Below are 72,089 nucleotides of genomic sequence, written 5' to 3' on the forward strand. Positions count from 1 at the left end.
CTTTCTCTTTCTTTCTTTCTCTCTCTCTCTCTCTCTCTCTCTCTCTCTCTCTCTCTCTCTCTCTCTCTCTCTCTCTCTCTCTCTCTTTCCTTTCCTTTCCTTTCCTTTCTTTCATTTCTTCCTTCCTCCCTCCCTCCCTTCTTCCTACCTAGCAGCCAGTTATGAGTGAGAACATGTGGTATTTCTCTTTCTTTTTCTGGCTTATTTCATTTAACATAATTTTCTCCAGACTCATCCATGTTGCTGCAAACGGGAGAATTTCATTCTTTTCATGGCAGAGTAGTATTCCATTGTGTATATATACCACATTTTCCTTATCCAGTCATCTGCTGATGGACAGTTAGGTTAGTTCCATATTTTGGCTATTGTAAATAGAGCTGCAATGAACATGGGAGTGCAGGTATCCATTCAACATAATGACTTACATTCCTTTGGATATATATCCAATAGTGAGATTGCTGGATCATATGGTAGTTCTATCTGTAGTTGTTTGAGGAACCTCCATACTGTTTTCCATAATGACTGCATTAATTTACAGTCCCACCAATAGTGTAGAAGAGTTCCTCTTTCCCTGCATCCTCCCCAGCATTTGTTATTCTCGGTCTTTTTAATACTGGCCAGTATAACTGGGGTGAGATGATATCTCAATGTGGTTATGATTTGCATTTCTTATGAAAAAAATGCTCAGCATCAGTAGTCACGTGCCTGTTGGCCATTTATATATCTTCCTTTGAAAAATGTCTATTCAGCTGCTTTGGCCACTTTTTAATTGGATTATTTTTTTACGGTATAGTTGTTTGAGTTCTTTGTATATTCTGGACATTAATCCCTTGATGGATGAATAGTTTGCAAATATTTTCTCCCATTCTGTAGGTTGTCTTTCTGCTCTGTTAAATGTTTCCTTTGCTGTGCAGAATCTTTTGAGTTTGATATAATCCCATTTGTTTTTTATTTTGTTGCTTGTGTTTTTGTGGTCTTATTCATAAAGTCTTTGCCTGGTCCTACTTTATGGAGTCTTTCCCCTATGTTTTCCTTTGGTTATTTTATGGTTTCAGTTCTCATATTTAAGCCTTTAATCCATTTTGAGTTGATTTTGGTATATGGGGAGAGATACAGGTCCAGATTCATTTTGCTACATATGGATGTCCAGTTTACCCAGGACCATTTATTAAAGAAGCAGTCTTCTCCCCAATGCATTTCTTGCTGCCTTTGTCAAAGATCAATCGGCTGTTTTGAATGTGACTTATTTCTCAGGCTTTTCTATTCTGTTCCATTGGTCTGAGCATCTGTATTTATGCCAATACCAAGCTGTTTTGGCTACCATAACTTTGTAATATAATTTGAAGTTAGGTAGTGTTATGTCACCAGCCTTACTTTTTTTTTTTTTTTTTTTTTTTTGCTCAGGGTTGCTTTGGCTATTCAGGGTCTTTTGTTGTTCCATATGAATATTAAGATTGCTTTTTCTATTTCTCTGAAGAATGTCATTGGTATTTTGACGTGGATTGTATTGAATCTGTAGATTGCTTTGGGTAGTATGGACATTTTCATGATGTTAATTCTTCCCATCCAAGGGCACCTTTTTGTGTCCTCTTTCATTTCTTTCAGGAGTGTTTTATGCTTCTCATTGTAGAGACCTTTCACCTTCTTGGTTAAATTGATTCCTAATTTTTTTTTTTTAATTTTGGTGACTACTGTAAACGGGCTTACTTTCTTCATTTCTTTTTCTACCAGTTCATTACTGGAATATAAAAATGCTACTGATTTTTGGGTGTTGATTTTGTATCCTGCAACTTTACTGAAATTGTTAATCAGCTCTAAGAGTTTTTTGGTAGAATCTATAGGTTTTTCTATATATAAGATCATGTCATCTGTAAACAAGGACAGTTTGACTTCCTCCTTTCCAATCTGGGTGACCTTTACTCTTTTCTTTTGCCTAATTGCTCTGGCTAGTACTTTCAATACTACATTAAAAATGAGTGGTGAGAGAGGGCGTCCTTGTCTTGTTCTTGTTCTTAAGGGAAAAGCTTTCAGCTTTTCTCCATTCAGGATGATATTGGTGATTGGTTTGTCATAAATGGCTTTTATTGTGTTGAGATAATTTCCTTCTACACCTAATTTTCTGAGACTATCATGAAGGGATGTTGAATTTTGTCAAATGCTTTTTCTGCATCTTTTGAAATAATCATATTGTTTTATCTTTGATATTTTTTGATATAGTATATCACATTAATTGACTTGCGTATTGAGACATCCCTAGGATGAATCCTACTTGATAATGGTGCATCATTTTTTAGTGTGTTGCTATGCTATGTTAGCTAATATTTTGTTGAGGATTTTTGCACCTATGTTCATCAAGGATATTGGCCTGCAATTTTCTTTTCTTGTTTTATCTTTATATGGTTTTGGTATCAAGGTGATGCAGGCTTCATAGAATACGTTTGGGAAAAGGGCTTCCATTTCAATCTTTTGGAACGGTTTAAGAGAAGTGGTATTAATTCTTCCATAGTTTGATAGAATTCAGCTGTAAAGCCATCCAATCCTGGGCTTTTCTTTGTTGGAAGATTGCTGATTACTGCTTCAATCTCATTGCTTGTTATTGGTCTCTTTAGATTTTTTATGCATCCTCAATTCAGTTTTGGTAGTTTGCATATGTCCAGAAATTTAACTGTTTCCTCCAGGTTTTCAAATTTGTTGGTATACAATTGTTTATAACAATCTCTCATGATTCTTCATATTTCTCTGGTATCAATTGTCTCCCTTTTCATTTCTGATTTTTGTTACTTGGTTCTTTTCTTTTTCTTTTTTTTTTTTTGTTGTTGTTGTTAACCTAGCTAATGGTTTGTCTATTTTATTTATCTCCCCAAAAAACTCAACTTTTTGCTTCATTGATCTTTTCTATCATTCTTGGGGTGTCCTATTCATTCAGTTCTGCTCTGATTTTAATTATTTCTTTCCATCCACTACGTTTTGGATAGGATTGTTGCTGCTTTTCTAGTTCTTTGAGGTGTAGTGTTAAATTAGGTCATTAATTTGAAGTCTTTCTGTTCTTTTGATGTAAGTGCTTATTGCAATCAACTTCCCTATTAGTACTGCTTTTGTAATATCCCACAGGTTTTGGTATGATGTATCTTTATTTTTGTCAGTTTCAAGAGATTTTTTGATTTCTTGTTAATTTCTTCTTGGACCCTTAAGTCATTCAGCAGTCTGTTATTTAGTTTCCATGCACTTGAGTAGTTTCCAGAATTTTGCTTTTGCTTGTTACTGATTTCCAGTTTTAATATGTTGTGGTCTGAAAAGATACTTGGAATGATTTCAATTTTTAAAAATTTGCTAAGACTTGATTTGTGACCTAACATGTGGTCTATTCTGGAATATGTTCCATGTACTGATGAGAAGATTGTGCATTCTGCAGGTTCTGATGATATGTTCTGTAGATGTCTGTCAGTTCCAATTGGCCTAAGGTGTAGTTTATATCCTGTTTCTTTGTTGATTTGTTGCCCAGAAAATCTGTCCAATGCATAGAGAGTGGTGATCAGGTCCCCCAATATTATCAAATTAGGGTCTATCTCTTTTTTTTAGGACTAAGAGTGTTTGCTTTACATATCTGAGTGCTCCAGTGTTGGGTGCATACATATTTATGATTGTTATTTGTTCTAACTGGATAGATCCCTTTATCATTATATAATGGCCTTTTTTGTCTCTTTTTATGGCTTTTGGTTTGAAGTCTACTTTATCCAATATAAGAATAGCTACTCCTGCTCATTTTTGGTTTCCATTTGCATGGTATATCTTTTTCCATCCCTTCACTTTTACTCTGTGTGTCTTTACAGGTGAGGTGCATCTCTTGAAGACGGCATATAGTTGGGTCTAAATTTCTAATCCAATCAGTTAGTCTGTCTCTTTTTATGAGGAGTTTAATCCGTTTACATTTAGGGTTGTTATTGACATGTATTGCTTTACTCCTGTCATTATATTGCTTTTTGTTTAGATATTTTAAATATCATTTGTTCATTTCTTCCCTTTTTTTCTATCTTTAATGTTAGTTGGATTTTTGAGGTGACAAGATTTAGCTCCTCTTTCTCATTTGCATTTTGGTTTTAATGGCGGGTTTTGCTCTTTCTTGTGAATCTGTAATATTGATTACCATTTTTCAGATTCCAGATGCAGGGCTCCTTCGAGAATTTCTTGCAGGGCTGGTTGCGTGGTCGTGAACTCACGTAATTTCCATTTGTCTGGGAAATACATTATTTCTTCCTCATTTTTGAATGATAAGCTTGATGGGTATAGAATTCTTGGCTGCAGTTTTCTTCTTTTATTATTTTGAATATATCATCTCATTTTCTTCTGGCGTGTAAAGTTTCAGTTGAGAAGTCTGCTGTTAATCTGATGGGGGACTCCCTTAAAGATGACTTGACACTACTCTCTTGCTGCTTTTAGATTTCTCTGTCTTTGAGTTTTGCCAGTTTGACTACAATGTTTCTTGGAGAGGATCTCTTTGGACTGAATGTGTTTGTGGATCTTTGGGCTTCGTGGATCTGAAGGTCTGTGTCTCTCCCTATACAAAGGAAGTTCTGTTATTGTTTCCTTGAATAGGTTTTCAATGGCTTTTCCTTTCTCTTCCCCTTTTGGCATACCCATGATTCAGATGTTTGGACACTTGAGGTTATCTGCTAGCTCTTTTAGATTTTTTTCATTTTTTAAAATCCTTTTTCTTTTTTTCTTTTTTTCTTTCTTTCTTTTTTTTTTTCTTTTCTTTTTTTTTTTTGGTCTGCTTGGGTTATCTCACAAAGACAATCGTTGAAGTCTGAAATTCTTTCTTTTGCTTGCTCTAGCTCAAGATTTCTAGTCTGTTTTTTATTTCATTGAGTAAATCCTTCAGTTCTAGGAGTTCTGTTACATTGTTTTTTAAGGTATTAATCTGTTGGTTAATTTCCTCCTTCATATCCTGGATATACTTTCTTGCTTCATTGTGTTCTCTAATTGATTCTTCTCTTGTCTCTTTCAGTTTTCTTAAGATCAGTGCTCAGAATTCCTTTTCAGACATCTCAAGGTTTTCCTGCTCTATGGGGTCTGGTACTTGAAAATTACCATATTCCTTTGGTGGTATCATTTCTTCTCATTTATTTGTAGGTCTAGTATTTTTTTGTTGATGTTTGGTCATCTGGTAGGACACTTGTTTTGTCTATTACTCTGGAGTGAGCTATGTGAGGAAAGACTTCCTCCTCTATTTGTAGGCTGTGCTGGTGACTCTTATATGAAAGCAGTTGAGTGTGCAGTGGGCTGCCTCAGCTCCTGTTTGGTCACTTGGTGGGCATGGGCCTGCAGGTGTGTTGGGGTCAGCATGCAGGACTGGCACTCACCTGGGCACCCACTCAGTCAGTGGGCCAGCCCCTCTGGCTGACACGATCTTATATATAGAACCTAAAAGTCTCTACCGAAAAATTCTTAGAGCTGATTAGCAATGTCAGTAATGTTGCAGGATACAAAAGCAACACCAAAAAATAAGTAACATTTTTATACTCCAATAATGAACTAGCAGAAAAAGAATTCAAGAAAGCGAGCCAGCCCATTTATAACAGTCACCAAAAAAATTATTATTTTTATTTATATATGGTTGACAGCAATGCCGTTTCATTTCTGATTCTAGTAATTTGAGTCTCTGGTCATTTTTTTCTTAGCAAATCTAGCTAATGTTTTGTCAATTTTGTTGATATTTTCAGAGAACCAATTTTTGGTTTTATTGACTATATCTATTTTTTATACCCAAATTTTATTAATTTCTGCTCTGACATTTATTATTTCTTTCTAATGATTACTTTAGATTTAGTTTGCTCTACTTTTTCCAATGTGTTAAGGTTATTATGTGAGATACCTTTTCTTTTTAAATATATTTACAAATATAATTTTTTCTCTAAGTACAGCTGTAGCTGCATCCCATAAACTTTGGTATGCTGGGTTCATTTTTTTTTTATCTCAGAGTTTTTTCAAATTTTCTTTTTGATTCCCTCTTTGACAAATTGGTAATTTAGGAGTATGTTGCTTAATATCCACATATTTCTGAGTTTTCCAAAATTCTTTGTTATTGATTTCTAATTTCATTCCATTGTGATCAGGAAATGTACTTTCTATTAATTCTGTCTTTTTAAATTTACTTAAGTCTGTAGTATGGCCCAGCATATGGTCTGTCCTGGAGTGTGTTTTATCTGCACTTGAGAATAATGTATGTTTTTCTATCAGGTGGAATGTTCTAGGTCTCTATTAGTTTTTTGGTTTATAAGTGTTGTTCAAATCATCTATTTGCTTGTTGCTCTTATGCCTAGTTGTTCTATTATTGAAATTGGAATATTTAAGTCTTCAACTATCATTGCTGAGCCATCCATTTCTCCCTTTAATTCTGTTAATTTTTGCTTCATGAATTTTGGTGATCTGTTATTAGGTGCTGTGAGGAAAGTGGAGTTGGTTTGGTCAGAACCCCTCATCTCATATCTGGCTGGGTATGATTCAGCACATCCTTTGTAAACAAGTTGTGTGGGAGTAGAGTTAGTGCGTATGCACACCTGTGTACCACTTGGCTTGTTCACACTTTTTTTGTGTACTCTTGGGTATGGAAGGCAGCAGAACTGAACTACTGGTGGACAGAAGTATATCTAAAAATAAAGCATGTCCACATTGCCAAAGGCTGCTCAGTTTTTCTTTCTACTACCTGGCTCAGGACTTGCACAGGATGGGGTAGAAGGGTCTGTGTTCCAGTATGACAGGTACTTAAATGCTTATAATTGATATGTTTCCTGATGATTTACTATATTTTGAATTGTAAAACATCCCCATTTACCTCTAGTAACATTTTCTAAAGTCTACTTTGATATTAGTATAGCAACTTCAGTTTTCTTTCAGTTATCTGAATGATATATCTTTTCATCCTTTTACTTTTAATCAATTTATGTCTTTGAATCTAAAGTGTGTATCCTATAGACAACATATATTTAGATAATATTTTTATTCCATTCTGCCAATTGCTGCCTTTCGATTGGACTGTTAAATCTATTTACACTTAATGCTATTGGTGATACAGCTCTATTTACATCTGCCATTTTAGTTTGTTTTCTATATATTTAATGTCTTCTTTGTTTCTGATTTACTGCTTTTTTTCCATTAAATAATATTTTCTAATGTAGCATTTTAACTTTTTAAATGATTTTTTCACTCTATTTTAAAATTATTCCCTTAGTGTTTGCTTTATGGGCTGTCATATATATCTTATCAGAATCAGCTTTAGATATATACTAACTTAATTTCAGTGGGATATTGAAATGTTACTCTCATGTAGCTCTATTATCTTTTCCCCTTTTGTGTCATTATTGTTATACATACTACATCCATTGATGTTACAAACACAACATACATTATTATAATTATTACTTTATACAATATTATGTTTTTTAAAATATCTGAAAGAAAGGAGAACAAGTATATATGTATAGCTTTTGTTATATTAACCTTATTTGCCATTTCTGGTTCCCTTTATTTGTTCCTGTGGATTTGAGTTTCTATTTGGTGTCATTTTCATAGCCTAATATAGCTTTGCTCACACCCACATCCTTAGTATTGTTACTGGCAAATATATTACATTTCTATATATTATAGGCCCAACAATACATTATACACATATTGTTTTATGAAATTGCTTTTTAAATTAGTTAATAGAAAAAAATGCATTTATACCGTTTTCCATAATCACATAATTACCTACTTTTTTTTTTTCTTCCAGTGGATTAAAATTACTGTCTAGGGTCATTTGCTTTTATCCTGGAGAAATTACTTTAGTATTTCTGTAAGACCTATATACTAGCAATACATTTTCTCAGGTTCTGTTTATCTAGGAATGTCTTTATTTTATCTTCATTTTTGAAAGATAGCTTTACTGAATATAGGACTTTTGGTGGACAGTTATTTTTTTCCTTGTTACTTATTTTATTAAAACATAATTGATTATACATATTTATGAGGTACAGAGATGACTATCAGAATTTGTGTACAATATGTCATGATCAAATCAGTATTATTAGCATGTTCATCACTACAAATCATAACTATTCTTTGTGTCCATTACTCAGTTTCTCCTTAACCCCTTCAACTCCCCTTTCCCACCTCTACCAATCATAGTTCTGTTCTCTCCTGAAATTTCAGCTTATTATTCTGGTTGTTCTTTCTTTCTTTCTTTTCTTTGCTCCTACTTATGGGTGAGGACATTCAGTATTTCTCTTTCCATGCCTGGCTTATTCCACCTATAATGTACTCTGAGGTCATCCATGTTGCTGCAAATGGCAGAATTTCATTCTTTTTCATGGCTGAGTAGTATTCCACTGTGTATATATACCACATTTTCCTTATCCAGTTGTCTGTTAATAGATGTTTAGGTTGGTTCCATATTTTGGCTATTTTTAAAAGAGGTGCAATGATTCTTTGTGTACTTTGAATATATCTCAATGCCTTCTGGCCAATATTGATTCTGATGAGAAGTTAGCTGTTAAACCTATTGGGGTTCTCTTGTACCTAAGTTACTTGTTATTGCTGCTTTAAAGATTTTATTCATACCTTCACATTTCAGCATTATTACCATGATGTATTTGTTTGTGGAACAGTTTGAGTTTACACTTCTTGGAATTTATTGAGTTTCCAGGATGTATATATTAATGTTGCTCAATAATAAAAATAAATTTGGGGAGTTTCAAGCCATTATATGTTCAAATATTTTTTTCTACTCCTTTCCTTCTCTTGCTTCCTCTGGTACTACCATTATATTTATATGGCTATGTATAATAGTGTTCCATATTTCTCTGAGGCTCTTATTCTTTATTCTTTTCTCCTGTCTGTTCTTCAGATTACATAATCTCTATAGGTCTATTTTCATGTTCACTACTTCTTTCTTCTGCCAGTTCGAATATACTGAGGACCAAATACTAAAGGATGAGCAATGTTAGTAAATTTTGATTTCATTTATTATACTTTTCAACACCAGAATTTTCATTTGTCTATTTTATATAATTTCCATTTGTATTTTCTATCTGATGTGATATTGTCATCATACTTGCCATTACTTCTTTCTTCATGTTTTGTTTTGTTTTGTTTTGTTTTGTTTTTAGTTCTTTGAACATATTTATAATGGCTACTTTGAAGTCACTATTAAATCTAGCATCTGGTCATTCTCATATTTCTATTGCCTGCTTTTTGTATTTTGTAGGGCTCTTACTTTCCTGCATATTTTGGCATGTCTCATAATTTTTTGTTAGAAAGTGAGCAGTTTAAATAATGTGTTTTAGGAACTCTGGGTACAGCCTCCCACAGAGCTTGTTATTTTTGTTTAGTGATTAACTAGATTGGTTTACTAAAACCTATCATCCCTGTCTTCCCAGGAAATAGTAAGATTCTGATGCTGCTCTCAGGTGGTATAATTTTGGGTATACCCACAGACAGCTTGGGATGGCAATAGTTTTATCAGGTCTCTATTTGACTGTTTCTTTCCCTGACCAAACCCAACTATTTGATTGACCCAGCTCCACTAATTTCCTGTTGATTGCTTATTGCTTTCAACAGTGCCATGGGGCATAAATTGCTCTAGGGACTAATTCAGCCAAATTTGGGTTGCTTTGAAGGGATGGGTTCTGAAGTAAATGTTTGAGTTTTTTTAATTGAAAAATAATTTATTGTATGTATCTGTGAAGTACCACATTGAATATCAATACCTGTGTGCAATATGTGATGCTCAAATTAAGACAATTAGTATATTCAACATTGCACAAGCTAATCATTTTTTTTCTGGCCCTTTACCAATTTTCCACCAACCTCCCTCCCCCTCCCCCTTTCCCATCTCTGGTAATCTCAGTTCTGTTCTCTCCTTTTGAAAGTTCAATGTATTATTGTGCTATTTGTATGTTTCTTTCCTTTTTTAAAATGTATTTTTTGTTTGTTTTTTATGTCCAACTTATGAGTAAGGACAAGGAGTATTTCTCTTTCTATGCCTGGCTTATTTTACTTAACATAAATTTCTCTAAGTTCATCTATGCTTCTTGCTACCAATGGCAGAATTTTATTCTTTTTTATGGCAGAGTAGTACTATTGATTATATATACCATGTCTCCCTTTTCCTGTCATCTGTCAATGGATATTTAGGTTGGTTCCAACTCTTGGCTACTGTAAATATAGAGCTGTGGTAAACATGTGAGTGCAGGTATCCCTTTGACATGATGATTTACATTCATTCAGGTATATACCAAGCAGTGGGATTGCTGGATCATATGGCAGTTATATCTGTACTTGTTTGAGGAATCTCCATACTGTTTTCCATAATGGTTGCACCAATTTACAGTCCCACCAACAGTGTAGGAGAGTTCCCCTTTATCATCATATTTGCCAGCATTTGTTATTCTCTTTTTGATAATAGCCAATCTAATTGGGGTGAGATGATATCTCAACGTGGTTTTGATTTGCACTTCCCTGAGGCTTAGTGATGTTGAGCATTTTTTTCATGTGTCTGTTGGCCATTTGTATATTTTCTTTGAGAAGTGCCTATTCAGCTTCTTTGCACATTTTTAAACTGGGATTTTTTTTTTTTTTTTACTATGAAGTTGTTTGAGTTCCTTATATATTATGGATATTAATCACTTGTCAGATTCATAGCTTGCAAATATTTTCTCTCATTCTGTAAGTTGTCTTTTCACTCTGTTAATTGTTTCTTTTGCTGTGCAGAATCTTTTTAGTTTGATATAAAAACAGATAATTGGACCAATGGAACTTAAGAGAGAACCCAGAAGTCAACCTACACACTTATGGCCAACTAATCTTTGACAAAACACCAAGAACATACACTGGGGAAATGACTACCTCTTCAATAAATGGTGCTGGGAAAACTGGATGTCCATCTGTAGAAGAATGAGACTAGACTCATACTGTTTGCAATGTGCCAAAATCAATGCAAAATGGATTAAAGACTTAAGTATAAGACCTGAAACTATAAAACTCCTATAAGAAACATAGGTGAAACACTTCAGGAAGTAGGACTGGATGAACACTTTATGAATGACCCCAAAAGCACAGGCAAGAAAAGAAAAAATAAACAAATGTGATTTTATAAAAATCTAAAGTTTCTGCCCAGCAAAAGAAACCATTAACAGAGTGAAAAGATAATCTACAGAATGGTGTTTGAGATTTGTTCTAACCCAAAAAGAGTTCCTGTCTGCTGTCTCTTTCTCCAGGTCTCTCCACCATACTAGGCACACTACAGTTTTGCCTATATTTCTGATGAATCTACCAGTCTCCTCCCAATCACCTTATACCACAACTTTGACTATTTTTGAGAGCACCCTTTAAGCTTCACACTCTTTTCCAAATGAATTCAGTCTCTTTGAGAAGACATTAGGAGCTATCTGTTCTAGGGCTTACTTTTATCCTCAGGAAAAAATCTCTGAGCCATGACTTTGAAGCTGAGGGTGGGGACAATTTCATGATTCATTCTGAATGACACCCCACCAAACACACACTTTAGGAGCTAAGTGTTTGGTGAAGGAGCAAGATGTAGCCTCGGAATTTTTCAACTTGCCTCTCCCAGGATGCAATCACCACATTATGAGCCAGTGGAAGAGAAGTCATGGCACCAGCATTCCCAAGAACATTGCACCACGATAGAGCTTCTGACCCACAAGTGAGAGCTGAGCAGGAGGAGGAAATTCCCACCTGTCAGCCGCACTCACCCAGAACATAGCCTCAGCAATGGGAAACTAAGGGCAATATAAGAAATACCCATCTCCTGTGCCCCACAGAAATATAGCCTTTCATCTGTGGGCTCGCTGAGAGCGAGCCCTATATTTTTGGCTGCACGAGTCTGGAGTAGAGTCTCCACTTCACTGAGCTGTGGGGTTTGGGGAAAGATGAGGAGAGCGGGTGTTGGTTCAAATACCATAGACTCTCACTATTTTTACTGAGTTTTAGTAAACATTCTTGAATAAACATTTCTTCATTTGCTCTATGCCCATAGGACAACTTCCAGATACTTTAAATGTTTTTTTTTTTTAAATAATTTTCACCAGTTCATCTGGCGAGTAGGTCCACAGAACTCCTCACTATCGTGTCAGAAGCAGAACTCCTCTCTCTTTCTATGAACAAGGAGGACCTAACTCAGCCTGAAGCAGTCTCAAGATAAATGATGCCAGATAAACTGGGTATTGCTTTAAGAGATTTCTTTCCCGAAAGAGGTGTTTTTCGTACAATTCACAAAGTTACAAAGAAGAATTGAGATTTTTCCATAACAAAGATATAGGGAATATTCTGATGATTGGGCATGGGGTGAAATCTTGACTCATTTTAGGCCAGAGAGGCTGTGCTTAGGGTACTTGTCCAATCATTTGGGAAAGATAAGGAATTATTTCTTTCCCAGAAACAAAAATAATTTTCATATTTCCAAGAAACTACTGGATTTGTGCAATTATTATCAAAATTTCTAGACATGATGCCCTGTAATAGTTTAAAGATTAAATCAGCTTAACAACTTGGAAATGGAGTCTGAAATCTCAGGATTTATTGGGAACCTACCATGTGTAGAGAACTATCGTTGAACATACTTTAACAATAAAAAAGAAGTCAAAGACATGAGGAGCTTGAAAGATAGTGGAAGAGAAAATGGACACTCATGAAACTGCCAGAAAAATCATTTTTAAACAAAATTAGTAAATTCAAGCAATATGCCACTCTAAACAGTGTAGCAGGTATGAATATTATGTTCTGAGCATAATAGTTTTGTGAAGGAAGGCTTCTAAGAGGAGGCATGTTCTGATACAAGTCTTGAAAAAGATAACAGGGATTAAGGTTTACATGATTTAGAAAATTATAATTAACACTAACATGGCAGCTAAATAATCTAATCCTAATTTATCTATTTGCATTTATATTTATTTGTAGAATAGCAAATACACCGCCTTATTACAGAATAAACAACAATTTAGATACATTTTAGAATTTTGAAAAAGTAAATAAAATGATGATTTCATCAGTTACAGGCAGTTCAAGTAAACATAGTTGTGTATGCACTACATTCTTCTTATCCTGGTTATTTACAAACCAATACCTTTGGTGTGTAAATTTTGTTTAATGAAACTTGCCAGACATTTTATTATTGAATGTTACGAAGAACGTGTAGACAATTTTAATCGTAACAGCATAAAACCCTGTCATCCTGTCAACAGCCACATTTACAATATGTCTTTTTTTATAAGGCAGAAGCCATAGATCCACCTCAATTTAATTCATGATCAACAAATTTTCACAGCTAAGAAATAAACAAACAGGAATGCATACTGTAAGTGCCTAACACCATCCCAACAATATTATGAGATTTCAACAGGCCCAATTTACTGCATGCTACAATTGCAAAAATGATAAAAGATAAAAGATTTTATTTTCATAAGAGTGTAAAAGAGAAATAGATTATTTAGGTCCTTGTCTTCATGAAACCTAAGCAATTGTCTGAAATGTGAGAAATTCACTTAATTGGTCTGGAATAACATTCAAAATTCATGCTAGACTTCTTTTTCTCCAATTTCCACCCACCCCACCTCCCAGTTCAAGCTAACTTCTATTATAATATAGTGACAAGTATGGGTGATAGAGTCATATAGATCTCAGTTCAAATCCCAGATCTGCCACTTGGTGGCTATGTGAACTAAAGCAATTTATTTAACCTCTCTTCATTGTAGTTTCCCCATCTGTAAAATGAGAACATTACTGTCTGTTTACTGGGTTGTTAAGTGGATTAAGTGAGTTAATACATACAAAGAACATAATGTTTATGTACAATGCCGAACATACAATGAGTGCTTGATAAATAGCAATAGGTGCTTGATAAATATTTGGTGACTAGATTGAATAAATCTAACTGCCATGACAGATATCTTAACTCATAAAATAAAAATCAGTTGTAAGCATTTCCTTTAGAATAAAGTTATCCATAAGTGGTTGAAAACTGTGGTATCTATTCAAGTGAGAATTATACCAGACTGAGATTACTGGGCAAGCTGTAGGGCTTCACAACCAGATATTCACAGATTGTTGCAATATGGTCATTACAAGAGCTTCTGCATCAAACTTTCCTTATGTCACATGAACATTGATAATTTGAGTAACCTGAAGAACCCCTCCTTGTAGCCCCATCATAATTGGCAGGACCATCATCATCTGATCTTCACCCTCTACTTAGGGAACCTCTTCCTGTTCCAGGTTGAACCTGTTTCTGGAGTAATGAGTTCAGAATTCCGGAACTGAAGCATTTTTTTTAAAAGACATTTTAAGATAAAACTCACATAACATAAAGTTCAACATTTTAACCATCTCAAAATGTACAATTCAATGGTTTTTAACATATTCAAAATATTGCACAACCATTGCCAATAATTAATTCCAGATTATCTTCATCACTCCCCCCCAAAACCCCACACCTGTTAAGCACTCACTCCCAATTCCCCATTCCCCCAACCCCCGTCAAGCACTAATCTGCTATCTGTCTCTATGGGATTTACCCATTCTGCATATTTCACATAAATAGAATCATATAATATGTGACATTTTGTGTCTGGCTTCTTTCACTTAGCATATTTTTAGTTTCATTCATGTTGTAGCGTGTATCAGTGCTTCTTTTATGACTGAACAACAGTTTGTTAAATGGATTTACCATATTGTGTTATCCATTCATCAGCTGATGAACATTTGGGTTGTTTCCACTTTGGACAATTATGATTAATTCTGCTATTAACATTTGTGTACAAGTTTTTGTTTAAACGTGTTTTCAATTCTCTAGGTATATGCCTAGGAGTAGAATCGCTGATTAGGCAGTTCTGTTTAAATTTTTGAGGACTTGCCACATTGTTTGCCAAACTAGCCTCACCATTTTACATTTTCATCAGCAATGTATGACGGTTCCAATCTCTACAGCCTCAACAACACTTGCTATTTTCCATTTTTTTTAATTCTAGCCATGCTAGTGGGTGTAAAGTCATATTTCATTGTAGTTTTGATTTGTGTTTCCCTAATGACTAATGATGTTCAACATCTCATGGGCTTTTTGGCCATTTGTATATTTTCTTTGTATGCATATCTATTCAAGTTCTTTTCCCACTTTTTTTTTTAATTGGGTCATTTGTCTTTTTATGGTTGAGTTGTAAGAGTTATTTATATATTCTGGATACTAGACCCTTATGAAGTGTACGATTTACAAATATTTCTCCCATTCTGTCAGTTGTCTTTTTACTGTCTTGGTCATGTTGTTTGATGCATAAAAGTTGCAAATTATGATGAAGTCCAGTTTATCTGTTTTTCTTTTGTTGCTCATGCTTTGGGTGTTTAAGAAATATTTAAGAAAACATTGCCTAATGAGAGATCCTAAAGATTGACATTTATGTTTTCTTCTAAGATTTTTATAATTTTAGCTCTTACACTTAGGTCTTTGATACATTTTAATTTTTTTAATGGTGTGAGGTAGGGTTTCAAATTCACTCCCTTTTGCATATGGATATTCAGTCATCACCATATCATTTTTTTAAAAAGACTATTATTTCCCCATTGAGTGGTTTGGAGCCCCTTTCAAAGATCAATTGACCATCATGTATGGGTTTAATTCTGGACTCTCAATTCTATTTCATTAATCTCTATATCTATCCTTGTTCCAGGACCATACTATTTTAATTACTGTAGCTTTGCTTTAATCGGTGAAATTGAGAAATCTAAATTTTTGTTTTTCTTTCTCAAGATTTTTTTTTATATTCTGTATTCCTTGCAATTCCACATGAATTTTAGGATAAGCTTGTCTATTTCTGGAAAACAAAGACAATAGAATATTTGACAGGAATTGCCTTGAATCTGTAGATAAATTCAGAAAGTATTACCATCTTCCAATCCATGATGGATTCAGTATGTCTTTCCATTTATTTAATTACTTTGAACAGTGTTTTGCAGTTTTCAGTATTCATGTCATGAACATCCTTGGTTAAATTTATTCCTAAGTATTTTATTCTTTTACATGCTATTATAAATGAAATTGCTTTTCATAATTTCATTTTTGGATTGTTTGTTGCTAGTGTACAGAAATATAGCTTATTTTTGTAGATTGATTCTGTTTTCTGCAGTCCTTCAACTATACTGAACTCAGTTATTAGAGTTGTGTGGGGGGGTTAGTTTCATTAGAACATTCCATATATAAGGTCATATCAACTGCAAATAGACATAGTTTTACTTATTCCTAATATGAACACTTTTTATTTCTTTTTCTTCCCTTATTGTCCTGGATAGAATTTCCAGTACAATGTCGAAGAGCAGTGGTGAACAGACATTATTATGCTGTTCCCGATATTGAGAAGGTATTCAGTATGATGTTAACGGTGGACTTTTCATAGATGTGCCTTTTCACTTTGAGGAAGCTCCCTTCTATTCCTAGTTTGTTAAGTTTTTATCATAAAATGGTGTTGGATTTTGTCAAACAACTTACCTGCATCTAATGAGATGATCATGTAGTATTTTTCTTTTATTCTATTAATATACTATATTACACTGATTATATTTCATATATTGAACCAGTTTTGCACTTTTCAGATAAAGGTCACTTGATCATAGTATATAATCCTTTTAAAATGCCACTGAATTTGCTTTGCTAGTGTTTCGCTGATTTTTTTTTTTTTTTTTTTTTTTTTTTTTTGCTTTTTGCTTTTTGCTTTATAAGAGATATTTGCCTGGGAGTTACATCAGAAAGACAGTAGGATCAGAAGACCTCACTCTTCCTTTCCCCCATGGACACACTGATTCAACATTTCATGGACCACTTCCTTTTGTAAGATATCTAGAAACCAGGTGAGAGGCTCATTCACCCTTGGAAAGTATGAATCCAGCCACATAAGAGAGAGCCAGTCAGAAAATTTGAGACAATCTCTTGCCATAATTCCTCCCCCCATTACAATATCATCTAATCAGGAGTAAACCCCCAACTTCTAGTTTCTCATAGAGGAGGTAAGGAAAGGAATGGACCATACATCCAAAGTACCAATTTTTAAGGAGGCTGCCCAAGGCACTGATTTCAGTATCACCAGTCTCAGAGCATGGTTAGAATCTGGCATACTCCAGATGCCTGGTGGCTACTGAACACAAAAAATTGTGCTCGGAGAGTGATGATGCCCTGGAAATCTAACAATACAGCAGAAAGACACCAGAGAGAGCAAGACAATATGTACTCCTGAAGAAAGGAAGGGAAGAAGATGAAAGAAAGAAAAAGAAGGAAAGATGGAAGGAAGGAAGGAAGGAAGGAAGGAAGGAAGGAAGGAAGGGAGGGAGGGAGGGAGGGAGGGAGGGAGAGAGAGAGAGAGAGAGAGAGAGAAAGAAAGAAAGAAAGAAAGAAAGAAAGAAAGAAAGAAAGAAAGAAAGAAAGAAAGAAAGAAAGAAAGAAAGAAAGAAAGAAAGAAAGAAAGAAAGAAAGAGAAACAAAAGCAGCAAATTCCTCTAATTGGGAATTTATATACTAAAATCCGAGGAGACTCAGACACAGAGAAGGTTATAGAGGCCCCCAGAATCACTGGTTGGGGTGATTGGTGAGGTTTTTCTCTTTTATGAGGAGTGGGAGAGGTGGCTGTTTTTGCTGATGAGCAGATACCAACATAAAGTGCCAAGAAAAAGGAACGAACAGGGAAATGTGGCCCAAACAAAGGAACAAGATAAATCTCCAAAAAATAACCTTAATGAAACAGAGATCTATGAAGAGAATTCAACTGTATAAAGATGCTCTACCACTTCAGGAAAAAAATGCTGAAATGAGGATTTCAACAAAGCTTAGAAAATACAAGAAAAAGAATCAAATAGAAATCTAGGAGCTGAAGAATATAATAACTGAACTGAAAAATTCACTAGAGGGGTTCAACAGCAGACTAGATCAAGCAGAAGAAGTCAGTAAATTCAAAGACAGATCATGTGAAATTATATAAAGTCAGAGGGGCAAGAAGAAAAAAGAATGAAAAAGAGTGAAGAAGGCTTAAGTAACCAATGAAACACCATGAAGCAAACCAATATATTCATTAATGGAGTTCCAGAAGTAGAATAGAAAAAAGATCATAAAGCTTATTTAAAAAAAACAATTATTGAAAACTTCCCAAATCTGGGGCAGTACATCCAGATCCATGAAGCTTAATGTACTCCCAGAAAAGATGAAACCAAAGAAATATATGCTGAGACATGCTATAGTCAATTTGTCAAAAGTGAATGACAAAGAGAGAATTTCATAGGCAGCAAGAGAAAAGTGACTTCTTATGTACAGAGAATTCCCCATAAGACTATCGGCAGATTTCCCAGCAGAAACATTGCAGGCCAGAAGAAAGTGAGATAATATTTTCAAAGGGTTGAGAGAAAAATAAATGTCAACCAAGAATACTATGCATGGCAAAACTGTCCTTAAAAAATGAAGGAAGATTACTATAGCTTTGTAGTATAGTTTGAAGTCAGGTAGTATAAAAGCCTCCAGTTTTATTTATTTATTTATTTATTTTTTTGCTCAGGATTGCTTTGGCTATTAGGGTCTTTTGTTGTTCCATATGAATTTTAGGATTTTTTTTCTATTTCTGTGAAGAATGTCACTGGTATTTTGATGGGGATTGCACTGAATCTGTAGATTGCTTTGGGATTTCACAACCTTAATTCTTCCAATCCATGAACATGGAATATCTTTCCATCTTTTGGTGACCTCTTCAATTTCTTTCAGCAGTGTTTTTTCAGTTCTTATTGTAGAAATCTTTCAACTCTTTGACTAAATATTCCTAGGTATTTTATTCTATTGGTAGCTATTGTAAATGGGCTTGCTGTCTTGATTTTTTTCTTTTCTGCTTATTTGCTGTTGGTATATAAGAATACTACTGATTTTTGTATATTGATTTTGTGTCCTGCAACTTTACTCAATTCGTTTATCAGCTCTAGGAGTTTTTTGGTACAGGTATGAGTTTTTCTATATACAGGATCGTGTCATCTGCAAATGTTGACAATTTGACTTTGTCTTTTACAATTTGGAAGCCCTTTATATGTTGAATTGGAGTGGTGAGAGCAGGCATCCTTGTCTTGCTCCTGTTCTTAAATGAAAAGCTTTCAGTTTTTCCCCATTCAGAATGATGTTGGTGGTAGGTTTGTCATACATGGCTTTTACTGAATTGAGATATTTTCCTTCTGTATCTAATTTGTTGAGATTCTTTATCAGGAAGGGATACTGAATTTTTTCAAATGCTTTTTCTGAATCTATTGAGATAATCATATGGTTTTTGTCCAGTGATTCCACTTCTGGGTAAATACTCAAAGGAGTGGAAATCACCTGTACTCCCCTGTTCACTGCAGCACTATTTACATTAGCCAAGAGTTGGAACCAACCTAAGTGTGCATCAACAAATGCCTGGATAAGGAAAATGTGGTGTGTATACACAACGGAATACTACTCAGCCACAAAAAATAATGAAATTTTGCCATTCATAGAAACATGAATGAGCTTGGAGAAATATACATTAAGTGAAATAAGCCAGGCACAGAAAGAGAAATAATGCATGTCCTCACTCATATGTGGGAGATAAGAAAGAAAGACAGACCATAATAAAATGTTGAACTTTCAGAACGAGAAAACAGACCTATAGTTTCTAGTGATGAGAAAGGGGAGGGAGTAGGGGAGGGAAGATAGGAAGTAATTGGGTAAGGGACATAAAAAGTAATTATGATTTGTTTATGATTAACATGCTAATATTGATTTGATCATCACATACTGTACACAAATACTGATAGTTAACCCTGTACCCCATAAACATGTATAAATAAAAATAAAAATAATAAAATAAAAATAATGAAGGAAGAGAAAAACTTTTTCAGACAGACAAAGGTTGAGGGAGATCACCTCTACTATATGCCTTACAATAAATCTTAAAAGGAATTCCTCAAGCTAAAACCTAAAAACACTATAAAGCAACACAAAAGTATATGAAAGTGGTTAAATAACTATTACTATAAAAATATGTTAATAGGTATACAATATAAAAAGTTGTAGTTTGTGACATTAATAATATAAAGTATGAGGGGAGAAGAAGGAAAATTGTAGTTATATGTAATTGAATTTAAGTTATCAACTTAAAGTAGACTTTTATAACTATAAGATGTTTTATGTTAGGCCCATGGCACCAACAAAGAAAGTAGGAGATATATGTCTTAGTTAGTTCAGGCTGCTATGACAAAGTACCACAACAGAAAATTATAAAAAACAGAAATTTATTTCTTACAGTTCTGGAGACCAGAAGTCTAAGAAGAGGGTTCTGGCATGGTTGGGTTCTTGTGAGGACCCTCTTCCTGACTGCAGATGGCCAAATTCTGAAAGTTCTTGTTGGGTCCTTACATGATGAAAAGAGTAAAGAAAGCTCACTGGGGTCCCTTTTATAAGGGCAATATTTCATTTATGAGGGCTCTACCCTCATGACCTATTTACAACCCTAAGGCCCCATCTCCTATACCGTCAAATTGGGGATAGGATTACAACTTATGAATTTGGGGGAAATAAGCATTCAGTCCATTGTAATACACAAAAGAAAAAGAGAAAGAATGAAAGCATATCACTACAAAATAATCAAGGAAATACAAAGAAAGACAGCACAAGAGGAGAAGTACAAAATATCTGTAAGATAGGGGGTTTCAAGATGGCGGTGCCTGCGGCGGTTGGCATGGAGTAGCTGAGGTGGAAAAGGCGGCCACTGGGCCTCAGGCAGCCAGGAAACTTGTGGACCATCCTCTTGCCATCTCTTAAGGGAGGACCGCTGCTGCTGGCTGGTCATGGGGGGTAACCGCCACTTTGCCCCCCACAGGAGAGGCTACCTCATTTAAAGGCAAAAGCTTTGAAGTGTGGAGCAGGAAAAGAACTGTTTCTTAGCTGCAAACGCGAGTCTTGAAACAGGGAACATGGCGCCAGGGCTGCTGTGGACGCAGACAGGATCCCGGAGGCCAGGGCTGCGCTGATGGCGACCAGCTGCCCTATTCAGGATTTGAGGTATCAGGCCGGCATTAAAGAAGATTCATGGGAGCACCCGAGCCGCTCCACGACTGAACATCCCGAGGCAGCAGCGGCCGAGAACAGGGAAGGCGACAAACCAGAGACAGAGTGAGCACCCGACCTGGCACAGCACTGTGAGTGACCCCTGGCCCAGCTCTGTTCAGGGGGCTGACGCCCACCCGGCTCCCGCCTGCATCACCAGGCCACTCACCGCCCCGGGGCTGCCTCCGTTTTCCCAGGTGCTGGCAGCTCCGCCCGGCTCGGCCATCATTGAGCCTTCCCACTTGCTTGGCTCGGCGCGGGGCTTTCCGGAGCCTGCGGGCCAGCCTCCCCTCCCACGCCCTCTGCGGTTCTCTGGTGGGGCTGGTGGCATGAGGCGTCCCTGACCAGTGTCGGGAGGGCAAGGAAGTACGGGTGGGCCAACTGTCACTCCACCACACCCTGGACTCTGGCCCCCAGTAAACTTCCTGTTACTGGGAGGCAGATACCATCTCTGCGGTCACCAGTTCGGAAAAAAGCCTAACGAATTTCTGGTTGGGAATAGTGTGGTAGGAGAGTTCCCAGGTCCGCTTGAACCTGCCGGAGAGCTGGCTGCAGGTGGGCGCTAGATTCGGACTATGCCGGGGGGATACACAGGTGAACAAGACCCGAGAAAGATCTACACAGTGCTACAAAGGCATCCAGAGCGACCGGTCGTCTGTGTCTACCAGAAACCTGGTAGACTTCCTGGGCAAGGCGGTGCCGAGCAGGGTCTTGAAGGCCCAGGTGATAGACGAGGGGTGCAGAAGACACGCCCCAGCCCAGCACAGTGCGCACAGAGTGGGGAGATGTGCAGCCAGGGAAGCGGAGACTCGACAGAAACCACACACCCGGTGGGGTCACCAATGCACGATCCAACAGCCTGGGCCAGAGCACACGGAACAGGGAGAAGTCCTGCACAGGAAGTGAAAGCTCAACAGAGATCACACACCCTGTGGTACATGATACACCAGCCCAGCAGAGTCCAAGCTGACCAGAAAGGTGGCTCCCTGGAGAGGCCCAAGACCCGAGGCAACCACACACACAAGGCACTAGAGGCCAACTGAGCAGTCATGGAGGGAGCCATACGAAATTGGCAACCACAGCAACATCCTAGTTAGTCAATAGTCTCAAACCAGTGGACTGTGAAACCCCCTGCCACAATGAATAAACACCAAAAAAAAGATACCAGAAATACAAAAAATCAAGAAAGTACACCACCAAAAGTAAATAAATCCCAAACTCTAGATCCTATAGAACAAGAAGCCCTTGAAATAACTGACAAGGAATTTCGAGTGATAATTCTAAGGAAACTGAATGAGATACAAGAAAACTCAGCTACACATCATGATGAAATGAGGAAAAGTACACAGGATCTGAAAGAGGAAATGTACAAGGAAATCAATGTCCTGAAAAAAAATGTAGCAGAACTTGCTGAACTGAAGAAGTTATTCAGCGAAATAAAAAACACAACGGAGAGTTTAACCAGCAGGCTTGTCGAAGTTGAAGAGAGAACCTCTGAACTTGAAGATGGGCTGTTTGAAATAACACAAGCAGACAAAAAGAAAGAAAAAAGAATCAAGGACATGGAAGAAAATCTGAGAGAGATATCAGACAACCTCAAGCGCTCAAATATCCGAGTCATGGGTATTCCAGAAGGGGAGGAAAATGGAGATTCCATTGAAAACATATTCAACAAAATAGTGGCAGAAAACTTCCCAGGTATAGGAAAAGTCACAGATCTTCAGATCCAGGAAGCTCAACGATCTCCAAACGTATTCAACCCAAAAAGGCCTTCTCCAAGACATGTCATAGTCAAATTGGCAAACCTCAGAGACAAAGAGAGAATCTTAAAAGCTGCAAGAGAGAAGGGTCAAACCACCTATAAGGGAGACCCAATCAGGCTAACATCAGACTTTTCATCACAAACCCTAAAAGCTAGAAAGGAATGGGATGATATTTTCAAAATACTAAAAGACAAAGATTGCCAGCCAAGAATACTCTACCCTGCAAGGCTATCCTTCCGAAATGAAGGGCAAATAGTATATTTCTCAGACAAACAAAAACTGTGGGAGTTCACTACCACACGACCACCCTTACAAGAAATCCTCAAGGCAGTACTGGGTTTGGTTACTGAAAAATAACTACCACTGCCATAAAAACCTAAGAAAAATCAATACCCACTAGTATAATAAAAATGGCATTCATGAAGAGAAAACAAGCAAACAAAAACGCTATCTACAACCTAAGGAACCAACAAACACAGAAACCAAACAGTAAATCAGAAAGCAAGGAACAAAAGACACCTAAGACAACCAAACAACCAACAAAATGCTAGGAATAAATCAACACCTTTCAATAACAACTCTTAATGGAAAAGGATTAAATTCCCCAATCAAAACACACAGACTGGCTGACTGGATCAAAAAGGAGGACCCAACTATATGCTGCCTACAAGAGAATCACCTCACCCATAAAGATTCACACAGACTAAGAGTGAAAGGATGGAAAAAGATTTACCATGCAAACAGAAAAGAAAAACGAGCTGGAGTAGCTATTCTTATATCTGACAAAATAGACTTTAAACTAAAAACCATAAAAAGAGACAATGAGGGACACTACTTAATGATAAAAGGACTGATCCATCAAGAAGACATAACAATCATAAATATGTACGCACCCAATGTTGGAGCAGCCAGATTTATAAAACAAACTCTATTAGACCTAAAGAAGGAAATAGACACTAATACCATAATATCAGGGGACCTGAACACCCCACTGTCAATATTAGACAGATCATCTAGGCAAAGAATCAGTAGAGAAACACAAGATCTAAACAAGACTCTAGACCAATTGGAATTGGCAGATATCTACAGAACATTCCACCCAACAACCTCAGAATATTCATTCTTCTCATCAGCACATGGATCATTCTCCAGGACAGATCACATATTAGGTCACAAATCAAGTCTCAATAAATTCAAAAAAATTGGAATTATCCCATGTATCTTCTCAGACCACAAGGGATTAAAACTAGAAATTAATAACAAATGAAACTCTGGAAACTATACAAACACATGGAGATTAAACAGCATTCTACTCAATGACATATGGGTCCAACAAGAAATCAAGCAGGAAATCAAAAAATTTATTGAAACTAATGAAAACAATGATACATCATACCAAAACCTGTGGGATACTGCAAAAGCAGTTTTGAGGGGGAAATTTATTGCATTAAATGCTCACTTCAGAAGAATGGAAAGATGGCAAGTGAACAACCTAACACTTCACCTTAAAGAACTAGAAAAACAAGAACAATCCTAGCCTAAAGTTAGCAGACGGAAAGAAATCATTAAGATCAGAGCAGAACTGAATGAAATTGAAAACCAAAAAACAATTCAAAAGATCAACGAATCAAAAAGTTGGTTTTTTTAAAAGATAAATAAAATTGACAAACCATTAGCATGGCTAACAAAAAAAAGAAGAGAGAAGACTCAAATAACAAAAATTAGAAATGAAAAAGGCGATATTACAACTGATTCATCTGAAATACAAGGAATCATTCGAGACTACTATAAACAACTATACACCAACAAATTTGAAAATCTGGAGGAAATGGATAAATTTCTGGACACACACAAGCTCCCAAAACTGAACCATGAAGACGTAGAAAATTTGAACAGACCAATAACAATAAAGGAGATTGAAGCTGTTATCAGAAGGCTCCCAACAAAGAAAAGCCCAGGACCAGATGGATTCACAGCAGAATTTTACCAAACATTCAAAGAGGAATTGACACCGATACTTTACAAACTATTCCAAAACATTGAAACGGACGCAAATCTCCCAAACTCATTCTATGAAGCAAACATCATCCTGATACCAAAACCAGGTAAAGATATAACCAAAAAAGAAAACTACAGGCCGATATCCTTGATGAATATAGATGCAAAAATCCTCACTAAAATACTAGCAAACAGAATACAGCAACACATACGTAAAATTATTCATCACGATCAAGTGGGATTCATCCCAGGGATGCAAGGTTGGTTCAACATACGCAAATCAATAAATGTGATACACCATATTAATAAACTCAAACACAAGGACCATATGATCATCTCTATAGATGCTGAAAAAGCATTTGGTAAAGTTCAGCACTCATTCATGACAAAGACCCTCTATAAGTTAGGTATAGAGGGAAAGTATCTCAACATAATTAAAGCCATATATGCCAAACCCACTGCCAATATCATCCTGAATGGGGAAAAGCTGAAAGCTTTTCCTTTAAGAACAGGAACTAGACAAGGATGCCCACTCTCACCACTCCTATTCAACATAGTGTTGGAAGTACTAGCCAGAGCAATCAGAGAAGAGAAGGAAATAAAGGGCATCCAGATTGGAAAAGATGAAGTCAAACTGTCCCTGTTTGCAGAAGACATGATCCTATATATCGAACAGCCTAAAACCTCTACAAAAAAACTGTTGGAATTGATAAATGATTTCAGCACAGTAGCAGGATACAAAATCAACACACAAAAATCAGCATTTCTTTTCTCCAATAGTGAACATGCAGAACGAGAAATCAAGAAAACCTGCCCATTTACAATAGCCACCAAAAAAATAAAATACTTAGGAATTGAGTTAACCAAGGAGGTGAAAAATCTCTATAATGAGAACTACAAACCACTGCTGAGAGAAATTAGAGAGGATACAAGAAGATGGAAAGATATCCCATGCTCTTGGATTGGAAGAATCAACATAGTGAAAATGTCCACACTACCCAAAGTGATATACAAATTCAATACAATCCCCATCAAAATTCCAATGACATTTTTCTCAGAAATGGAAAAATCTATCCAGACATTTATATGGAACAATAAAAGACCACACATAGCCAAAGCAATGCTGAGCCAAAAAAATAAAGCTGGAGGCATAACACTACCTGACTTTAAGCTATACTACAAAGCTATAATAACCAAAACAGTATGGTACTGGCATAAAAACAGACACACTGACCAATGGAATAGAATAGAGAATCCAGAAATCAACCCACACACTTACTGCCATCTGATCTTTGACAAAGGCACCAAGCCTATTCAGTGGCGAAGGGACTGCCTCTTCAGCAAATGGTGCTGGGATAACTGGATATCCATATGCAGGAGAATGAGACTAGATCCATACCTCTCGCCGTATACTAAAATCAACTCAAAATGGATTAAGGATTTAAATATACACCCTGAAACAATAAAACTTCTTAAAGAAAACATAGGAGAAACACTTCAGGAAATTGGACTGGGCACAAACTTCATGAATACAACCCCAAAAGCACAGGCAACCAAAGGAAAAATAAACAAATGGGATTATATCAAACTAAAAAGCTTTTGCACAGCAAAAGAAACAACAGAGTTAAAAGACAACCAACAGAGTGGGAGAAAATATTTGCAAAATATACATCTGACAAAGGATTAATATCCAGAATATATAAGGAACTCAAACAACTTTACAAGAAGAAAACAAGCAACCCAATTAAAAAATGGGCAAAAGAGCTAAATAGGCATTTCTCTAAGGAAGATATACAAATGGCCAACAGACATATGAAAAAATGCTCAACATCACTCAGCATCCGGGAAATGCAAATCAAAACCACATTGAGATACCATCTAACCCCAGTTAGGATGGCTAAAATCCAAAAGACCCTGAACGATAAATGCTGCCGAGGTTGCAGAGAAAAAGGAACTCTCATACATTGTTGGTGGGACTGCAAAATGGTGCAGCCTCTATGGAAAATGGTATGGAGGTTCCTCAAACAATTGCAGATAGATCTACCATACGACCCAGCTATCCCACTGTTGGAATATGCCCAGAGGAATGGAAATCATCAAGTCAAAGGTATACCTGTTCCCCAATGTTCATCGCAGCACTCTTTACAATAGCCAAGAGTTGGAACCAGCCCAAATGTCCATCATCAGATGAGTGGATATGGAAAATGTGGTACATCTACACAATGGAATACTACTCAGCTATAAAAACGAATGAAATACTGCCATTTGCAACAACATGGATGGAACTTGGGAGAATTATATTAAGTGAAACAAGTCAGGCACAGAAAGAGTAATACCACATGTTCTCACTTATTAAAAGACATAGAGTAGCTGAGTGGATCACAAACAAGATCCAACTATAATCATGTATCACATAATGACATTTTGGTCAATGACAGACTGCATGTACAATCGTGGTTCCATAAGATTATAATGGAGCTGAAAAATTCCTATCATGACATTTAGATGTGTCATGACACCACAGCACAATCCATTACTCACATGTTTGTGTTGAGTCTGGTGTAAACAAACTTAATGTGCTGACAGTCATATAAAAGTATAGCATAGGTATGTAATAGGTTATAACATCTAGAGTTGTGTAAGCATACTCTATGATGCTTTCACAATGACAAAGTTGCATAACAATTCATCAGAACACATCCCCACCATCATGTAGATGCATGACTCTGTATGCCATCTACAAGAGTCTCACATTAGCCTTACAGATACACATATGCTGAAAGTGAAAGGATGAAAAAATATATACCACAAAATGATAATCAAAAGAGAGCAGGGGTGGCTATACTTAAATCAGAAAAAATAGACTTTAAGTTTAAAACTTTCACTAGGGACAAAGAAGGATATTATATAATGATAAAAGTGCCAATTCAACAGGACAATATAACACTTATAAATATATACACAACCAATATCAGAACACCTAAATATACAAAGCAAATATTGAAGAACTAAAGCAATAAATAGGTAGCAATATGATAATAGTAAGAGACTTTAATACTGCACTTTCAATAATGGACAGAATTGCCAGAAAAAAAGTCAATAACAGGACAGTGGATTTGAACAACAATATAGGGCAAATGGACCTAACAGACATTTACAGAACATTCCATCCTACAGCAGCAGAATACACATTCTTCTCATATGCACAGAACAGATCACATATTCTTTAGGGTAAATCAGAAGCTAGAAAGGAGCACACCCAGGGTCCTAGGCAGGAGCTAAGGGCAGCATCCCCCACCCAGAAGCAGGCAAGGAGAATGCCCAAAATACCAATTCCATGTGGGTGGCCCACCACAGCCATGACTGCTGCAAAAGTGGCTCAACACCACAGCAGTAGCCACAACCACTGTGCAGGTGGCTGCCAGACACTTGACTGCACTGACACAAGGATAGTCACCAGCAGAGACTGAAAAAAGAAGAGGACATCTCTCTCCTCAAAGCCCACTCTAGAGTAATAGAAGTAACTGCTCTACCAGATGATCAGACATCAACATAGAGATAGTAGAAATACAAAAATCCACAAAAATATGACACCACCAAAAGAATACAGTAATTCTCAAATGCCAGACCCTATAGAGCAAGAAACCCTTGAAATGACTAAAAAGGAGTTCCAAGAAACAATCTTAAGGAAACTCATTGAGATACAAGAAAACTCAGTTAGATAACATAACGAAGTGAGAAAAAAATCCAGGATATGAACGAGGAATTTACAAAGATATTAATACGTTAAAAAGAATGTAGCAGAACTCATGGAATTGAAATATTCACTCAATGAAATAAAAAACATGACTGAGAGCTTAAGCAGCAGACTAGAATAAGCAGAAGAAAGAATTTCTGGTCTTGAAGATAGTCTTTTCAAAATAACTCAGGCAGACAAAAAAAGGAAAAAAGAATTTTAATAAATTAAGAAAATCTAAGACAGCTAGTAGACAATCTTACTTGCACAAACTTTCAAATCATGGGTGTTCCAGAAGGGGAGGAGAAAGGAAAAGGCATGGAAAACCCATTCAATGAAATAATAATGGAAAACTTCCCAGGTATAGGGAGAGACACAGACCTTCAGATCCAGGAGGCTCAAAGATCCCCAAACAGATTCAACCCAAAAAGATTCTCTCCAAGACACATTATAGTCAAACTGTCAAAACTCAAAGACAAAGAGAGAATCTTAAAAGAAGAGAAAAGCATCAAGTCATCTATAAGGGAGCCCCTATCAGACTAACAGCAGACTTCTCAGCAAAAGCTCTACAGGCCAGGAGAAAATGGGATGATATATGCAAAATATTAAAAGAAAAAATCTGTCAGCCAAAAAAATTATATCCAGCAAGGCTATCCTTCAGAAATGAGGGAGAGAGATATAGTGCATTTTCCAGACAAACAAAAACTGCAGGAGTTCACCACATACCAGCCGTGCAAGAAATCCTGAAGGGAGTCCTGCACCTGGAATCTGAAAAATGATAATCACTACCATGAATACACAAGAAAGAACAAAACCCACTGGTAGAAAAGAAATGCAAACAAGAGAAAGAAAATAAATCTTACCACCAAACACCATAATGACAATGAAACAAAAGCAAACTGTCAGTCTCTTTGGAGAGTGATAGGGAAACAATTCACTTTTCTAAACCTAGTAAGTGAAAGGGAAGAGTCAAGCATTTATCCTGTCTTTCTTATATGAATTGTTCTTCAGGGTAACCATAAATAGCTGAGTAGGGAACACTTCTGTCTGCTGAAGAATCCCAGCTAGTAAATAAAGAGGGAATAAAATACGGTATTTTGTAAACCTCTACTGAAATAATGGACCTACCAAATGATCATCAATGTCTGCTAATGTCACAGAGAAACAACCAGACATAATGGGCCCCCTGCAGTAAGAATGTATACCACAGAAGCCAAATCTAACCTGAGTGAGATCAAGCCTCAGGATCCAGCAACCAATCATCAGGAAATGCAGATGATGGTGGAACATGGTAAATGACACTACTAAGATGGAGCCAGCAAATCCAGACCTTGGGAAATTATATGGGGCAAAGGGGAAAAAAATAGATGAACGGAGAAACTATAGATTAAAAGAAACTTAAGAGACAGCTGACAAAGCAACCAATGAAAGGAGAAGAACTTGTTTGGATCCAGATGTAAACAAATCAATTATAAGAAAGAAAGAGAAAGAGGTTGAAAATTGGAGAAATTTAAATGTTTAATGATTGATTATACCAAGTAATTATTGATTTTTAAAATGTGAAAAAAATTGAGTAAAAATTTTAAAAAAGAAGAGATTTTACAGGTGTAAAAGATACTAAAATACATATTGCTAAAGCTTAGCCAGCTTTGCATTAATATATAAAATACTTTTATACCCACATGAGAAAATATATACTTTACATTAAATGCCAGTAGCTAAGTAAGCAAATGTACCAGATTAAAAAGAATAAAACTAAATATCATGGGGTGTTGAAGCAGCATAAATTTCATAAAATATCACAATTGTAGAAATACTTAAATTTTGGTTATAAGAACTCCAGGGCATATTGTTCAATTTCAAAACTCTTATATCCAGCATGAATTACATAATGTGCACTTTAACAGAGCCACATTTCTCTTCAATGTGAGTAGTCCAATAGAAAGTTAAGTTTGGCAAAAATTACATGTAGATAATAAATAAAATCAGACAATAAATTTATTTTAAACAGATAAGTATGATCAGTTATGTATAATATTGTTATTATTGTCAATTAAAGTACACACAATCCTAACTAAATATTTGAAAGAAATGTTTGATCATGTATTCATACAATCTAAGTCAATATTATAGAACACTTTTATAATTTTCATAAATTAAAATGAACAAATAAATTGATATTAGAAGGAATAAAAACAGAACCTCTCAGTTGGTTAGAGAGTGGTGTTATCACACCAAGGTCAAGGGTTCAGATCCCTATACTGGCCAGCTGCCAAAAATAAATAAATAAATAAACAGACCCTCTTTCTCACTTTTTCAGTCATTTCTTATTTTGCAAGGAAAGTAACTCTAGATCCTTAATTATTTGACTTTAATCTCTAGCCATTATGTGTGATGTTACTTTATCCTTTAAAAAAATTAACAAAAAGTAATTTTGTGGTAATGTTTTAAAGTCATCTGTAATTAATAAAATCAATCTTATTCACTTAATAAAATATTGAAATACTAAAAAAATCAGTAGTTAGGTGACAAAAGTCTTAATAAATTTAAGAAGTTTGAAATCATACCAAGTATATTTTCCAACCACTTGAATGATACTAAAAATCAATATCAGAAGAAACTGAAAATATTCACAAATATGCGGAAACTAAACAGTACACTCTTGAACAGTAAAGAGATTAAATCAGTAACCAAAAGACTCCTGACAACAACAAAACCCAGGTCCAGATGGCTTCACTAGTGAATTCTACCAAACATTTCAAGAAAAATTAATGCCAAGCCTTTACAAACTCTTCCAAAAACTTAGGAGGAAATATATCCAAACTTATTTTATGAGGTCAGCATTACACTGACACTAAAGCAATACAAACACACTATAAGAAAAGAAAACCACAGGTCAATATTTTTAATGAAAATATGTGTAAAAATCCTCAAAAAATACTAGCAAACCAATCCAATGGTACATTAAAAGGGCCATACACCATGACCATGAGGGATTTATCCATGGGATGCAAACATGGTTTAACATACAAAAATCAGTGAATGTGATGCACCACATTCACAGAATTTTGGATAAAAATCAAGTAATCATCTCAAAAGATGCGGAAAAAGCATTTGAAAAAATTCAACATACTTTTATGATAAAAACTGTCAATAAACTAGAAGAAAGAAATTATCTCAACATAAATGAAAAGCCTCTAGCTAACATTATATTTGATGGTGAAAAACTGAAAGCTTTTCTTCTAAATTCAGGAACAAGGGAAAGATGCCCACTCTCTATTGTAGTACTAACAGAACAAATTGTAGTACTATAATTCCTAGCCAGAACAATTAGGCAAGGAAAAGAAACAAAAGGCATCAAAATCAGAAAGAAAAAAAAATTATCTCTGTTGGCAGATTTCATGACCTTATTTGTACAAAGCCCTGTAGACTTCACGAAATAAAATTGTTAGAATAAGTAAATTCAGTAAAATGGCAGGATATGAAATCAGCATACAAAACTAAGTGGTCTTTCTATATACAAATAATGAACTCTCCAAAAAAAAAGAAATTGAGAATACGATCTTATTATAATAGTGTCAAAAAATACAATACTTAGGAATAAACTTAACCAAGGAAGTAAAAGACTGGTACACTGAAAACTACGAAACATTGATGAAAGAAATTAAAGAAAACACAAATAAACAGAAGGACACCTCATGTTTATGAACTGGAAGCATTAATAATGTTAAAATGTCCATGCCATCCAAATCTATCTGAAGATGTAATCCCATCGGTATTTTTTATATAAAAAAAATACCAAAATTTACATGTAACCACAAAGGACCATGAATAGCCAAAGTAATCATGGGAAAGTAGAACAAAGCTGGAAGCATCACACTTTCTGATTGCAGTATATTACAAAGCTACAGTAATTAAAACAGTATGGCAGGGGCTGATGGGTTAACTTGGTTGGTTAGAGCAAGGTGCTGATAATACCAAGGTCCAGGGTTAGATCCTTGTTCTGAAGAGCTGCCAAAAAAAGGAAAAAAAAGAAAAACAGTATGGTTCTGGCATAAAGACAGACATATAGAAGAATGGACCAGAATAAAGAGCTCAGAAATAAATCCATGCATATGTGGCCAACTAATCATTGACAAGAGTGCCAAGAACATAATGGGGAAAGGATAGTCTCCAACAAATGGTGTTAGGGAAACTGAATGTCAACCACAGACAAAAGAATGAAATTGGACTTATGTTACACCATACACAAAAATCAACTCAAAATTAATTAAAGGCTTAAATGTAAGACATGAAACTGTAAAATGTCTAGAAGAAAATATAGGGGAAAGGCTTGTTGAGACTGGATTTGGCAATGATTTTGTGAATATAACACCAAAAGCACAGGCAACAATAGCAAAAATAGACAAGTAGGATTACACTACACTAAAAAGGCTTCCCCACAGTAAAGGAAACAATCAACAGAGTGAAAACAGGAGAAAATGTTTGCAAACTCTGTATTAGATAAGGGGTTAATTTTCAAAATATATAAAGTACTCCTTCAACTCAAAAGCAAGAAAAAATCCAATTTTAAAAATAGGCAAAGGACTTTAATAGACATTTCTCCAAAGTAGATAGACAAATGGCCAACAGGTATATGAAAAAATACTCAAGTTATGGATCATCAGGGAAATGCAAATCAAAACCACAATGACATATCATTTCACACCTCTTAGGATCCAAAAAAAAAAAAGACAGCAAGTGTTGGTAAGGATGTGGAGAAACTGGAACTTTTATTACACTGCTGGTGGGAAGATAAAATGATGCAGCAGCTATGGAAAACAATATGGAGGTTCTTAAAAAATTGAAAATATCCAGTCATCCGTCAATGGACATTTAGGTTGGTTTTATAATTTAGCTACTGTCAATAGAGCTACAATCAACATGGGAGTGCAGGTGTCCCTTTGACATGATGATTTCCATTCCTTTGGATATATACCCAGTAGTGGGTCTGCTGGATCATACGGTAGGGAGGAGCATTGGGGAGGGATTGTTGGGTAAGGGTCATAAACAATAATTTGTAATAATGAATGTGCTAAAGTAATTGAAAATAGAACTACCATATGATCTAGCAATCCCACTTCTGACTATTTATCCAAAAGAATTAAAAGAATGGCCAATATCAAAAAGACAAGAGGTGTTTATGAGGATGTGGAGAAAAGGGAACCCTTGTACACTGTTGGTAGGAATACAAATTGGTGCAGCCATTATGGAAAACAGTATGGTGGTTCCTCAAGTAATTAATGACAGAACTACCATACTCTTATAATCCAGCAACCCCACTTCTGGGAATTTTACCCCGCCCCCCAAAATGAATCAGGATCTCAAAGAGATATTTTCACTCTCCTGTTCATTTCAGCACTATTCACAATAGCCAAGACATGGAAACAACCTAAATGCCCATCAACAGATGAACTGATAAAGAAAACATGGTAGGCTTGGAGCTTGTACCTGCAGGTGCCCACCTGGTGTTTGAGGCCAGAGATGCCAATCTGGAGCTGGGGTGAGCCTGAAGTGTGGGGTTGCAGGGGCTGGCTTGGTGCTGGGTGGGCCTGGATCTTGTATCTGTATGGGCCAGCATGGAGGCTGGGTCTATAGCTACTAGTCTGCTGACTAGGGCTGTGGGGGTTGACTTTGTGCTGGGGCAGGCCTGAAGCCCAGGAATGCTGTGGTCTGACTGGTGTTGGATGGGTCTGAACTTAGGGCCTGTGGGGTTGGCCTGGCACTAGGGCAGGCCCAAGAACTAATTCTACCCGGAAGGTCTGGAGCTTGTGGCTATGGAATCCTGCCTGGTGCTGGGGCTGACTTAGAGGCTCAGTACTGGCCTGGTGCCTGGGGCTGCAAGGGCTGGTCTGGTGCTGGGCTGGCCTAAAGCCTGTATCCACAGGATCCAACCTAGACACTGGGTTCGTGGGTGTTAGGTTGATAACTACGGCTGTGGTGGTCGGCCTGGTGCTGGTGTGGGCTTGAGGTCTGGCCATGGGGGCCAGCCGGGTGCTGGCTTTTACTGCAATGGGCCAGTGTTGGGGTCCAAGGCAATGTCCAGTGTTCACTTCCCTGTCCTCTGATGCAGAAGGTATCTCTCTCTATGCCATGCTGCCTGGGATTGGGGGAGAGGTGATACAGGTAATGCAAAACTGTCTTTCCTACCCTCTTCAGTGCATCCCTTCTCATTTCTGTGCTATCATCTTTCACCTAGTTTCTTCAGCTCTTGTGAAGATATTTTTGTGTGTGGATAGTTGTTCAAATGGATGTTTCTTCTGGGGGATGAATGTGGGAGAGTCCTATTCTGCCATCTTGCATTGTTCTACCGTACAACATTGCATCTATAGCTGACAATACTGTATTGTACCCATAAAAATATATTAAAAAGGTAGATCTCACACTGTGTTCTTATCTCAATAAATTTTAAAAATTAAAAATTGAAAAAATAAAGAGGAATAAAAAGGAAAAAAAGAAATATTGATTTGTATTTTTCTTTTCTTTTGATACCTTTGTCTGAATTGGATATCAAGGTAATACTGGTCTCACAGAATAAGTTAGGAAGTGTTCCCTCTTCTATATTTTGGAGGATTTTTTGAATGATTGGCATTAATTTTTCTTTAAACATTTGGTAGAATTCAGCAATGAAACCATCTAACCCTGGCCTTTTGTTGTTGGGTAATTTTTGATTACTAATTTAATCTCTTTATGTGTTATACTGCTATTCAAATTTTCTACTTCTGTCACTTTGGGTAGTTTGTGTGTCATTAAAAATTTTTCCATTTTATTTATGTTATTTAATTTGTTGGCATACAATTTTTCCTAGTATTTTTTAATAATCATTTTTACTTCTGTAAAATTGGCAATAATGACTCCATTTTATTTCCTGATTTTAATAACTTGAGTACTCTATTTTTTTCTTGGTCAATCTAGGTAAAGGTTTTTTCAATTTTGTTTAACTTTCTAAAGAATCAGCTTCGGGTTTTGTTGATGCTTTCCATTGTTTTTAATTATCCGTTTAATTTATATTTTATCTAATTTTTATTATTTCCTTTTCTTAATAGAGATAGAAAGCAGATCAACGGTTGCCTGGTTGTGGGGAGTGGGCATGGGAAATGACCACAAATGAGTGTAAGAGATCTTTTTGGAGTGATGAAAATGCTCGAAAATTGGAACGTGGTAATGGATACACAATTCTATAAATTTATTAAAAATTATTGAATTGTACACTTAAAATAGGTACATTTTATGGTATGTAAATTATAGCTCAATAAAGCTATTTTTAAACATTCTCAGCTCTGCCATTTAGTGATTAGGTGATCTTGGGCAAAATAGCTAATTTTTCTGAGCTTCAGTTTCCTCATCCATTAAACAAGAATAATAGTTTCTATTTCAGAGGTTTATCTCAAGAATTAGACATCCTATATACAGAATTAGAGACACTACATATAAAGTATCTAACACAACTCTTGGCACATCATAAATTTTCAGTAAACGTTGATTAACTTTCTATTTTTGTTAAATGTGGTAGTGACGACAACGATGACGATGATGATGATGATGATCTTATTCTAAGGCAGAGATTTGAAGCATATATAGTCCACATTCATCCCAGATTCAGTTGGGAGAACACTGGAGTATAACCCAACAGGTACTTGGAAAAAAAATTTGAAGGGTATTCTGAAAAGTCCTTTGATTTTTTGAAATTATCTTATTATAGATACAAAAAACGATTTTGAGCTAAAACTCAGGCTTAAGGAAAATAGCATAGTTTATTCAAGTTATGGAGTTCATAGTCTGGTTCAAATCTCTAGTTTGGAGAAAGGAAACCTCTTTGGGCTTGGGCCTGCTTCCATAGGTTCTAAATTGTGGGTCATGGTGGAACCTTCAAAATTTTCACTTTGAGAATACTTTTCAAGGTGTATGTTTCCCCAAAATGGCTATTTGGGAATTAGAGCCCAGTCTGTGTTTTGCAGCAAGACTGTCTCTGCTTTCTGCTCAAAGATGATGGATTCTTGCAGAGCTCTTCTCTGGGCAGTTTATAAAGTAGGCCATGACATACAATCAGACTTGGAACTGACCCTTCTCGAAAATACCTGACACAGAAGGTTGCCAAGCATCATCTCAAGTTCCAGAAAGAGTAGCCAAACCTCCTGATTCTATATTTAAATGGTTCTAAATGGTTTCCTATTCAGGAGTTGTTCCACTCCCCACAGAGCCATAAAGATGTAGAGCAAAGGGGTGAGGGGGAGTGGGGAGAAGGTTAGTATACTAGAATGGCCCTTTTCTCAACAGCTGCCCTAGCAAATCTGACAATCACGCAAATTCCCTCTACCATAGGGCTAGGCAATAGGGAGATAAGATACATATTCTTATAAAATCCAAAAGTTGAGGGAGAAAAGAAAAGGAAAGATCTGATACTGTGTAGCAGTGTAGGAAGTTTATTTCCAGGGTGTCTCTCATTTACACATTAAATCTTTTCTCAAGGACTTGACCCTATCCAGAAGTTCATTATTTACCTCTCCTTAGCTTGACATTCAGACATAACTGCTACTAGGAAGTTGTGACTTTGAGCACATAACTTGAACTTTTCTGGATCTCTGTTGCTTTATATGTAAGATGGAGAAAATAATGAAATTTATCTTACAGAATCCTTATAACGACTTAAGGAAATAATAAAGCAACTGGAGAGCACCTAGTTCCATGCCTGGTACACAAAATATACTTAGTTAAATGCCTATTGAGCCAAAGTCCATCTGATGAACTTATGTCTTCTCAGATGATAATGATCACTGTGTTTATGTGTTCTCCCCACTATATGGAATGCATGCATTTGAGCAGAGTCTTTTATTGTCTTAAGTTGCAGGATTCACTAATGATGGATACTTAGGAAAGAAACAGAGCAATAAAGAAGATTTTTGGTGGGATACTGAGGGAAGGGAGGGGCCTTTCCACTTTTCTTTGGCCATGAAGAGAAAAAGTAGTAAAGTAATTAGCCCCAGGTGACCTGTCAGGGGGTGAGAGTTCTAAGTCTCTGTATAAACAAAACTGAGATTCATCAGCCAAACTGGAAGTCTGAAACCTGGCAGTGGTAGTCACAGTATCAACCCAGCTAGATCCATCCTATGCCTCTGGAGAATAGCTTGTGCCAGCAATCTAGTTCCTTGGTCATTATCAAAGATAAGACTTAAGACTCGACAATAACAACAATTTGAAGCAATAATTGAGCATTTGCTATGCTCTAGGTATTGCACTAAAAGTTTGCCCATGTATTATCTCACTTAATCTTCATAATCACTTTATAAATAAAGTAATAGAATTATGAACTTTTTTATGGACTATGTAACTGAAGCTCAGAGAGGCTGCATATTTTGTCAAAGATTGTACAGCAAGAAAATGATAGAACTGGTATTTAAACCTAGATCAATATGACTCCAAAGTCCTTGTTCTTAATTATTCCACAGTAGGACATTTTTCCGTGTTTCCATCACTGCTGCTTAATAATTGACTCCAAACACAATGACATAAAAAAAAATCACTTTATTATACTCACAGATTCTGTGGGTCAGGAATTTAGGAAGGTCACAGTGGGGGTTGTTTTCTCTATCCCATGATTGCTGGGGTCTTAGCCAAGAAAACTCAAACGGCTTTGGAATAAAACAGCTTGGGTTGGAGAATCCACTTCGAGATGGCTTTTTCACTCACACGTCTGGTGGTTGATATTGGCTGACAACTGGGATTTCACCTGGGGCTTTCAGCCAGGGTATGTACACGTAGCTTCTCCATATGACCTGACCTTCTTTTATCATGGTGGTCTGAGGGTAGCTGGACTACTTATATGATGGTTCAAGGCTCTAAAAACAATGACCCAGTGGAAAAGGCAGAAAATGCATTGCCTCTCATGACCTACCCTTGTAAGTCACATGGCATCATTTCCACTCTTCTTTAGTGTTTGAAACAGTCATAATCCTGCCTAGATTCAAGGTGAGGGAAATTAAACTCCACTTATTAAAAGGAGAGTGGCAAAATCACAATTTAGAAGAGCATTTGGAGTGAGATATTATCGCAGCCATTAGGAAATATAATATGCCACACTCTCCCTCCTACTTTTCAATCTAGATTGCAGGCAAGCTGTTGAGATAACTTTGCCAATGCCTGGTCTGTTTCTCAGATCCATGTTTTTGTACCTTGATGTGTTTTGTTGGGTACATAAACATAGCCTGAGGCACTACAGAAAGAAAGTTTTCATCCTTACCCTGAAGAGAAGACATACACCTTATGTAAAAATACTCTGAAGCATATAAATACTGGTTTCAGCTGATTCTTACACAAGAAAACAATCATGCTTTGAGCACCTATTCTGTGTTTTACCCTGTTCTACAGGCTAAGAATTTACATTATAAATTTTATTATCTCTCTTCCTAGACCTTGGTAACACTAGCAGAGTACTTCAATAGAAATCAGAGAGCTCTTTGCCATTTCCCCCATGATCTTGAGCAAATCACTTGCCTTATCAGAACATCACTTTGTTCATCTAGCAAAGGGTGAATCTATCCTACTTAATACACAGGCTTCCAGGAGATAAAAAGAGGTCACATTTTAAAAGAATAAAGCACTAAATAGATGTGAAATATAGTCATCATTAGAAAGATGTATATCTCTACCCCCAGACACCATACAAAGTAGATACCAAACTTTATAGAAAATGACCAATGGCTAATTCAGAGGATACTGGAGAGAATGCCATGTGGATTCTTGGGAAGTATTCAGGAGAGGGTTACATGAGTAGAAGACTGAAATATGGTTAGTGGATGTATTATTTTGCTATTATTGCATAACAAGTCTCCCCCAAACTCAACAGCATAGAAGAAAAATCATTTATTCTCATGATAATAATGAGTCATCAGATCACCTGGGTTTCTCTGATCTAAGTGGGCTAGCTTTAGCTCTAAGCTGCACATTGGGTTTAGGTCCATTCCGTGTGTCTCTTCTCCTTGGACCAGCGAATTACTTGAGACAAGTTCAACTCATGGTGATGGCAGAAACACAAAAGCTGTTGCTAGCAACATGTCAGCCAACATCATATTGGCCAAAACAAGTCACATGGCCAAGCCCAACATCATGGCACAGAGAGATGAATATTCTGAGCATCGTGGGGCTATTGCAAGGTTGTAAATATATAATACCACTACAAGGGAGTAGGAAATTATGATCAACAATTCAATATAACACAGTAAAAAAAATATGACAGGGAAGTGAAAACTGTAGCTTAGGTCAATAATACATATGGGACATGGGGGTAGAAAGAGGAACAAGAATTGTGGGGAAAAGAGTTAGCATGTGACATGTAATACAAGGCTACATCTAATTTCCAGGACATGGTGGTTGGAAGAGTTTATCTACTCAATTGTTTGCTTAAAAGGAGAATCTGAATAAATGTGAGGTAGCTCTGTTGCTTATATATGACCTAACAAATCTTAAAAGACTAAGTGAGTTGGTAAGAAGAGAACGAGTACTGCTAATTTCAGTATAATTCCTGGGGCCTTCTTAGAACCATCTGTGAGGTGAGTCTTGGCAAAGGAGCAAATTAAATAATGGTACCATTAAGCAACATGCATATTCATGCAGATGCTATTGTTTAGACATTCTTTTCTGTTATGGCTAAATAAAGCACAGCACCACTTACTCGCAAATCACCACATAATGATTCTGCCACACTTCTAAATGACTGAAAAAGGTGTTTTGGGGTTCAGACTACTCAAGTTCCTAGGAATTACAGTAAGTCAGCTGAACTAAAGTTCACTTGGTGGGCTCCATTGAATTAAGAAATGAGGGGTAGCACAACTGTGAGCCCAGGGAGGAAAGGCATCTGTAAAACACAAGGGCCTGGGCAAAGATGTATTAGAGGCCAGGTAAGCCACAGAAATCAAGAGACCCCATTAAAAAGAATAGGGCAAAAGGGAAGAGAACTGGTGTTACTTAGTGTCTACAATATATCAGGTACCATGCTAGTTGTTTGATAAACATTATCTCAAGTAATCCTCTTAATCACCTTATGAGATAAATGGTATTTCATTCCCATTTCACAGATGAAGAAACTGAAACTCATCGAGATAAAATGGCTTGCCTAAATTCACACCAGCTAGCATGCTACAAAAACTGAGCTCAGTTTTCTATGAATACGTCCTTCACATCCTCTCTAAAGTCTTCATCCTTCCACCACAGCATGTTATCTCCATGCAAACAGAATGGCCAAGCAAACAATACACAGTGGGTTCACAGGAAATAAGCAAAGGATGGGGTAAGGTGATGTGGGGTTGGGAAGCAACGAATTGGAGAAGCAAGAAAAGAAGTAGCACAAAGAGCAAAAGAAGAACCTTAAGTTGTCTTTATACCTGCTGTGGATTGAATGTCCCCTTCCAAATTCACCGAAGCTTAAATTGTGCCCCCCAAAGTTCCAGGTATTGGAAACTTGTCCCCACCGTGACAGTGTTGAGAGCAGAAAATCCTATTATGGTTCAATGGTGGTTGTAGGTGTGGTTCTCAGGGTTTTAATGGAGAGCATATGAGAGTCTCTCTCTCTCTGCTCCGCCATTTTCTGCCATGTGAGACCCGTGCATTGCTATAAAGCCACCAAAGAAGACCCTCATCAGTTGTGTTCCCTCAACTTTGGACTTCCCAGACTCTGAGGCTATAAGCAATAAATTTCATTTTCTTACAAAATACCCAGTTCCAGGTATTTATGCTATAAGCAAGAAATATGGACTAATACAACATCCCTCTCCCCCAGGTAAGAACAAATCCTAAATGAGACTGGCCTGGAGCCTTGAAGAGAACAAACAGAACATAAGCCCAAATGCTCAGCACCACTGACCAGTCAGCTGGGCTCTGCATTCAAAGCATTCTCTGTCAGATCCTCTTCCCTAATAAAGCTTTTACGTAGATATTAGCACAACTGGCTGTTTTGACCTTTCAAGCTAGTGAGTAGCTTGTGTAAATATTAAACTGGAGAGAAATGCCATTGTGTGAACTCTATGTTGTTTCCTCTGCTAGCCCACTGAATATTAACATTTGTAGAAAAAGCTTACTCTAGTCCTGTAAGCAAAGAGCACTAGAAGACTAGTATTTGTGTTATGAAGCCACCATATTGGGGTCCTGAGAAGAAAAGCATCAGATATAGCTCCTCTTTTCCTAGAAAGCTAGTATACCTTTTGAAAGTACTGGCTAAAGGAGAAAAGAAAAGAAGCCCAGCTTAATACCAAAAAATAGAATATATACTTAAGTGAGCCAATCTGGTGTTGACTGGGAGTTCTTGAATTATAGGAATGGGCCAGATAAAGCCTTTTCTGCTTGCTAGGAAGGCTAACCACACTTAAAAGATCTGAGTCAGGGGTTTATTAATTGATTTCAGGCATTTACTGAAGTAATTTCAGATTTAAGATTCAGTCTTTCAGATGGAAAAACATTTTGATTCCTGTCAAAATGTAAACGTCCTTGGGCAGGGTAATTCTTTTATCAGTTAACTCTTTCATCAGCTGTGCTTTTCGGGACTCTTTCATCTAAAACGAGGGTCAGCAAACTTTTCCTATAAAGGGCCAGACAGTAAATATTTTTGGTTTTGCCATGACTACTTAACTGCTGTTGTAACACAAAAGTAGCCATAGAAAATGTATAAACAAATGGGTATGAAGTATTCCAATAAAACTTTATTTACCAAAAAAAAGTGACGAGTCAAATTTTGCTGACCCTTGATCTAAACAGAAGTTCCCTGATCAGGGAGGCTAAGGTCCCTGAGCAGTGAAGGCAGGAGAAAATTAAGGGGCTTCCCTACAAGGAATCTAAACAGGCTAAGGCCATGATGAGTGTCCCAGGCCATTATTTGTTCTTCAGGTAACCAAATTCCAAAAGAAGATTCTATCTAGGGAAACATGGATTTATGTTGCAGAAATGTACATTTTTCTGAAAAGGAGGTCTTTATCTTTCATCAGATTTTCACAAGGAATAATAACCCCACAAAGGGTGAAATCACATAGCATAGAGGACTTGTCCTGAAAGTTTACCTTCTCCAGGCCAGCCTCTTACCCTACCTAGTCTTCCAGTGAAGCTCAGTGACCACTGTATATCCACTCACATACATTTCTACAATTTTCCTACAGAAAACATATCTGTTTCACATTTTATTCTCTCGAAACTCTTTTTTGGTGGCTATTTACTTATTGTAATTGCAAAAAGCATATAATTCATCAATAGTAGCTTGAGTTTAGGATTCTACACATTCTTAACCTGATCCCAGCTAATGAAAATAAAGTGATGTACTTACAGTTAATGAGCCCATTAGTGTTCTACCAGACACAGAGCCTAACTTCTATCCTTTTATTATGGGCATAAATTTATTCTAAACATACAGAGATGCAGTAATCATAATCAGCCATACTCAAAGATAGTAGAAGTAGTGGAGTGAGGGCATGAGTTGAGTTGTGATTTGGGACATAAAAAGACAAGCTTTAAGTTGCAATTTCAGATCACAAAAAAAGCATGGAATTTGTCCCTCCTGTACTTAAAACAAGAAAACACTGGACAAACAAAGAAAAAATATCTCTTATATCAATAAGAGAACTGAAGTGACAGAGCAAATTACCACCCCCAAGTCTGGAGAGACATCTGCATCCAGAGAGATATAGCCCTCAAAATTTGCTTACCTGAAGTGGAAGCCACAAAAATCACTAAGCCACTAGAGATAATTAAAGACTATTTAGACAAATTTGTAAAGGCTGAGTGCAAACTACTTGGACAGTGAGAAACTCCTGGGGTTATAGGGTAGAGGATGGTCCCCACATTTATGTGGGCTTTCACCCCAAAAGTTCACCAGATTCTCACAGAGAGTATCTGAAAAAGATCTCCTCATGGTCCTGGCTGGTAATTTTCAATAAATAATTAATATTATTTAATATGTTTTTAAAAGAATTATAAATGATATACCAAGAGAGGAGATAAAATATAATCACATAAAATACTCAGTTAAAACCAGAGAAGGTAGAAAAAGAGGAAAACAGCAAATACAGAAAATATGAAACTAATAGAAAACAGTTGCAAAGATGGTATATATTAATCTAACTATAACAATAATTAATTTTGTTTTTTTCCCTGAAAGAACACATTTATGTTAAGTGAAATAAGTCAGATACAGAAAAAGAAATACCGCATGTTCTCACTCATAACTGGGAGGAAAGAAAGGAGAGAGAGAGAGAGAAAGGAAGAAAAGACCACAATAATACAGAAAGAGAGAACAATAATTAATTTTGGATGATTTAAATACACCAGTTAAAGACAAAGATTACCAGAGTAGAATTTTTTTTAAAGGCCCAAATACTTGGTAATATACTATCTATAAGAAAATTATTTTAAATATAAAGTCTGAGATAGATTAAAAATAAATGGATAGAGAAAGATATAGCACGCTAACACCAATCAAAAGAAATCTGAAGTTGTTATGTTAATTTCAGACAAAGCAGACTTCAGAACAAGGAAGATTATCAGGGATAAAGAAGGACATTACACAAGGATAAAGTGGTCAATTATCCCAGAAGACATAGCAATACTAAATGTGCAAGTCAAAACAGCATCAAAAATCTATGAGGCAAAAACCGACAGGACTGAAAAGAGAAATAGACAAATCCACTATTATACTTGGAGACTTCAACAACACTCAATCAGTAATTAAAATCAGTAAGTATACAGATGACCATATTGGCATTACCAATAGACTTGATCTAATTGATGTTTATAGAATAATCCATCCAATAGCAAAATAATATACACTCTGCTTAAGTTTATATGAAACATTCACCAAGAAAGGCCATATTCTGGACCATAAAACTATACCTGAAATTTTGTGAAGGAATATAAATCATATAAAGTATGTTCTAACACAACAATGGAATTAAACTAGAAAGAAACAATAAATATTGTTGGAAAATGCCCAAATATTCAGAAATTAATATAATTCCAAATAGCCCATGGGTTGATAAAGAAGTCTCAAGAAAAATTTTAAAATATTTTGAACTAAATATAAATGACAATAAATCTTATCAAAATGTGTAGGATATAGCTAAACCAATATTAAGAGGTAAGTTTTTAGCATTAAATACGAACATTATTTTTAAATGATGTAAAGTTAATACTCTAAGTTTCTACCAAAGGAAACTCAAAAAAGAAGAGGAAGTTAAGCCTAAAGTAAGCAAAAGAAAGGAAATCATAAATATTAGAGCAGAAATTAATGAAACTGAAAACAGGAAAACAATAGGGAAAATGGACAAAACCAAAACTTGATTCTTTGAAAAGAGCAATAAAATTGATAAACCTTGAGCCAAGCTAACCAAGGAAAAAATAAAGAAGACACAAATTGTCAATATAATGAGTGAAGGATAGGTCAGCACTACTAATTCCACAGACATTAAAAGGATAAGAATGTAATACTGTGAACAAATAAATGACCACAAATTTGATAACATAGAAGAAATGGACCAAATACTTGAAAGACTCAAATGATCAAAAACATAAATAGCTATTTACTAAAGAAAATAAATTTGTAGTTTAAACACTTCCAGAAAAAGAAAATGTCAGGCCCAGATGGTTTCATTGATGAATTTTACCAAATATTTAAGGAAATCATAATAAAAATTTTTGCACAATATTTTCCAGAAAATATAAAAAGAGGAGATGCTCCTCAACTCATTTTGTATGGCCAGAATTACCCTATTACCAAAACCAGACCAAAAAAATCACAAGAAAACTACATATCGTTATCTCTAATGTTCATAAAGTTAAAATCTTAATGAATACTAGCAAATCAAGTACAGCAATAAAAGGGGCCTTCAAAAAAGTCATAGAAAGATTCGTATTATCTTTGAATTCCATTTTTCCATGAACTTTTTGAAGTATCCTCACATATAAAAGGAATAACATGTTATATCTAAGAGAGATTTTTTCCAGGAAAATTCTACATATTAACAAACTTAATAAGAAAAAATATATTATCATATCAATAGATCCAGAAAAATTACTCAACAAAACTCCAAACTCATTCATAATAAAAAATATTTTTAAAACAAACAAAAACTAGAAATAGAGGGAACTTTCTTAACCAAAAAAGAATATGTGAAAAAACTACAGCTAATATTGTACTCAATGGTGAAAGAATAAACTCTTTCCACCTTAATATAAGGAACAAAGCAAGGATTAGAAGCTAGTATACTAAGTCAAAAAAGAGAGATAAAGGAGATAGAGATTGGGCAGGAAGAAACAAAACTGTCTTTATATGCAGATTACAAAGTTGTCTATGTAGACTACCCCAAAGAATAAAATAAATAAATAAAAAGGCTGGAACTAAAAAAACAAATGTAGCAACACAGCAATGTACAAAGTCAATATACAAAATTCAATTGCATTTCTATATATCAGCTATAAACAATTGGAATTTGAAGGGTTTTTTTTAAATGCCATTTATAATAGTACCAAAAATAAAAGACGTGCTTATGTATAAATCTACCAAATATATGCAGGATCTATGGCAAAAAGCGACAAAATATGGATGAAAGAAATCAAAGAAGGTCTAAAGTAATGAAATCTAAGTAAATAATGTTCACATATTGAAGGATGCACTCTTATTTAGATGTCAATTACTCCCAATTTGATTTATACATTCAATGCAATCCAAATAAAAAATTCCAGCAACCTTTTTAAAGGTTTTATTTTATTATTAATTGAAAAATAATCATACTATATAATTAAGGGGCACAATGTGACATTTTGATACATGAACACATTGTGGAATGATCATATCAGGCTTATTAACATACCTATCACCTCAAATACTTACCATTTTTCTTGCTGATAAAAGAAACTCTGGAAATTATACAAACACATGGAAATTAAACAAAATACTCCTGAATGACCCGTGGGTCCAAGAAGAAATTAAACAGGAAATCAAAAAATTTATCGAAACTAATGAAAATAAAGATACATCATACCAAAACCTGTGGAATACAGCAAAAGCAGTACTAAGAGGTGAGTTTATTATAATAAATGCTTACATCAAAAAAATAGAAAGTTTCCAAATAAACAGCTGAATACTACACCTCAAAGAACTAGAAAAACAAGAACAATCCAATCCCAAAATTAGTACAAGGAAAGAATCAAGATCAGAGCAGACCGAAATGAAATAGAGACCCAAAAAACAATACAAAAGATCAATGAAACAAAAAGTTGTTTTTTTGAGAAAATAAAAGAAATAGACAAACCATTAGCTAGGCTAACTAAAAAAAATGGAGAGAGAAGACCCAAATAAAAACAATCAGAAATGAAAGAGGAGAACTTGCAACTGTTACCAAAGAAATACAAAGAATCATTAAAGACTATTATAAACAACTATATGCCAACAAATTTGAAAACCTGGAAGAAATGGATAAATATCTGGACACATAAAAGTTATCGAGACTGAACTGAGAATACCCAGAAAACCTGAACAGACCAATAACAAGCAATAAGATTGAAGCAGTAATCAGCAGTCTCCAATCAAAGAAAAGCCTAGGACCAGATGGCTTTACTGCTGAATTCTATCAAACCTTTAGACAGGAAATAACAGAAATTCTCCTCAAACTATTCTGAAAAATTTAAACAGAGGCCATTCTACCAAATTCATTCTATGAAGCCAGCATCACCCTGATACGAAAATGAAAAATACAACATTGACAGACAACTGGATAAGGAATATGTGGTACATATACTTAATGGAATACTACTCTGCCACAAAAAGAATGAAATTCTGCCATTCACAGCAACATGTATGAACTTAAAGAATATTATGTTAAGTGAAATACGCCAAGAACAGAAAGAGAAATACTGCATGTCCTCACTCATTAGTGGAAAGAGAGAGAGAGAGAGAAGAACGAAAGATGGAATCACAGTAATACATTGAACTTTCAAAAAAAAGAAAACAGAACTCTGGTTATTAGTGGTGGGAAAGGGGGAGAGGTAGGAGGATTATTGAGAAATTAGTTAAAGGTCTCAAAGATTGATTACATTTGAGAGAGTTTCAAGATGGCGGCGGCTGCGGCGGCTGGCGCGGAGTAGCTGAGGTGGAAAAGGTGGCCACTGGGCCTCAGGCAGCCGGGAAACTTCTGGACCTTCCTCTGGCCATCTCTTAAGGGAGGACTGCTGCTGCTGGCCGGTCGTGGGGGCTCAACGCCACTTTGCCCCCGGCAGGAGAGGCTGCCTCATTTACAGGCAACAGCTTTGAAGTGTGGAGCAGGAAAAGAACAGATTCTTAGCTGCAAAAGCGAGTCTTGAAACAGGGAACACGGCGCCAGGGCTGCTGTGGATGCAGCCAGGATCCCGGAGGCTGGGGCCACACTGAAGGCGGCCAGCAGCCCTATTCAGGATTCGAGGTTTCAGGCCGGCATTAAAGAAGATTCCTGGGAGCGCCCGAGCGGCGCCGCGACTGAACAGCCCGAGGCGGCAGCGCCGAGAACACGGAAGGCAACAAACCAGAGACAGAGCGAGTGCCCGACCTGGCACAGCACTGTGAGTGATCCCTGGCACAGCTCTGTTCGGGGGGTGGATGCCCACGCGGCTCCCGCCTGCACCACCAGGCCACTCACTGCCCCGGTGCTGCCTCCATTTTCCCAGGTGCGGGCAACTCCGCCCTGCTCGGCCATCACTGAGCCCATTTGCTTGGCCTGGCCCGGGGCTTTCCGGACCCTGCGGGCCGGCCTCCTCTCCCACTCTCTCCGCGGTTCTCTGGCGGGGCTGGGGGTGTGGGGCGTCCCAACCAGTGTTGGGAGGGCTAGGAAGTACGGGCGGGCCAACTGTCACTCCACCACACCCTGGACTCCGGCCCGGTAAACTTCCTGTTACTGGGAGGCAGATACCATCTCTGCGACCACCAGTTTGGAAAAAAGCCTAACGAATTTCTGGTTGGGAATAGTGTGGTAGGAGAGTTCCCAGGTCCGCTTGAACCTGCCGGAGAGCAGGCTGCAGGCGGGCACTAGTCTCGGTTTATACCGGGGGGATACAAAGGTGAACAAGACCCGAGAAAGATCTACACAGTGCTACAAAGGCACCCAGAGAGACCGGTCGTCTGTGCCTAGCAGAAACCTGGTAGACTTCCTGGGCGAGGCGGTGCTGAGCAGGGTCTTGAAGGCCCAGCTGATAGACGAAGGGTGCAGAAGACACACCCCAGCCCAGCACAGTGTGCACAGAGGGGGGAGACGTGCGGCCAGGGAGGCGGAGACTCGACAGAAACCACACACCCGGTGGGGTCGCCACTGCACGATCTAACAGCCTGGGCCAGAGCACACGGAACGGGGAGAAGTCCTGTACAGAAAGTGAAAGCTCAACAGAGATCACACACCCTGTGGTACGTGATCCACCAGCCCAGCAGAGTACAAGCTGACCAGAAAGGTGGATCCCCGGAGAAGCCCAAGACCCGAGGCAACCACACACACAAGACACTAGAGGCCAACAACGCAGTCTCGGCGGGAGCCATACCACATTGGCAACCACAGCAACATCCTAGTTAGTCATTAGTCTCAAACCGGTGGACTGTGAAACCCCCTGCCACAATGAATAAACACCAAAAAAAAGACACCAGAAATACAAAAAATCAAGAAAGTACACCACCAAAAGTTAATAAATCTCATACTCTAGATCCTATAGAACAAGAAGCCCTTGAAATAACTGACAAGGAATTTCGAGTGATAATTCTAAGGAAACTGAATGAGATACAAGAAAACTCAGCTAGACATCATGATGAAATGAGGAAAAGTATACAGGATCTGAAAGAGGAAATATACAAGGAAATCAATGTCCTGAAAAAAAATGTAGCAGAACTTGCTGAACTGAAGAAGTTATTCAGCGAAATAAAAAACACAACAGAGAGTTTAACCAGCAGGCTTGTCGAAGTTGAAGAGAGAACCTCTGAACTTGAAGATGGGCTGTTTGAAATAACACAAGCAGACAAAAAGAAAGAAAAAAGAATCAAGGACATGGAAGAAAATCTGAGAGAGATATCAGACAACCTCAAGCGCTCAAATATCCGAGTCATGGGTATTCCAGAAGGGGAGGAAAATGGAGATTCCATTGAAAACATATTCAACAAAATAGTGGCAGAAAACTTCCCAGGTATAGGAAAAATCACAGATCTTCAGATCCAGGAAGCTCAACGATCTCCAAACGTATTCAACCCAAAAAGGCCTTCTCCAAGACATGTCATAGTCAAATTGGCAAAACTCAGAGACAAAGAGAGAATCTTAAAAGCTGCAAGAGAGAAGGGTCAAACCACGTATAAGGGAGCCCCAATCAGGTTAACATCAGACTTTTCATCACAAACCCTAAAAGCTAGAAAGGAATGGGATGATATTTTCAAAATACTAAAAGACAAAGATTGCCAGCCAAGAATACTCTACCCTGCAAGGCTATCCTTCCGAAATGAGGGGCAAATAGTATATTTCTCAGACAAACAAAAACTGCGGGAGTTCACTACCACAAGACCACCCTTACAAGAAATCCTCAAGGGAGTACTGGGTTTGGTTCCTGAAAAATAACTACCACTGCCATAAAAACCTAAGAAAAATCTAAACCCGCTAGTACAATAAAAATGGCATTCAGGAAGAGAAAACAAGCTAACAAAAACACTATCTACAACCTAAGGAACCAACAAACAAAGAAACCAAACAGTAAATCAGAAAGCAAGGAACAAAAGACACCTAAGATAACCAAACAACCAATAAAATGCTAGGAATAAATCAACACCTTTCAATAACAACTCTTAATGTTAAAGGCTTAAATTCCCCAATTAAAAGACACTGACTGGCTGACTGGATCAAAAAGCAGGACCCAACTATATGCTGCCTACAAGAGACCCACCTCACCCATAAAGATTCACACAGACTAAGAGTGAAAGGATGGAAAAAGATTTACCATGCAAACAGAAAAGAAAAACGAGCTGGAGTGGCTATTCTTATATCTGACAAAATAGACTTTAAACTAAAAACCATAAAAAGAGACAATGAGGGACACTACTTAATGATAAAAGGACTGATCCATCAAGAAGACATAACAATCATAAATATGTACGCACCCAATGTTGGAGCAGCCAGATTTATAAAACAAACTCTATTAGACCTAAAGAAGGAAATAGACACTAATACCATAATAGCAGGGGACCTGAACACTTCACTGTCAATATTAGACAGATCATCTAGGCAAAGAATCAGTAGAGAAACACAAGATCTAAACAAGACTCTAGACCAATTGGAATTGGCAGATATCTACAGAACATTCCACCCAACAACCTCAGAATATTCATTCTTCTCATCAGCACATGGATCATTCTCCAGGATAGATCACATATTAGGTCACAAATCAAGTCTCAATAAATTCAAAAAAATTGGAATTATCCCATGTATCTTCTCAGACCACAATGGATTAAAACTAGAAATTAATAACAAACAAAACTCTGGAAACTATACAAACACATGGAAATTAAACAGCATTCTACTTAATGACATATGGGTCCAAGAAGAAATCAAGCAGGAAATCAAAAAGTTTATTGAAACTAATGAAAACAATGATACATCATACCAAAACCTGTGGGATACTGCAAAAGCAGTATTGAGGGGAAAATTTATTGCATTAAATGCTCACTTCAGAAGAATGGAAAGATGGCAAGTGAACAACCTAACACTTCACCTTAAAGCACTAGAAAAACAAGAACAATCCAATCCTAAAGTTAGCAGACGGAAAGAAATCATTAAGATCAGAGCAGAACTGAATGAAATTGAAAACCAAAAACAATTCAAAAGATCAACGAATCAAAAAGTTGGTTTTTTGAAAAGATAAATAAAATTGAAAAACCATTAGCATGGCTAACAAAAAAAAGAAGAGAGAAGACTCAAATAACAAAAATTAGAAATGAAAAAGGCGATATTACAACTGATTCATCTGAAATACAAGGAATCATTCGAGACTACTATAAACAACTATACGCCAACAAATTTGAAAATCTGGAGGAAATGGATAAATTTCTGGACACACACAAGCTCCCAAAACTGAACCGTGAAGACGTAGAAAATTTGAACAGACCAATAACAATAAAGGAGATTGAAGCTGTTATCAGAAGGCTCCCAACAAAGAAAAGCCCAGGACCAGATGGATTCACAGCAGAATTTTACCAAACATTCAAAGAGGAATTGACACCGATTCTTTACAAACTATTCCAAAAGATTGAAACCGACGCAAATCTCCCAAACTCATTCTATGAAGCAAACATCATCCTGATACCAAAACCAGGTAAAGATATAACCAAAAAAGAAAACTACAGGCCGATATCCTTGATGAATATAGATGCAAAAATCCTCACTAAAATACTAGCAAACAGAATACAGCAACACATACGAAAAATTATTCATCACGATCAAGTGGGATTCATCCCAGGGATGCAAGGTTGGTTCAACATACGCAAATCAATAAATGTGATACACCATATTAATAAACTCAAACACAAGGACCATATGATCATCTCTATAGATGCTGAAAAAGCATTTGATAAAGTTCAGCACTCATTCATGACAAAGACCCTCTATAAGTTAGGTATAGAGGGAAAGTATCTCAACATAATTAAAGCCATATATGCCAAACCCACTGCCAATATCATCCTGAATGGGGAAAAGCTGAAAGCTTTTCCTTTAAGAACAGGCACTAGACAAGGATGCCCACTCTCACCACTCCTATTCAACATAGTGTTGGAAGTACTAGCCAGAGCAATCAGAGAAGAGAAGGAAATGAAGGGCATCCAGATTGGAAAAGATGAAGTCAAACTGTCCCTGTTTGCAGATGACATGATCCTATATATCGAACAGCCTAAAACCTCTACAAAAAAACTGTTGGAATTGATAAATGATTTCAGCACAGTAGCAGGATACAAAATCAACACACAAAAATCAGTAGCATTTCTTTTCTCCAATAGTGAACATGCAGAAGGAGAAATCAAGAAAGCCTGCCCATTTACAATAGCCACCAAAAAAATAAAATACTTAGGAATTGAGTTAACCAAGGAGGTGAAAAATCTCTATAATGAGAACTACAAACCACTGCTGAGAGAAATTAGAGAGGATACAAGAAGATGGAAAGATATTCCATGCTCTTGGATTGGAAGAATCAACATAGTAAAAATGTCCATACTACCGAAAGTGATATACAAATTTAATGCAATCCCCATCAAAATTCCAAAGACATTTTTCTCAGAAATGGAAAAAACTATTCAGACATTTATATGGAACAATAAAAGACCACGAATAGCCAAAGCAATGCTCAGCAAAAAAAAATAAAGCTGGAGGCATAACACTACCTGACTTTAAGCTATACTACAAAGGTATAATAACCAAAACAGTATGGTACTGGCATAAAAACAGACACACTGACCAATGGAATAGAATAGAGAATCCAGAAATCAACCCACACACTTACTGCCATCTGATCTTTGACAAAGGCACCAAGCCTATTCACTGGGGAAGGGACTGCCTCTTCAGCAAGTGGTGCTGGGATAACTGGATAGCGATATGCAGGAGAATGAAACTAGATCCATACCTCTCACCGTATACTAAAATCAACTCAAAATGGATTAAGGATTTAAATATACACCCTGAGACAATAAAACTTCTTAAAGAAAACATAGGAGAAACACTTCAGGAAATAGGACTGGGCACAGACTTCATGAATACGACCCCAAAAGCACGGGCAACCAAAGGAAAAATAAACAAATGGGATTATATCAAACTAAAAAGCTTCTGCACAGCAAAAGAAACAATTAAAAGAGTTAAAAGACAACCAACAGAGTGGGAGAAAATATTTGCAAAATATACATCTGACAAAGGATTAATATCCAGAATATATAAGGAACTCAAACAACTTTACAAGAAGAAAACAAGCAACTCAATTAAAAAGTGGGCAAAAGAGCTAAGTAGGCATTTCTCTAAGGAAGATATCCAAATGGCCAACAGACATATGAAAAAATGCTCAACATCACTCAGCATCCGGGAAATGCAAATCAAAACCACATTGAGATACCATCTAACCCCAGTTAGGATGGCTAAAATCCAAAAGACTATGAACGATAAATGCTGGAGAGGCTGCGGAGAAAAAGGAACTCTCATACATTGTTGGTGGGACTGCAAAATGGTGCAGCCTCTATGGAAAATGGTATGGAGGTTCCTCAAACAATTGCAAATAGATCTACCATACGACCCAGCCATCCCACTGTTGGGAATATACCCAGAGGAATGGAAATCATCAAGTCGAAGGTATACCTGTTCCCCAATGTTCATCGCAGCACTCTTTACAATAGCCAAGAGTTGGAACCAGCCCAAATGCCCATCATCAGATGAGTGGATACGGAAAATGTGGTACATCTACACAATGGAATACTACTCAGCTATAAAAACGAATGAAATACTGCCATTTGCAACAACATGGATGGACCTTGAGAGAATTATATTAAGTGAAACAAGTCAGGCACAGAAAGAGAAATACCACATGTTCTCACTTATTGGAGGGAGCTAAAAATTAATATATAAATTCACACACACACATACACACACACACACACAAACCGGGGGGGGGGGGAAGAAGATATAACAACCACAATTATTTGAAGTTGATACAACAAGCAAACAGAAAGGACATTGTTGGGGGGAGGGGGGGAGGGAGAAGGGAGGGAGGTTTTGGTGATGGGGAGCAATAATCAGCTACAATGTATATCGACAAAATAAAATTAAAAAATAAATAAATAAAAAGAAAATAAAAATAAAAAAAGATTGATTACATTTTGTAAACATGAGTATACTAATTATCCTGATTTGATCACCACATATTATACATGTGTATTGATATTCAATTCTGTACTCTACAAATATATATATAACAAATTATGTTTCAATAACAAAACTGTCAAAGATAAATAAATAAAATCTGTTCTTTTAGCTATTTTGAAATATACAATACATTTTGATTAACTATAGTCAGCATGCTGTACAATTTAACATATCAACAAACTGATTCTAAAATTTATAGGGAAAGACAAAGGAGCTAGAACAGCCAACACAATTCTGAAAAAGAAGAACAAAGGTGGAGGACTTATACTGCTGAATTTCAAGAATTACTATAAAGCTCCAATAATCAGGACAGTGTGGTTTTGCTGAAACTATAGATATATTGATCAAAAACAGAATATATTGCCCATAAGTAGACATATACAAATATAGTCAACTGATTTTTGACAGGGGCACAAAGGCAATTCAATGGAGAAAGGATAGTCTTTTCAATAAATGGTGATAAAACAACTGAAGTTCTATTTTTAAAAAATGAATAAATAAACCTGGACACAGACCTTATACCCTAGAGAAAAATTAATTCGAAATGGACCATACACCTAAAGTAAGTTGCACAATTATAAAATTTCTAGTAAAAAGCAATAGGAGAAAATTTGCCTTACCTTTGGTTTGGTGATGAGTTTTAGATACAACACCCAAAGCTTGAACCATGAAAGAAAAAAATGGTTAAGTTGAACTTTATTAAAACTAAAAACAAAAAGAAAAGAAAAACTTTTGCTCTGTGAAAGACACTGTTTAGAGGATGAATAGACAAGTCACAGACTGAGGGAAATTTTGCAAATCATGTATCTGCTAAAGGACTTGTAGCAAGAATATACAAAAGAGACTTAAAACTCAACAATAAACAAAGCAACCCAATTAAAAAATGCGCAAAAGATTTGAACAAACAACTCATCTAAGAAGATACACAGATAGCAAATAAGCATATAAAAATATGCTCAACATAATTTTTCTTTGGAGAAATGTAAATTAAAGCGACAATGAGATACCAATACACACCTATTAGAATGGCTAAAATACACACATACACACACACACACACACAAATGGGACAATACAAAGTACTGAGGAGAATGCAAGAATGCAAAATAGTACAGCCACTTTGGAAGACAGTTTGGCCATTTCTTTTGAATAGAAACGTTTTCTTACCATATAACTCAGCAGTCATGCTCCTAGGTATTTACCAACTGATTTGAACAGGAATGCCTGCATATCAATGTTTATAGCATCTTTATTCATAATCACCAAAAAGTGGAAGCAACCAAGATGTGTTTTGAAATGTGAATGGATGAACAACCTATACTGCATCTATACAATGAAATACTATTTAGTGATAAAAAGGAATATACTATAAGTATAGTATGGATGAATATTAAATGTATATTGCTAAGTGAAAGAAGCCAGTCTGAAAAAGCTACATCGTGTATGATTCCATTTTTATGACATTCTGGAAAAGGCAAAACTATAGATATGAAAAACAGATTAGTGGTTACAAGGGATTTGCAGAAGGGGGAAGATTGAATAAGTGAAGCACAATGAATTACTTAGGGTGGTAAAATTACTTTATATGATACTGTAGTGGTGAATACATGACAGTATGTATTTGTTAAAACTCATAGAATCTTATAGCACAGAGAGTTAACCTTAATATATACAAATTAAGGAAAAACTCATTTAGGAGATCTGGGGATCAAGGGTGGAATGCATCTGGAGCAAAAAGTCTAACTGTATTGCAAATGCATGACACAACGTCACTGAAGAGGATGAGGGTTAAAGTTGCTTATCTACTTTTGGAAATGAGCAGGGTCTGTAAGACAAAAAGCAAAAAGAACCATTTATAAGCTCTGTACTCTAATTGGCAAAGTTTCCCATGGAGGCATGGTTAATAGTTCTAAAATATCTGTACATGTCTACTGGGGTTGAGAAAGAAGTAAATAGATGGCAGATGTTGGGGGCCAGGATTCTCACTATTGGAGAGAGAGGTTACAGATAAGCAAGAGGAAGAGGCTAGAAATGGCCCATATGGTAATGGATGAGAATCAGTGATATCAATTATAAACACATGTTTAGCTTTATATAAATAATAAATGCTGTAGATTGGATACCTTCCCCCCAACTTCACTGAGGCTTAATCCCCACTGTAAGTGTTAAGGGTGGGAAATCTTTTTATGATCAATCATGATAATTCAAAGGTGGGGCCTTGAAGAGGTGATTAGATTGTAGGAACATGCCTTAGTGAATGTAATAACGGTGGTCAGAGGCTGGGTTCTGAGGGCTTTAAAAGAAGAGTGTGTGAGGAGCTACCTCTCTCTCTTTGCTATGCCATTTTCTGCCACATGAGATCCCTGCATTGCTGTAAAGCAACCACCAAAGAAGACCCTTAATGGATTTGTTTCCTGCACTTTGGACTTCCCAGCATCTGAACTATAAACAATAAATTTGGTTTTCTTATAAATTACCCAGTTCCAAGAATTTCGTTATACACAATAAAAATGGACTAATAAATACAGAGAAATACATATAAATGTAAATGCATATATATGAGTTAGTATGCATACATATATTTCCTAGCTCTGCTAATTGAAAGGGCCTGAAAGCAATCTAAATGCAATAGCAACAACAAACACAATCAGTACCCAGAGTAAAAGGAACCTGGGTCACTTGGGGAAATGGCAGATTCAAGGGCTAGGGCAGGGAATATACTAGATGAACCTGGACCATCTTAAATGCCAGAAAGTAAGGAAGTGTTCAAACTCACACACACACACACACAAACACACACACACACACACACTCACTGAAGGGAGCACATCAAAGGGATATAGGAGCCAGATAAAAGAGCTCACAATGGCCAAAACTGGAACAAATTGAGCAGCAAAATAAATGAGATAGGATTACTGGATTACAACCCAAAGTATAAAATAAGTATTTGTAAGTACAAACTGATATAAATAATTGACTGAATAAATATATAAATGGAGGAGAATAGAGAAATCTCCCAGGCAGAATTTTTTTTTTTAATGTAGATACTCTGCTCTCAAGGAAGTGTAGCATAAAACTTCACATTTCTTAAATTCATGCTGCACATAATGACTTTCTTCTAAAGAAACTCATGGGAAAAGGGAGAAAAGAGTAACTTTACAAAGGAGAAAACCTGACAAACCTACCTCAGCCAGATTAATTAATGGTGATAAGCCATGTGGATAACATATATCCTTAATATGACGTGACGCAAATGGCACTTTATCTCTCTGATTTTCCTTCTCAAAACCCATAATCCCAATCTAACCATGAAAAAAACATCAGACACATCCCAGTTGAGGGACATTCAACACTAGTACTCATCAAAACTAGGAAAGTCTGACAAATACTGCAGGGTCTCACTGATATGTGAAATTTTAAAGTCTACTCATAGAAGTAGAGAATAGAATGGTAGTTACCAGAGGCTGGGAGGGGGGTGGGTGGGGAGATTTTGGACAAAAGGTACAAAGTTTCAGTTAGACAGTAGGAATAAGTTTTAGAGATCAATTGTACAGCATGATGACTACATTTAGTTAATTAATACACTGTACATTTAAAAATTGTTAAAAGATAATAAATAAAAACTGATAATTGTGACATGATGTATACGTTAGTTAGCTTGATCCAATCGTTCCACAAAATACATATATCAAAACAGCACATTGTACCCCATAAATATATATAATTATTTGTCAATTTAAAAATTTTGAAAAAAAGGGAAGTCTGAGAAAATGTCACAGTCAAAAAGAACATTTTTTTATTTTTTATTATATTGAAACATAGAGCATAGTACATATCTGTGAGGCTCAGAGGTGAATATCAATCCCTGTGTGCATCGTCGCAGCACTCTTTACAATAGCCAAGAGTTGGAACCAGCCCAAATGTCCATCATCAGATGAGTGGATATGGAAAATGTGGTACATCTACACAATGGAATACTACTCAGCTATAAAAACGAATGAAATACTGCCATTTGCAACAACATGGATGGACCTTGAGAGAATTATATTAAGTGAAACAAGTCAGGCACAGAAAGAGAAATACCACGTTCTCACTTATTGGTGGGAGCTAAAAATTAATATATAAATTCACACACACACACACACAAAAAAAAAAAAAACGGGGGGGGAGAAGATATAACAACCACAATTACTTGAAGTTGATATGACAAGCAAACAGAAAGGACATTGTTGGTGGGGAGGGGGGGAGGGAGAAGGGAGGGAGGTTTTGGTAAGGGGCAACAATAATCAGCCACAATGTATATCGACAAAATAAAATTTAAAAAAATAAAAAATAAATTTAAAAAATTTTAAAAATTAAAAAATAAAAAAAATATGATGCTCAACACAGGATAATTAGTACATTCAACATCATACAATTTAAGCATTTTTTGTGGCCCTTTACCAGTTCCTTCCTTACCCCCTCCCTTCCCCCTTTCCCATCTCTGGTAACCTCAATTCCGTTCTCTCCTTTTGAAAATTAAATGTATTATTGTGATTGTTGTGTCTTTCTTTTTTTCTAAATTTATTTTTTTAGGTCCCATTTATGAGTGAGGACATGTGGTATTTCTTTTTGTGCCTGTATTATCTCACTTAACATAATTTTCTCTAATCTCATCCACCTTGCTACAAATGGCTGTATTTCAATCTTCTTTATGGCAGAGTAATATTCTACTGTGTAAATATATCACATTATCCTTATCTAGTCACCCAACGATGGACATTTAGGTTGGTTCTCACTCTTTGTTATTGTAAATAGAACTGTGATAAACATGGTAGCACAGGTATTCCCTCAACATGATGATTTCAATTCCTTTTAATATATACCCAGCAGTGCAATTGCTGGATCATACGGCAGTTCTATCTGTAGTTGTTTGAGGAACCTCAATACTGTTTTCCGTAATGACTGCATCAACTTACAGTCCCACTAACAATGGAGGAGTGTTCTCCTTTCTCTGCATCCTTGCCAGCATTTGATGTTCTCCATCTTTTCAATAATAGCCAGTATATCTGGGGCGAGATGATATCTCAGTGTGGTTTTGATTTGCATTTCCCTGATGCTGAGTGATGTTGAGCATTTTTTCATGTGTCTATTGGCTATCTGTATACCTTCCTTTGAGAAATGCCTATTCAATTCCTTTGCCCATTTTTTAATTGGGTTATTTGGTTTTTTATTAAGTTGAGTTCCTTGTATATTCTGGATATTTTTCCTTTGGCAGATGCATAGTTTGTAAATATTTTTTCCCATTCTATAGATTGTCTTTTCTCCCTGTTGTTTCTTTTGCTGTGCAGAAGCTGTTGAGTTTGATATAATCCCATTTGTTTATTTTTCTTCCTTTTGTTGCCTGTGCTTTGGGGGTCATATTCATGAAGTCTTTGCCCAGTCCTATTTCCTGAAATGTTATCCCTAAGTATTTTTTTCTTTTTAAGAGTTTTATACTTTCAGGTATTATATTTAAGTCTTCAATCCATTTGGTGTTGACTTTGGTATATGGTGAGAGGTACAAGTCTAATTTCATTCTTCGACATATGAATGTCCACTTTTCCCAGGACTATTTATTGAAGAGGCACTCTTTTCCGCGATGTATGTTCTTGTTGCCTTTGTCAAAGATCAGTTGGCTATAAGTACATCGGTTGATTTTTGGATTCTATTCTGTTTCATTGGCCCAAGTGTCTGTTTTTTTAGACTAGTACCATGCTGTTTGGGTTACTATAGTTTTGTAGTATAATTTACAGTTGGGTAGCATTATGCCTCTGGCTTAATTAATTAATTTTGTTCAGGATTGCTGAAGCTATTCAGAGCCTTTTGTTGTTCCATATGAATGTTAGGATTGTTTGTTCTGTTTCTATGAAGAACGTCATTGGTATTTTGATGGGGATTGCATTAAATCTGTAGATCACTTTGGGTAATATGGGCATTTTCACAATGTTACTTCTTCCAATACAAGAGCATAGAATGTCTTTCCATCTTTTCATGTCCTCTTCCTCTTCAATTTCTTTCATGAGTGATTTTTAGTTCTTGTAGAGATCTTTCATCTCCTTGGTTAAATTTATTCCTAACTATACCATTTTTTTGGTGACTATTGTAAATGGGTTTGCTTTTTGATTTCTTTTTCTGCTTGTTCATTGTTGGAGTACAAAAAATGCTGCTGATTTTTTCATGGTGATTTTCTATCCTGCAACTTCACTGAAATCATTTTCCAACTCTCAGAGCTTTTTATGTAGAGTTTTTAGACTTTTCTATAAATAGGTTCTTGTCATCTAGAAAGAGGGACAATTTGATTTCATCTTTTCTAATCAGGATGCCTTTTATTTCTTTCTCTTGTCTGATTGCTCTGGCTAATATCTCCAATACAATGATAAATAGGAATGGTGAGAGTGAGCAGCCTTGTCTTGTTTCCATTCTTAAGGGGAAAGCTTTCAGCTTTTCCCCATTCATGATGATATTGGCAGCGGGTTTGTCATATATGGCTTTTATTATGGTGAGATTCTTTCCTTCTATACCTAATTTACTAAGAGTCTTTATCGTGAAGGGATTTTGAATTTTGTCTAATGCTTTTTATGCATCTATTGAGATAATCATATGGTTTTTGTCCTTGGTTTGGTTGATGTGGTGTATCACATTTATTGACTTGTGTATGTTTAACCATCCTTGCATTCCTGGGATGAATTCCGCTTGATAGTGGTTTACAATTTTCTCGATGTGTCGCTGTATTTTATATGCTAACATTTTATTGAGGATTTTTGTATCTGTGTTCATCAGAGATATTGGCTTGTAGTTTTCTTTTTTTCTTTTTCTTTCTTTTTTTTTTTTTTTTTTTTTTTTTTGTATCTTTGTCTGGTTTTGGTATCAGGGTGATGCTGGCATCATAGAATGAGTTTGGGAGAATGACCTGTTTCAATTTTTTTGGAATAGTTTGAAAAGAATTGGTATTAATTCCTCTTTAATGGTTTGATGGAATTCTGCAGTAAAGGCAACCAGTCCTGGGCTTTTCTTTGTTGGGAGACTGCTGATTACTGCTTCAATCTATTTGCTTGTTATTGTTCTGGTCAGGTTTTCTATTTTGTCTTGGTTCAGTCTTGATAGTTTGTATGTGTCCAAAAGTATCCATTCCCTCCATGTTTTCAAATTTGCTGGCGTATAATTATTTATAACAGTTTCTAATGATTCTTTTTATTTCTGTGATATCAGTTGTAATATCTCCTCTCTCATTTCTGATTTTTGTTCTTTGGTCTTTTCATTTTTTAAGTTACCTTTGCTAATGGTTTGTCTATGTTGTTTATCTTCTTGAAAAACCCACTTTTTCTTTCACTGATCTTTTGTATCTTTTTGGGAGGGTCTCTAATTCATTTAGTTCTGCTCTGATATTAATATTTTCTCTCCATGTACTAATTTGGGGATTAAATTGTTCTTGTTTTTCTAGTTCTTTGATGTGTAGTGTTAGGTTGCTTATTTGAAATGTTTCTAATTCTTTTGATGTAAGCATCTATTGCAATAAACTTTCCTTTTACTACTGATTTTCCTGTATCCCACAAGTTTTCACATGATGTGTCTTTATTTTCATTAGTTTCAAAAAATTTTTTGATTTCCTGTTTGATTTCTTCTTAGATCTATATGTTGTTCAGGAGCATGTTGTTTAATTTCCATGTGTTTCCAGAGTATAGTTTCCAGAATTTTGCTTGTTATTGATTTCTAGTTTTAATATATTGTTGTTTGAGAAGATACTTGAAATGACTTCAATTTTTAAAATTTGTTGAGACTTGATTTGTGACCTAACATGTGCTCTATCCTGTGGAATGTATATTCTTTGGTTGTTTGGATGAAATGTTCTTTAGATATCTGCCAAGTCCAGTTTTTCTAATGAATGGTTTAAATCCTTTGTTTCTTTGTTCATTTGTTACCTAAATGATCTCTCCAATGTTGAGAGAGGGGTATTCAGGTCCCCAACTATTATTATGTTTAGATCTATCTCTTTCTTTAAGTCTAATAGTGTTTGCTGTATATCTCTGGGTGCTCCAGTGTTGGGTACAAACATATTTATCTTGCTGGATAGATTCCTTTATCATTATGTAGTGGCCTGCTTTGTCTCTTTTATGGTTTTTTTGTTTAAATTCTATTTTATCTGATATAAGAATAGGTACTCTAGCTCATTTTTTATTTCCATTCGTGTGGTATTTCTTTTCCATCCCTTCACTTTTAGTCAGTGTGTGTCTTTACAGGTGAGGTGAGTCTCTTGTAGACAGCATATAGTTGGGTCTTTCTTTTTAATCCAATCAGCCAGTCTGTGTCTTTTTAGTGGGGAATTTAATACATTTACATTTAAGGTTGTTACTAAAAGGTATCATCTTATTCCTGGCATTTTATCAGTTTTCATTTGGATGTTTTAAATATCTTTGTTCCTTTGTTTGTCTTCAGTGTTTGCTGGCTGTTGGAGGTGGTAAGATAGAGTTTCTCCCTCCTTCTCATTTGCATTTTTGTTCTACCAATGGATTTTATTCTTTTTTGTGTACTCATGGTAGTGACTATAATTTTTTAGTTTCTAGATGTGAGCCTTCCTTGAGGATTTCTTGTAGGCCTGGTTGTGTTGTGGTGAACACCTGTAGTTTTTTCTTATCTGGGAAATACACTATTTCTCCTCCATTTTTTAAGGATAGCCTTGCTGGGTATTGTATTCTTGGCTGGCAGTTTTTTCTTTTAGTATTTTGAATATATCATCACATTTTATTCTGGTCTGTATAGTTTCTGTTTAGAAATCTGCTAGTAGTCTGATGGGTACTCCCTTATAGGTGACTTGACACTTTTGCTGTTTTTAGGATTCTGTCTCTGAGTTTTGCCAGTTTGACTATAATTTGTTTCAGATAGCACCTTTTTAGGTTGAATCTGTTTTGGTATCTTTGATACTCCTGGATCTAAAGATTTGTGTCTCTCTACCTGGGATGTTTTCCACTATTATTTTATTAAATATGTTCTCAATGCCTTTTCCTTTCTCCTCCCCTTCAGGAACACCCTTGATACAAATGTTTGTGTGCTTAAGGCTGCTAGCTCTCTTAGATTTTCTTCATTTTTTAATTTTTTTTTTGTCCACCTGAGTTATTTTGAGTAGACTGTCTTGAAGATCAGAGATTCTTCCTCTGCTTGCTGTAGCCTGCTGCTTAAGCTCTCATTTGTGTTTTTTTATTTTGTTGAATGACTCAGTTCCATGAGTTCTGCTATATTATCTTTTAAAGTATTAATCCCTTTGTAAATTTCCTCCTTCATATCCTGGATACTTTTGCTCAGTTCATTGTGTTGTCTGTGTCTTCTTGTATCTAATTTAGTTTCCTTAAGATCTTTACTCAAAATTCTTTTTCAGACATTTCAAGGTTTTCCTGCTCTATGGGGTCTTGTACTTGAGAGCTATTGTATAACTTTGCTAGACTCATTTTCTTGTTTTTTTTTTTCATATTTTAGTATCTCTACATTGATGTCTTGTCATCTTGTAGAGCAGTCGTTTCTTCTATTAGTCTAGAGTGGGTTTTGAGGAGGGAGACTCCTGTGGATGTTTTATATTTACTGTTGAGTAGGGTATTTTAGTATTGATTCCAGGTAGATATAGTTGTGTAGTCTCTGTGTGGGTACTTTGGCCATAGTCAGTGTTGGAGTTGTGTGTGAGTGCCTCCATGGCCTAGGCACTGCAGCACTTAGTGATTCCTTGCTGAGGTTATTGGCACTGTGTTGGGTTATTGAGGTTGTAGGCAAGATCTTAAGTTTTAGGAGAAATGCCTGGGTGCCCTGTCACTCTTTGGTTGGGGTGGGTGACCCTAGGTGGGCATGTTGGCACCCTGGCTAGCATCCTATGATCCTGACAGGTGCACTGGGAATTTTCTTCCTTACTCTGGCTATCCTGGGTTTCTACATTCTCCAGGGGTTCCATGTGTGTCTCTCCCCAGATCAAGGCTGTCACTTGGGCTGCTCACATAGGTCCCACCCACAGGTACACTATCACAGGGGCAGCATAATTTCCACAATCGTGTGTCTATGCTTATTCACCTCCTTCCCTGGCCTCTGCCTGTCACCCTCCTTGTGTCAATGCAGTTGAGTGGTTGGTGGTCTGCCTGCACAGTGGGAGTGGCAGCTGCAGTGGCTGCCACCATGTTGGCAAGCTGCCCTTGTGGCTGCAGTGGCTGTGGCAGTGACTTTGGCAGGCTGCCACATGGCAGCAGTGGCTCCAGTGGTGGCAAGCTGCTCACACAATGATGGTGGCTACCTGGTGGTGCTGGTGGTGACTGCAGCAGTAGCAGTTGCAGTAACAGCTTGGATGTGGTATCCACAGTGGCTGCCTGTGCAGCTACCATGTCTGCAGTGGTAGTGGGATTACCTTGCAGTGGCAGTAGTGGCAGCTACTCTCCCTCACATCTGCAATGTCCTTGGAAGCCATGCGGTTATTTCATGGCAGCAGTAGCAGCTGCAACCGTCTCCCTCGTGTCTGCAATGCCCAAAGCACCAGCAGGGTTACCTCATCGTGGTGGAAGCAGTGGTTGTGTTTGCAGTGTCCTTGGTTGCAGCAGGGTTACCTCCTGGTGGTGAAAGTGGTGGCAGTGGCTGCAGCCACCTCCCTCATGTCTACAGTGTCTGTGGCTGAAGCAACAGGTCACCCACAGGACTGCTGCTCCGTAGGAGATGCTTTGTGATGGGCAACAGTTCTGGGACTGGACAATGCCTCCAGCGACTGTGGCAGCAGTCTTCCTCTTTCAATCTTCTTGTGTGGGAGGAACATACCCTGGGCATCTCTAGTCCACCATCTTCCCAGAAGTCTCCCCAAGAAGAACCTAAGGAAACATGACAACTAACTATAATGTGGTATCCTACAACAGGAAAATAATATTAGGTAAAAACCAAAGAAATTCAAATAAAGTATGGACTTTGGTCAATAATAATATATTAGTATTGGTTCACTGTTTGTGACAATGCACCTTAGTAATGTTAACAATAGAGTATGAAGTACATGTAAAGTAATATTTTTGCAACGGTTTTGTATATCTAAAACTACTCTAAAATTAAAAGTTTATTAAATATTATTTTAAAAGACAAGCTTCATTCTAAAATGTATATCCCTAGCCCACTTCCACAGAATCTGAAGTGCTACCATAGACACCCATCACCTCTACGTTCTTATTTTGTGAAGGAAGTCCTCCTGGGTATTCTGTTAAGCATTATTGATATCTTAATTAACACTGGAGACAGGTGTTTTTCTCTTCTATAGAGAGCTAACAGAGTACTGAAAGAATGAGACTTTTCACTGAGGAGAAGGAAGGGTTACAATGATGGTGACATTCCAGGAAGGCAGAGATGAGTAGAGTGCCCAGCAAATGCTGTCAATCCTGAGGGCCCAGGCCCTGTGTTTGTGCAAACCTCCAGAATAAACACAGTAAACAGAGAGGCAAATTGAAGCAGCTCCAACTTGCATGTAGAGAGGAGGGCCTGCTGGTTCCTGCCAGCTCTTACCTTGAGGGCTTCAACTTGGTGCAATAGTAATTCTCGTGGCACTCAAAGCAGTTCACAAAATCTCAAATTAAAAGCAGTTTCTCCCTCGTGATTTATTACTTTAGAACCCTACACAAATGGTGAGGGAATCTCAATAGCACTTGACTGTCTATTTTGTCAAAAGTTGCAGGAAGGCTGAGAAGAAATAAGGAGTGTGTAATTATGGAAAGGAATACAAACTCAGGTGCTTTGCCTCTCAGACATGATCCAACTTGTGTCTGGGTTCAGCTTAGCATAGGTGAAATCTCATTTAGCCAAATCAAAATGCTTATAGAAATATCCAGTGGATGAGGGTAAGAAAATCAAATGTCCATCAAGCAAATGCTGTCTTCCTCCTGGGTTCAATATCACTTTGGAGTTGTTTCATATTCTTACCTCCTGGATCTTGAATATATTATGATCATCCAACATGAGTTACAAATCTCTGCCTCCTACTCCAGTTTTTCTGTCAACTAGTTAAATGTAAATCTGTAAATAAATAATTAAAAACAGCATGAAGGCTTCCTATTTAATGGTTTGCCAGTGTGACTCCTTTTTCTTAAAACAAGAATTCTTCTAGCTATGTGGATTACCCCTCCCTTATTCATCTGTGGGCCTTGGTTTTCTTAAGCAGAGCATGCCTGTCATCTCATAGATTTTTCACAGAGGAGAACTTTACAAGCAGAATTGGACAAAAGAGAAACAGCCTGGTCCAATGGTTAGTAGACTTAGATCATCAGAATCACCTGAAGAGCTGGTTAGACATACAAGATTTCCAAGGTTATGCCCTGCACCTCCTGACTCTGAATCTCTGGAGGTAAAGCCTAGGAATCAGTATGCTTTAAAAACATTACAATTATAGATTTAAGTAAGAAAAATTTCCTAGGTGATTGTGATGATCAACCAGTTTTAAAAACACTGGTCTAGTCCGAATTTCAACTACAGATTAGCAGTCAGGACAACAGGACCACATTGAGTGACTCCCCATGGCTGAAATATTGCTGAGGAACTCCGTAGCATGATAACAGAGGAGACCTAAGTAACAAATGGTTATTAGATCTTTTTCATTTGTGTTTACAGTTTTCTGGCTAGAGGACAGGGCCAAGCTTTCACCATTTATCTACAATCAATACAAGGAAGGTATTTTCATTTGCTTCAACTCAAGCAAACAACTTTCCTAGTTTCTAATCTAGTCTTACATCAGCCACTAGAAACCACTCCAGAACCATCCCATTTCTTCTCCTTAGTCTGCCAGACAGCATGAGGTCAGTACCAGACTTTAAATACCAATTCATGACCCACAAAATATAAACAGAAACATTAACAGGGAAACACCTAGAATTTTCCAGGGTAGGATGACTCTAAATTTTGTTGGGCAAATGCCCTAGTAGAGACTGAATCACCAGGCAAAGTATCATGGTAGTCGGGCTACTGCAATCCTTTCACTTTCAGCCAGAAGAGCTCCAAGAGAACAGGTTCCTCTACCTTGTACAATCATCTCTGCATGTAGCTTCCGAATTGACCCTAGAATTTTATTTTCTGGCATATATTACAATGAACACCGCACTTAGAGTCAGGAGACACCTTGATACTAGTATAGCTCTGTTGTTAACTAGCTGGGTAATTTTAGGTGAAATCACTTTCCTTCTTTGAACCTTAGTTTTCACATCTATAGAATGAAGGAATTAAGAAGATTAAGCTTTTAGAATGGCAGCTCTAACTTCTCATTGAACCCAGTCATTCATAGAATGGGTTCTGGACTTCTCAGGGCCCCGGTTATTTGTAAGGAATCCAAAAAGAACTGCAAGAGTTACATGCTTTCTACAAAATTCAGCCATGGAGATCTTCCAAGTTTGCACTGTAGCTCACCTTGCACTGGAGCACCATTTTGGCCAGTAAGCTACCCAGCCACAAAGCAAGGGAGCCAGGGAAAAGAGTCTGTTAACATTGCTTCTAAGCCTGAGAGGGCCTGTCAAAAACAGCCCATGACTTTAAAGATAGAGATCCATGAATGCCAAAGGAAATGGTATAAAGGGTATTATCTAAATCTAAAATTCCCAAAATAAGATAAAATCCCAAAAGCCTTCCCACTGGGACAAGTATTGTTCAACTTGAGTACCACACCAGCTGATAGCAATAAAGACAGGGGCCCATGCCTATCATCTAGTCTCTTAAAGTAGAAAGACCAAATTAATGTGGTGGTCAGTAGGCTCTCTCAAGCTCAGTAGAAGGATCTTCTCCCTCTCTGTTTTCTCTCTCTCTCTCTCTCATTCCAGTTTGGGTCCTTATTCTACTTGGTCTCAGTCTAATAGTTTCTTTGCTCACCAGATCTTATTTGTTGCTAGTTCCCCAGTTATTCTCTCACTGGGATTATCATTTCTGGTAAAACAACCCTCTCTTTCTGGCCAAACCACAGGCACAGACTTCTGTTTGGTTTGGGGATAGAAAGAAAAGAAAAAAGATTACTTTTTTCCTAGTACTGGTTGGCAGGAGGAAGTGAGGGTATTATTTTGGTCCCCAAACATAGCTCAAGTTTCTCACACTGTAAAGCTAACCAGCCTCATAAAACATCATGACAACATCCTTGCCTCTTTTACTGAGAGCCCATAAATAACAGATGAGGCCATGGGAAGCCATTTTCCCCCAAAACATAGAAGGATTCTTTTATAATAGTGTTACCTTCACCCAAGTATACTGCAGTACTGAATGGAATGGTTAGTTTTGGAGAGACACGGTTTGATGGGTGGTGATACAAATTGCCATCGTTAGCACAATGTAATTCACCCGACAAAGGCAATCCCTATGACCGAATGACGTCCCCTTTCCAGGAAGCCATAAAGTCTCTGACCACCCACAGTGTCAGCACAAATTCACCATACCTGGATTACCAAAATGAATAAACTATTTTTTCACTGTTTGGGTCACCATCATCATAATTATAAAAATCAGTAAAAACCCCTGTTACTTAAGGTTCTGCTAATACCAATACACATCTAAAAGGCTGGTGGGCCCTGAAGGAATGGGATGACCCTGAAAATAAACTTTCCTCAGGTGCAGACCTTCTGATACTCTAGACCTTCTCGTTATTCCGACTAGTCAGATTAAAGGGCACAATCTGAAATAGGGAATGAATACCCTGTGGAAGATTCCTTAATTCTCAACCAATTGAGAAAGATGTTAACTAACCAACATAACCATTTACCCAACTGTATCGCGGGAGCCCCATATCTGAAAGGGCAATTGCGTAGTGTTTGCCTGTTCCAAAGAACTCACCTGGGCCAATAGGTAGAAACATCGGTTTATTAGACTTACAGGAGGTAAAGGCAGTGGCTGGTCAGCTAGAAATCCGTGCCGCCATGGGGTACATACTACAGTTATATAGTGAACAGATCAAAGGAGAAGTGTAAATCATTGCATGCTTATGTGTAGACCCTCTCCCGACTCAGAGCTTGCAGGAGATCTGGCTGAGTAGATAAGTTAACTTACTTATTACCTCCCTGGCTGCAGAGCAGTTAACACTAGTGTTCTAACTCCGTTTATATGCTAATTCATTTACTCAGGCTCCTGCTTCCTACTGTCTTCCATTTGTATTAAAAGAGACATGCCTCTCCTTGGGTAAACTACCTTGGCCAGGGGTAGTTTCCCAGGGGGAGGGCAAACGCTGGCATGCACGGGGAGGGTGGATAGGTCTATGTCCCACATTTACCTTACACCCAACTCTTGTCCACAAGACTTCCAGTCCTCTCTGCTTGGATCATTTAGGTCCATGCTTTTTTATTTTTAGGCTTTTTAAAAAAATTTATTTATTGAATCAAAATCAATTATACATATTTTGGGGGTTAAACACTGACATATGTTGATCAAATCAATATTACTAGCATATATATTGTTACAAATCGTAATTATTCTTTATGCCCCTTGTCCAATCTCTTCCCTTCCCCCATTCCCTCCCCCCTCCCCCCTCTAATTACACTAGATTACTTCTCTCCTTCTGAAAGAATAATGGTTACTCTGTTAATTTGTTGCCTAGATGATCTGTCCAATGCTGAGAGGTGTAATCAGGTCCCCCAATATTATCATAGAGCAGATGCTTCTTCTGTCACTCTGAAATGGGCTTTGTGGAGAAAGACATCCTCTTCTTTTCTTTGTCTCTGCTGGTGACTCTCCTTGTGTGAATGCACTCCAGTGGTTGGCGGACCATCTGCATGGTGGTTGTGGCATCTAGCCACTTTCACGGCAGCCATTGTTATCGTGGTGGCTATGGTGGGCCACCCACATGGAGGTGAAGTTTTTGGCATGCTCCTTGGCTCTGGCAGTATGCTTGGTTGTGGGGTGTGTCTGGTCCCCTTCTCCATGCTTCTGGTCCCTGGGCAGGCCCTGAGGCACTGACTCCAAGTGCCTGGTTGTGGGAGGAGGGTCCGGTCCCCGTCTCCGTACCCTGGATCTCCCGGTGGGCCTTGAGGTGCTGGCATAGTGTGCCTGGTTGAAGGAGGGCAGTCCGGTCCCCTTCTCCATGCCTCAGGTCCCTGGGCAGGCCCTGAGGTGCTGGTGTGGTGTGCCTGGTTGTGGGCAGAGGGTCTGGTCCCCAGCTCCATGCCTTGGGTCACTGGGCAGGACCCAAGGTGCTGGTTCAGTGTGCCTGGTTGTGGGAGGGGGATCTGGTCCCCTTCTTCATGCCCCAAGTCCCTGGGTGGGCCCCAAGGAGCTGGCATGGCATGCCTGGTTGTGGGAAGAGGGTCCAGTCTCCTTCTCCATGTCTCAGGTCCCAGGGCATGCCCTGAGGTGCTGGCACAGCATACCTGGTTGTGGGATGGTGGTCTGGTCCCCTTCTCCATGCCCTGGGTCTCCAGGTGGGCCCCGAGGTGCTGGTATGGTGTGCCTGGGTGTGGGAGGGTGGTCTGGTCCCCTTCTCCATGCCCCGTGTCCTGGGTGGACCCCAAGGTGCTGGCATGGTGTGCCTGGTTGTGCGAGGTGGGTCCGGTCCCCTTCTCCATGCCCCGGGTCCCAGGACGGGGTCTGAAGCACTATAGGCCCATGCTTTAGCCTCAGTGAAATTCCAACCTCTGGGATCAACCAGGACCCTATTGAGGAGGAAATTAAGAAACTCATAATTAGTATTCTCTGCTGCAGATCCTCCTCTGACATAAAATTGCAGTTTTTGGTTCTTGTTGTTGGTTTGTTTCTTATGATCAAGTTCTGTCTCATTTCCCTGTTTGAATAACTGGGTCTTTCTGTGCCTGGTACTTGATATTCCCAGTATCATCTCTCTATCACTTACAAGTACATTCTTCCCATGTTCTATGTGTTTGTTCTGTAGCCTACTCCTAAGAACCTCCGAGATCACTTGTTGTTTCCCAGTAGATCTGTCTAGATTCTAGGCCTTATGCCTAGTTGTTTTGGCCTATCTCATCACTACCTAAGATCTAGTCTGACAGTCCAGAAAGTCTCAGAATGACTAGCACTTCCATTGGGGGTACCCACGATCCAGAGCTAATCCTATTCACTGCTAGTGGCCAGTAAGCCTGATTGGCCATCTGACAGCCTTTCAAGTGACATGAAGGGAGGGGTACAGGGTTGTTTGGGGCAGGAGGCAGAGAAGCTTTCCACTTATGTCAAGTATACAACAATGCTGTCCTTTACATCCCTATTAGTAATTTGAGTCTTGTTTTTTATGACTCCTGGGTGTAAACCTCAAAGCCATGCCCCAAAGATAATATGGCCTTGGTCCTATATACAAGATGTTAACAATTGCCCTGGTATCCCATCATGTGCCTTGGGACAATAGTGATTCTATAGTAGGACCTAATCACCAAGGTAATTACATATCTTCATTGACTAGATTTTGCTTTGGTCTACTCAGTCTCCATCTGCCATCTACCACAGCAAGATCTTATCACTTCACTCCATTACAACGGCACTCCTAGCCTGACAATCACTGCAACCATTTACCTATGAGGACCCTATTTTAGGGTGTGAATGTC

The sequence above is a fragment of the Cynocephalus volans genome, chromosome X (genome assembly GCF_027409185.1).
Source record: "Cynocephalus volans isolate mCynVol1 chromosome X, mCynVol1.pri, whole genome shotgun sequence".
Taxonomy (NCBI): Eukaryota; Metazoa; Chordata; class Mammalia; order Dermoptera; family Cynocephalidae; genus Cynocephalus; species Cynocephalus volans.